This window comes from Tursiops truncatus, chromosome 1 (assembly GCF_011762595.2).
Source record: "Tursiops truncatus isolate mTurTru1 chromosome 1, mTurTru1.mat.Y, whole genome shotgun sequence".
Lineage (NCBI taxonomy): Eukaryota > Metazoa > Chordata > Mammalia > Artiodactyla > Delphinidae > Tursiops > Tursiops truncatus.
In genome coordinates this window covers 157,851,649-157,913,789 of record NC_047034.1, presented here as the reverse complement: position 1 = coordinate 157,913,789, position 62,141 = coordinate 157,851,649, and the positions used below count along the sequence as shown (strand labels likewise).

General features: G+C 47.6%; 1 protein-coding gene and 1 long non-coding RNA gene across 15 annotated transcripts; one reads left to right on the top strand and one right to left on the bottom strand.

Moving 5' to 3' along the window:
- The first annotated feature begins 24,360 nt into the window (after nt 1-24,360).
- Nucleotides 24,361-61,400, top strand: AZIN2 (antizyme inhibitor 2). 14 transcript variants are annotated; one of them, XM_033838506.2, is made up of 11 exons: nt 24,361-24,506; nt 24,603-24,719; nt 25,403-25,556; nt 27,036-27,209; nt 36,432-36,604; nt 37,577-37,732; nt 38,524-38,689; nt 39,906-40,068; nt 41,228-41,340; nt 55,021-55,235; nt 58,347-61,400. In XM_033838506.2, exons 3-11 carry the CDS (start codon nt 25,452-25,454, stop codon nt 58,483-58,485), a joined length of 1,404 nt encoding a protein of 467 aa, XP_033694397.1. In that variant the 5' UTR covers nt 24,361-24,506; nt 24,603-24,719; nt 25,403-25,451; the 3' UTR covers nt 58,486-61,400. The 14 variants fall into 14 exon arrangements, with proteins under 14 accessions (XP_033694397.1, XP_019793731.1, XP_019793735.1 ...); XM_019938172.3 differs by having other exon boundaries at nt 25,380-25,556; XM_019938176.3 differs by having other exon boundaries at nt 24,600-24,719.
- LOC141276499 (uncharacterized) lies at nt 52,746-56,370 on the bottom strand. Its single transcript, XR_012326152.1, has 2 exons — nt 56,290-56,370; nt 52,746-54,183 (listed from the first exon to the last, which is right to left on the bottom strand). It is a non-coding gene; the product is annotated as an uncharacterized lncRNA (long non-coding RNA).
- Nucleotides 61,401-62,141: the final 741 nt, after the last annotated feature.

The following is a 62,141-nucleotide window of genomic DNA, read 5'->3' as shown; positions in this document are numbered from 1 at the left end:
GATGCTGGTGCCATTAATATTCATCTCATTCATTCTTCAGTTGGTTGATTCAATATACACTTAGTGAGCATATATTATGTGCCCAGTATTGTGCTTCGTGCTAGGGATCCAGTGGTGGACGAGAAGGGTAGGATATCTACCCTCATAGAACTTGCAGTCAAGTGGGGAAAAAAGACAAGATGGTGAATTTCAGTACAGTGACGGAGGCTATGCTGGGGAAAGAACGGGCTGCAGCAGGAGCACAATGGAGTGGCACCTAGCCCGGATTTGAGGGGACGTGACATCTAAGAGAGATGAAATCTCAAGAATGAGGAGGATCTGCCTAGAGAGGAGGGAGGAGACAAAGGGAACAGTGTGTGCAAAAGTCTGGAGGCAAGAGAGACTATGGCAATTTGAGGGAACTGTGGTACTCAGCAGAAGAACGCCTCTCTTACGCCATGGAAATTCTATGCCGCAAAGGGCTTGGGGAGAAAAGAGCCACGGCTCACCTACAGAAACTGAAAGTGTGGAACCTTGCTTGCCTCCCTGGCAACTGGGGAATGAGCACATGACCAGGCCTGAGCAGTGGGATGTTCCTGCCCAGGACTTTGGCCTTTGAGAGAGAGAGAGGAAGTGGCAGAGCCTGTTCTTGGTGGGAGGGGAGAGTCCCACAGCAGCTGGTGGTCAATGGCTAGTAGTGGCCGTCCAACCAGGCTTTTCCTGTGCCATGTCTTTGCCTGTGTTCTTAGCCTAACTGCTTTTGGTTCCTATCCACGTTTAGAATTCATAAACACCCCATGTTATTCAATCAATTCCTTCACTGTTTGGGTTAGGCACCAAAACCCTGATTGGTACAGAGCTGAGAGAGGGTCAACCTGACTGAAGCTACAACTTGAGAGGGTAAGAGAAGAAAGAAGAGGGTGGGGAGGAAGGGACTCACAGGAATTTTCCTAGGGGCTTCTATGGAAGGTTTTCTTCTCCAGTAAAAAGAGAGATGCCCAGGAGGAACATATCCCTTCCTGCTTGCTTTTGGATGTGGAGGGAGGATGCAATGCTTAGTTTAACAGCCATCCTGGGACCATGAGGGAGGAACCAAGAGACTCAGAGAAGCTGACCCAGAGTCTGACATTACTAGCTGCTCAATTAAACAATCTAGTAGCACCACCTTCCTCTAAGTTTCTTGTGATGGGAGATAAATCCCTCGTGTTCAAACCACATTCATTTGGGTACTCTGGTACCTGCTGCTGAAGGCACCATATGGGACTTGGGCAAGTTACCTAACCTCTCTGGGCCTCAGTTTCTCTTTGCAGAGTGAGGATGATCATACCTGCCGCATAGGATCGTGGTGAGTATTGAATTAGCTGATGGATATAAAGTATTTAGCGCAGTGCCTTAACTATTACTACCTGCATCAAAACCATGGAGCAGATGCATTTGTCTCGGGAGAGGAGAAGGGGAATGAAGCCTAAATAAGGGGACCCAGAACTTAAGGGGAAAGAGGTAGCCAGCAAAAGAATCGGGGAATGATTAGAGAGTTAAGAGGAAAACTTGAAATTTCATTCTACCCACCATAAGTTTTTTCATCTGGAAAACTCCTACTTTTCCTTTAAAGCCCAGTTTACTTATTCCCTTCTCTGTGAAGTCTTCCTGGTCACCTGACCCACAGCCTCACACTCTGAGTTAGTTGTCCTGATGCTCTGGCTCCCAGAGCACACCCTCCTTTTCTTGCACTTGTCATGATTTATTGTAATTTTCTGCTTTTATTGTGATTCCTGCCTCAGACTGCAAATAAACTCCCTGAGAGCAGGGGTGCCCTGACTGGAAATTTTGCTCCTAGTGTGGGGCCTCGTGGCCAGGGGTAATAATACAAGCTAACATTTAATGATTGATTACCCTGTGCCAGGCACTGTGCTAAGTGCTTTGCAAATATTTAATAATTTAATCCTCATGACAACTTTATAAGGTAGGTGCTAATATTAGTCCCATTCTTCAGATGAAGAAATGGAAGGACTAAGAGGTTAAGTAATTTACCCAAGTCATGGCTAGTCTATGGCAGAGCTGAGCTGGACGACAAACTCAGGTGGCCTGGCTCCCTAGCCTGTACTGTTAACCGTGTGCCACATTGTCTCCCATATGCCATGGGCACTGATAAATGTTTGTTGATTGAAATGATAAGAAGGAGTGTTACCAAAGCCAAAGAAAGAGTTTCAGGGAGTGCATTAGTCAGCTTCAGCTCAGTCATGCTGCAGTGACAAGTAACCCCAAAATATTAACTTACAGAAAAGGGTACATGTCAGTTGCAGGTCAGCTGTGGTTTTGTTATACGTCGGGGATGGTGGCTGAGCAGTCCCTATCGAGAACAATGCTGTTCTCAGGGGAGGGACAAAAGGTATACAGCTGTGTTAGAGATGGCTTGTACTAGTGACAGCTGATAGCGTGAATATCTTCCCAAGTCCATGCTCAGTGATGTCACATCAGTAGCTTGAAATCAGTCATAGTGGGAGCATTTATACTATAGAAATTGGCAAATATTTTTTCCCCTTAGAGAGCCTGTTGTTAAACATTTACCAGCCCAGCACTAAAAAAGGACAATGATGTTGGGTCTTAAAGCTTCTGCCCAGAAATGGCACAGGTCACATGCACTCACATTCTACTTGCCAAAGCAAGTCTCATGGCCATACTGCAGGCAATGAGGACAGGAATATACTTCTCCCACTGGGAGGACCCCAGTAGAAGGAGCAGTGACTATTCATGAACAATAATATAATCTGCCTCGTGAAGGAGTCAGAATGAGGACTGAGAAAAGCTCCTTGGAACTGGCCTCAGAGAGTTTGTCCATTGCCTTTAACAAGGGAGCAGTTTCAGTTAGAGTTTGGGGTGGAGGGTAGATTGAGGTGGGGGAGGTGTGAGTCGAGATTCCACATCCTTGAGGCTGGGCAGGGAAAGGACAGAGGCAGTGGGGAGCTGATAACCTGAGGAGTAGCCAAGTGGAAGGCAAGGTGTCTTCTAGAAAGAGGCAGGCTCTTTATCAGCCTGTCATTTTTAGTATCAACCAATCTCTTTCTGCAACTATGGTTTTTCTACCTTTATGCTTCATGCCGGGGATGACACTAGGTAAGGCAAAGAATGAAAGAAAGAGTCTCATTTGAGGATGCTAAAAGTTGAGGTCCTGGCCTAAGGAAAAAGAAAAACAGAAGAGACAGAATTCGTTCCCCACTGCCAGAACCAAGCATTTTCATAAATATGGGGGACCCTGGGGGTAGGTGGTGTGGGGAGTGGCAATGATAGGATTCCCAGACAGGTGTGGGAAATCCTAGAGCAGATGAGGATCTATCACTTTTCTGGGGGCAGGATTGTGGGGTGAGAGGAGGGCAAAGAAAGCATAGGATCTCAGAGTCCCACCCCTGCCCCCAATTCAGGGCAAGACCAGGGACCTGAGACACCCTCATGGGCCCCCTCCTGACCCAGTATGCTGCAGGGCATCAGAATGTGTAGTTGCCCATTGTGGGTTGGGGAGCGGTGGGCATGGGTGACCAGTGGACTAGAAGAGGCCTTGAGGGGGTTACAAGGAGCTCGCAGTAGGGACCTCTGTGGACTGATGACTGGAAAGCAAATGGGGACAAGGACAGCCCTGCATGCCCTCTTAGGAGGAGCCTAGTGTGGTGGTGAGCTGCCGCCACTGCTATTTTAACAGGCTCACAGTCCCTTATCTAAAACCAGATGTGATTCAGAACTTGGAGTTCTTTGGGACTTTAGACAAAGGTGACACGGGGCACAGAAGTGCGTGATGTAACACTGTTAGTGTGGTCTGGGGCAGCCCCACGTAATGAAATACATTAATATTTCTTCAGTAAAATGTATGGGATGCCTAAAGATTACAGAGTCTCATATCCTTCAAACCAGACTGTCTTTCAGGTCAGATTTTGCTGTCAAGTTACTTTTGGTGCCAAATTTTCAAAGTCTTTCCTAGAGCAGTCCTGGAAGTCGGCCTGACTCCTTCCTTTCCCTCCTCCCCCTCCCCCAGATCCAAGTGGTCGGCAAGTTGCATCTGTCCTATCTCCTTAACACCTCTCGCGTCTGTCTCCTTCCTTTCATCTCTCCTTCTACCTCCTGGCTCAGGCCACCTTCCCCTCTCACCAGGATTATTGCAGCTACCCCCCTGGCTGACCTCCTACAACCTCCAGTTTCTCTCCCATATTGCCCTCAGAGGAGCTGCTGTAGAATGCAAACTTTTGGCCTGGCTGGGGTGTTCCATCAGGAGAGTGAAATGATTAATGAAAAATACCAGCAGAGGGCTTCCCTGGTGGCGCAGTGGTTGAGAGTCCGCCTGCCAATGCAGGGGATACGGGTTCGTGCCCCGGTCTGGGAAAATCCCACATGCCGCAGAGCGGCTGGGCCCGTGAGCCGTGGCAGCTGAGCCGGCGCGTCCGGAGCCTGTGCTCCGCAACGGGAGAGGCCACAACGGTGAGAGGCCCACGTAGCAAAAAAAAAAACACAAAAAAAAACAAAACCCAGCAGAACTAAAGAATGTCAACTTTTCTTTAATGGCCCTGGGTACGGAAACATCTGTTTTTTGTTTTAAGTCTTTACTGAATTTGTTACAATATTGCCTCCGTTTTTTGTTTTTGGTTTTTTGGCGGAGGGGCATGTGGGATTCCAGCTGCCCGACCAGGGATTGAACCCGAACCCCCTGCATTGGAAGGTGAAGTCTTAACCACTGGACTGCCAGGGAAGTCCCTCGAAATATCTGTTTGGAGTCCACTAAGCAGGAGACGACGTGCATGTTCCCAGATAGAGGTACGGGTAGCTCAGGACTCCCAAAGTCCCACATTAAGTTGTAAGCTGCAGTTGCTGCACAGAAAGAGGGTTCTTCTAGGTGTGAGAAGCTCCCATCTCCCATTCTCAGGAGTCTGGTTCCCTCCTGGCTCCTCCTGACTGCTCAGGCAGGAGCTGGTTATGTGCCTACCTGGTATAAGCAACTGGTACAAAACACACATCTCCCACCTGCCAGACTGCACCCCTTCTTCTGTGCCCTTCTGGGGCTCCATAACCTCTCCTGACCTGGCACCACTTCCCAATCTCTGCAGCATGCTTGCTGTCCCTTTGCCACCCAAACCACAATGCTGAGATGTGGTTGTCTAAAGAACTGGCTAAGCCCAAGAGACCTAAACAAGCAAAGCCTTTCAGCTCACAGTGTTTTGAGGTCACTGTGGCCAAATGCTAATTTCCATAAACGCTGCAAGCCTCCCAAGAAAAGGCTTATGTTGTTAACAGCAACAAATACATGCTTTGGGGGGAATGCTGCACATTGGACACTGCCTGTGAGGAAACCCTTGTGGAATTAGCCAGAAGTTCTATTGGAAAATGATGACACAGAGCAGAGGGCACTGGGTGAGAAGTACTCCTAGAACAACAATTATTGAGCACCTATTATTTCTGGCGGTCAGAACTCTGTGGTCCCTGTGTCAGGGACCTCAGGTGATGGTGGACACAGACAAGAGAGTGAGCACAGGGACCTCAGGTGATGGTGGACACAGACAAGAGAGTGAGCAAGAGAGTGATAGTACAGTGTGATAAATGAGGTGGGTTGGCTAATTTAGTCATTCATTCATCTGATGCGTACTTATTGTGCTCTCCTGATATGCTAAGGACTGGGCATTTAGTGTAGACCAGGCAGGGATTCTCACTGCCCTGCTGAAGTTTATAGTCTACCAGACATGAGAGATATACACAATGTACTAAGGAAGCATTTAGTAGAGGTGAATAAACTAATCTGGGATGGGGATGGGGGTTCTGGGATAACTTTACAAAGGACATGACTCCGGAACTGAGTCCTGAAGGATGAGCAGGAAGGAGGCAGCAAAGAAGAAGCAGGAAGGGTGTTCCAGGCAGAGGGAACTGTTTAAGCAAAGGCCTCGAAGCATGAATCAGCTTAGTGCATTTGGTAAGTGCAAGTAGTTTGGTATGACTAACACACAGAGTTTAAACTAAAGAGGGGCAAGAGATAAGGTGAGAAGCTAGTCTGACAGGCACTATTTAATCTCAAAGGGTCCTGAGTTCTGGGTTCACTTGCTTGGACTTAGCCTGAAGATAGTAGGAGATACTGGAAGAGTTTTGAGTTGGAGTGTTTATTAGTTAGGAAACAGGCTCAGCTACTATAACAAAGGCTCCAAAATAACATTGGCTTAAACAAGGTAGAAGCTTGCTTGTCACTTATGTAAAAACCCGGGTAGGTAAGCCAGAGTGGGCATGGTGGCTTCACAATCCTCATGGACCCTGGCTCCTTCCCGCCCACTGCCCGGGCATCCTTTAATATACAGCTTCCTTCTAGTGGTCCAAGAGGGCGGCTCCAGCTCCTACCATCACATCTGCATTTCAGCCAGCAGGGAAGAGTAAAGGGGCTGTGGAAGACACACTCCTTCCCTTGAAAGGCATAACCTAGAACTTTCACACATCACTGTCATTCACATTGCTCCATCCAGAATGTAGTCACGTGGCCACCACTGGCAGCCAGGGTGCTGGGAAACATAGTTTTTATTCTGGACAGACATGTACTTATCTAAAATGTAGAGGCTTTGTTACTAAAGGAAGGATGGATGCTGGGGAAAAACTAGCTGTCTTCAACAGGGAGTGTTAATCCTATTTGCCATTTGGAAAGGTGTCTCATGGGTGGAGAATGGACTAGATGGTAAGAGGTCAGAGCCAAGTGTATAATCCAAATGGTAGCTACTGAGGCTTGAACCAAGGCAGACATCTGGGGTGTGGGAGGTGGACAAAAAAGGCCTAGGGGATATTTGGAAGTTGAATGGACAGGATCTGGTGACCAGTTGACTATACTTTTAATTTACTGTACTTAAGATAGTACTGTGCCTAGCACAGTGCCTGGCACACAGTAAGTGCTTATGAGTGAATGAATATATGAGGTGAAAGGGGAGTGAATGAGTGAGTGAATGAATGAGGTGAAATAGGAGGAGTCAAGAACAACAGTAATAATAATGGCTTCAGGAACTAGTTTGAGGAATATCAATACTTAAAGGTAAATATCAAACAGTTTAAAAAATAACATACCAGTTGTAATCTGTCACTCCCCCTTTCCTGATGGGCACTCCGCCCCCCCCCACCGTGATGTCTCCAGCTGGTTCCAAAACTTTCAGTCATTTTTAGTTTTTAGTGCAGTTTCTCTCTCTCTCTCTTTTTTCCCTCTTTTTTTTGGCCGCCCCTCATGGCATGCGGGATCCCAGTCCTCCAACCAGGGATCGAACCCGCGCCCCCTGCAGTGGAAGCGTGCAGTCCTAACCACTGGAGCGCCAGGGAATTTCCTAGTTTTTAGTGCAGTCTCTTGTTTGGGGGCATTAACTTGGTTTTTCCTTTTTCAAGGTCAATCTCTGTTGGATTCAAAGTCGCAGCAGGCAGGACTGGTGGCGGGAGAGGAGATGGGCGTGCTGTGTTCTCTCTTCCTCCCTGCCCTCCGGTGGAGGAACAAGAAGGAAAAAAAGACTTGTTTCCTTTGGTGCCCCCAGCTGGCCCTGGCTGACCCCTCCGTGACTGCTTATAGCCAAGCCATGCTGCTAAAGGGCTCTGTGTCAAACAGCTTTCTCTGCCGGCAGCCTCGGGCTCCCGCCTCACGGCTCACCTCGTAGCCCCCGCCGGCCTGCTGCCCGCGGAGCTTCTACCCTCTGCAGCCCCAATCCCGGGGCCCGTGGACATGCGCAGAATCAGTCTTTCTTCCTCTTCTTGCCCAGTTGCCACCCGGTCACCTCCTTGGCCTTGTCTCTCCAGTGCCCTTTCCCTTATCTCGGTAGCACCAGGGCGGGTCGGCAGGTGCGGGGCTGAGCTGACAACTACGGGGAATGAGCGGTGAGACGCCCTCTGGTGGCACTCCGAAACGGATGAATAATTCCCTTGGCTCTGTTCTCATTATCTACCACTGTGTAATAAAGCACCCCAAACTTCACGGCATAAGCAATCAGCCCTTGATCATGCTCATGGATTCTGTGGGTCAGGAATTTAACAGGGCACCTGGGGTGCGGGGGGAAATGCTTGGGCTCTGCTTGCTATAGGCAGCCTCCAAGATGATTCCCAATGACCCCTGCCTCTGGGTCCGCAGACCCTTGTGTAGTCCCCTCCCACTTTGCATCAGGTTGGTCTGTGTGCCCAATAGCATATGGCAGAAGTGATATATGTCACTTTGGAATCTAGGTTATAAAAGATACTGTGGTTTCTGCCTCTCTCTCTTTTAAATTAATTAATTAAATTTATTTTTTATTTTTAGCCGCGTTGGGTCTTCGTTGCTGTGCGCCGGCTTTCTCTAGTTGCGTCGAGCGGGGGCTACTCTTCGTTGCGGTGCGCAGACTTCTCATTGCGGTGGCTTCTCTTGTTCCGGAGCACAGGCTCCAGGTGCACAGGCTTCAGTAGCTGTGGCTTGCCGGCTCTAGAGCTCAGGATCAATAGTTGTGCCACATGGGCTTAGTTGCTCCGCGGCATGTGGGATCTTCCCGGACCAGGGCTCGAACCCGTGTCCCCCGCATTGGCAGGCAGATTCTTAACCACTGCGCCACCGCCAGGGAAGTCTCTCCCTCTCTCCCTCTCTCCCTCTCTCCCTCTCTCCCTCTCTCCCTCTCTCCCTCTCTCCCTCTCTCCCTCTCTCCCTCTCTCCCTCTCTCCCTCTCTCCCTCTCTCCCTCTCTCCCTCTCTCCCTCCCTCCCTCTCCCTCCCTCTCCCTCCCTCTCCCTCTGTCCCTCTCTCTCTCTCCCTCCCCCCTCTCTCTCCCTCCCTCCTCCCCTCCCTCCTCCCCTCCCTCCCTCCCTTTCTCTCTCTTTTTAAAAAATTTTGATTGACCTTTTCCCAGATTTAAAAATCTCAAGTAAAAATCATACTATTTCCCCCAATGAATTATAATACAGAGCATTTCTCAGCACATCCCAATAAGGCCAACAGAAATTACTTTGAACTTGGCACACTTTTCTCCCTGGGGAAACCTGGTAATAGTGTTGAAAACACTCTGAGGCTCGGCCTCTCTTTTGGATCACTCACTCTGGGGGAAGCCAGCTGCCACGTTATGACGACACTCATATATGGAGAGGCCCATCTGGAGAGGAACTGAGGCCTCCGGCTAGCCCCAGAGGAAGACTTAGATGACTGCAGTCCTAGGCAGACCGCTTGACTGCAACTTCATGAGAGACCCTGAGTCAGAGCCGCCCAGAGGGGCTGCTCTCGGATTCCTAACTGTCAGAAACTGTGTGAGATGATAAATGTTTGTTGTTTTAAGCTGTTACACTTTGGGGGTAATTTGTTATACAGTGATAGATAACTAATACATTGCTCCATGATGTCTGGGCCCTTAGCTGGGAAGACTCAAATAGCTGTGGGCTGGAATCACGTGAAGGCTGCTTCATTCACCGGCTGGTGCCTGAGCTGGGATGACTTGAAGGCTCAGCTGGCATTGTCACCTGGAGGGCCGACCTGTGGTCTGTCCAAATGGCTTGGCTTCTCACAACAAAGTAGCTGGGCTCCGAGAGGGAATGTCTCAAGAGGGAGAGTCTACAGAGTGAGCTTTCCAAGAGACTATGGAAGAAGTTGCAAGGTTCTTTTTGGCCTCGTCTCAGAAGTCACATGGGTCACCTTCTGCTGCATTCTGTTGTTACAAGTGAGTCACCAAGACCAGCCCACATTCAAGGGGAGGGGATGTGGCTGGTCCTCCTGATGGAGGAGTGATCAGATTACACTGCAGAAGACCAAGTGGGACAACGGATACTATGGTGGCCATAGTTGGACATAGCAGCCCGAGAGGAAACAATCCATCGATCCCTGCTCTGCCCCTCAGGGAGAGAGAGACACAGCCTGTGTCCTGTGAATAGTGCTGGCTCTGCTTAAAAGGCGCTTCCTACCGAGCCCTGAGGGGAGCCAGCAATCCTCTGAGCTTGGAAGGTGGAGTACTTCCAGCCTTTTGTTCTCATCTCTGGATTCTGGTGTTAATTCTATCTTTCTGGATAAACAGAGAAGGTCCCACCTGGCACCTTGTCCCACCAAGTTGCACTACCCTTTCTTTGCCAGCCACTGCAATTAGCATTTTTTTAAAAAATATTCATTTATTTGTTTATTTGGCTGCACAGGGTCTTAGTTGCGGCATGCAGGATCTTTTTTTTTTTTTTTTTACTTGAGTCATGTGGGATCTAGTTCCTTGACCAGGGATCGAACCCCGGCCCGCTGCATTGGGAGCATGGAGTCTTAGCCCCTGGACCACCAGGGAAGTCCCTGCACTTAGCATTTTGCCTCAGTCTACCCCACACTCATCCTACTAGCTATGACCGCATTTTACAGAGGAGGGATTCATCTGGCCAAGGTCATGTAGCTGGAGGGTGGTAGAGCAGGGACTCAGTACCCTGACCCCTAAGTCCCTGCTCTAGGGACCCTGGGATTCCAAAAAGCTTACTGGGTGTTGGAGCCTTAGCTCCTGGTCTCCTCAGGGCCCTGCCAAGGATGAGGCAGGTGTGCGCAGTGTGAGACGGAAGGGTTGCCGGGAGGTGTTCAGAGAGACTTGGCTTCAAACCCCTGCCTGAGGGTGGGGGCTAGTTGTCAGGTGCACTGTTTGGATGAAAAGGGAGGAAAAGAGAGAAGGAGAATCGGCTTTTACTTTCTTCTTGGGCCTGTCCTCGGCCAGTGAGCTTTTTAGTGGCCAGAGGTGACAGCCCTGGCCTAAGACCCCTCTGTGTTTGTTGGACAAGAAGCCCCTCTCTGTCCTGGAACCTCTGGGTGGAGATCCTTCTGAGCTCATGGGGCCTGTGGATTCTGGGTCTTGGAGTGATTTCTGGCCTCGGTGAACAGGTCTCCCGCCAGTGTCCAGCCTGCCCTACCCCGCCACTTTGCTCCCTGCCGACCCCTACTTCCCATTATGCCCCACTTCCAAGTCCCCGGATGTGACAGTTCCCCGCACTTACTGCCTGCCAGGCACTGAGCTCATGTTGGGGACCCAAAGATAAACGAGATACAGCTTCTGTCCTTGGGCAGGTCAGAGTCCAGTAGAAGGAGAAACATGCAGAGTTAACTGGCAGATGTCAGGTGTCAACTGAAAAACAAAGCACACCCTAAAAATTGAGAATTATGTTTTATTCAGTGGACATACTGAGGACTAAAGCCCAGGAGACAGCCTCTCAGACAGCCCTGAGGGACTGTTTTGAAGAGGTAAGGGAGGAGACAAGATATATAGGAGTTTTGAAAAAAAAAAAACCCAGGTAGTCAGAATGTCAGAAGATTACTATTCTTTTTTTTTTTTTTAATATCTATTTATTTATTTGGCTGTGCCGGGTCTTAGTTGCAGCATGCGGGATCTAGTTACCTGACCGGGGATCGAACCCCGGCACGCTGCATTGGGAGCATGGAGTCTTAGCCCCTGGACCACCAGGGAAGTCCCAAGATTACTGTTAATTAAAGAAAAACCAGACATCTCAAGTTAATGAATTTAACACTTTTCTCTGCATGGGAAGAGACAAGAGTCTGGGCTTATTGGCATCATCCTCGTGATATGCCTCTTAGCTATCTAGGGCCAGGATCCTGTTTTTCTCCATCCTGAATCCCCTCAGGGTACGTGGTTGGGGCAGTTGCAGTGGCCGATGGCTTGATGGCCACAACATCCTTTGTTTATTGGAATGGCAGGTGACATTCTTTGTCCACACAGTTTGCAGGGCACACTGAAAAAGGGTAAGACTCATACCGAGGTGAGACTGCTTCACTCAGCAATAAAAAGGAACGAAATATTGATACACACAACAGGGATGCGTCGCACAATCATGTGGAACACAAGAAGCCAGACACAGAGTACAGACTGCCCGATTCCATGTCATGAAGTTCTAGACCAGACACAACTGTGGATTATGTGTTGATAGAAATAAGATCAGCAGTTGCGAGGAGGGGGGATCGACTGGGAAGAGGCATGGGGCGATGGCTGTTCTGAGGAATGTTCTGAGGACGAGGAATGAGGGTGAGGGGCAATGTGCGGTGATGGAAATGTTTTACACCTTGATAGGAGTGTGAGTTTCATGAGAATATTCGATTGTTAAAACTGATCAAACCTAAGACCTGTGAGTTTCATTATATGGAAATTATACCTGTGAGGAGCAGCCTTCAAAATAGCTCCCAGTGACCCCCACCTTGGGTATGCACACAACCTGCCACATTGTAGCAGGTTGGTCTGTGTGGTGAATAGAATATGGCAGAAGTGATGACGTGCCACTTTTGAGATTAGATTACAAAGTATGCTAAGATTCTGTTTGGGGCTCTGTCCCTATAATCACTTCATCTGCCAAGTGTTGAGCATCCCTGTGGAGAAATGCACAAGGCAAGGAGCCAAAGCTTCCTGGCTCTGTGAGTGGATTTTTCAGCCTTGGTTAAAGCCTTCAGATATCCGCAGCCTTGGCTGACCACAAACTCATGAAAGACCCTGAGCCAGGCCACCTAGCTAGGCTGCCTCCTGATTCCTGACCCTCAGAAACTGTGTGAAATAATAAATGCTTGTTGTTTGAAACCATTATGTTTTGGGAGTTTTTTGTTTTGCAGCTGTAAATGACAAATACGATATTTTGATACACTAAGCGTGGGGAAAACATCTTCTAAGGGCGCCTGACCCAGATGGCTTTCCCAGAGACCTTCAAGTGCTTGCTGTGACTCAGACTTCTGGGCTCCATCTCCACGATGGGGAAATGAGAGGGCTGAGCTCTGTCTAGACGTCAGGAACTGGCGTCTCCGAAATAGCCACAGCCTCCACCCATGCCCACAGCAGGAGCCAGCTGCACACAGCGCCCAGGCCCACACATGCAGAGCAGAGAGGACTCCAGAAATGCTCCCCCCACCCCGCCGATGTGCACCTACCTGCAGGAATCCACTCGGGGCTCAGAAGCTAATAACAGCTACAATTTTTAGAACACTTCGTATGTGTCAGGTGATGTGCAAAGCATTTTGTGTGCATCTTTTAACTTACTCTTCCCAACAACCATCTGAAGAAGATATTACTAAACCTATTTTACAGTGGCGAAAACGGAGGTTCAGAACACTCAAGCAAATTGCCAGGGTCATAGAGCTACTAGGGTGTGACAGCTCTAGATTTAACTCCAGATTTGTCTAGTTCCCAAACTGGGAGGCGGGGAAGCAGCAGCCCCCGACCTGAAAATACTTTTCTCATCTATTGCCTGTAAGAACAAGCCACACATTCTTCCATCAGACAAAAGAGCACAATCTCAACCCAGATTCCCCAGGGCAATGATGTCAAGAGACTGCGGAGGATATCTGAGTCACCAAGAGTCTCAGAGGTCATGGGAGTCACAGAGGAGGGAATGGAGACCCAGAGAGGAAAGTGACTTTTCCAAGGGCTCCTGCCCAGTGCTCTTTTTTTAAAAAAAATAAATTTATTTTATTTATTTATTTTGGCTGCGATGGGTCTTTGTTGCTGCCCTCAGGTTTTCTCTAGTTGTGGTGAGCGGGAGCTAGTCTTCGTTGCGGTGCCCGGGCTTCTCACTGAGGTGGCTTCTCTTGTTGTGGAGCACGGGCTCTAGGCACGTGGGCTTCAGTAGTTGCAGCACACAGGCTCAGTAGTTGTGGCTAGCGGGCTCTAGAGCGCAGGCTCAGTAGTTGTGGTGCACAGGCTTAGTCGCTCTGCGGCATGTGGGATCTTCCCGGACCAGGGCTTGAACCCGTGTCCCCTGCATTGGCAGGCAGATTCTTAACCACTGCACCACCAGGGAAACCCACTGCCCAGTGCTCTTTGCACCAAACTGCCCTGTCCCTGCCACACAGGAGGGGAATGGTTGCCACATGGGGGAAGCACATTGGGGTAAAGTGTAGCTTTGGGGTGGGGGAAGGAGAGAAAAAGGGAAGCCAAGGTAACAACAACAAAATGGAGATGTCATAATTTTGTCTTGGGTCATCCCCACCGTGGCTAGGGTCTACATTAACCAGAATCACAGATGGACTCATTGAAAGTCTAGGCAGCCCCTGAAGACATCACAGAAAAGCTCCAAGAACAGGGCCTGGACCGTGGCAGCACCTGATGAAAAGCACTGCGCCATCATTTGCTGTGACCCCGAGTCGCCTCATTCACTCATTCAATAAATATTTATCGACTATCTGCTTTGGGCTAAGTTCTGTTTTAGGAGCTTGGGATATTTCAGTGAACACGAGATCCTTGCCCTTATGAAGCTTAAAGTACACAGATTTAATATATAAATTCTAAAGTATATTCTAGAAAGTGAAAGGTGTGTAAAAGAAGAAAAAGTAAGGAGGGGTAAGAGGACCAAGAGTGACAACAGTGTGTGTGGAGGGGGTGGGGTGAAATCTTTAAAAGGGTGATCAGGGAGGCCTCCTTGAGAAGGCTTCATCTGAACTTTCAAAAACGTGAAGGGGGTGAGGGTGTGCCACACCCAGAGTGGACCATCTGGATATCGGGAGGAAACGCGTTCCAGGCGGAATACGCCCTGATGTATTTGGGGTGAAGGGGAATCATGTCTGCAACTTAAGACAGTTCCAAGAAAATAAATTATATGGATAGATAGAAATAGATATATAATATGTATGTGTGTATTTACATATGTAAATATAGTTGTATTTAGAGAAAAAGAATGATAAAGCAGTGTTAAAATGTTAACATTTGGGGAATCTGGGTGAAGAGGATATACAATTTTTAGAAATTTTCTGTATGAAATTCCAAAATAAAATATATTTTTAAAGAGATTTATATTATTTAAAGAGGAAAAAAAAAGCATTCCAGGCAGAGGGAGCAGCTTGTGCAAAAAGATCCTTAGATGAGGGCTTCCCTGGTGGCGCAGTGGTTAAGAGTCCGCCTGCCGATGCAGGGGGCGCGGGTTCGTGCCTGGTGTGGGAGGATCCCACATGCCGCGGAGCGGCTGGGCCCGTGAGCCATGGCCGCTGAGCCTGCGCGTCCGGAGCCTGTGCTCCGCAACGGGAGAGGCCACAACAGTGAGAGGCCCGCGTACCACAACAAAAAAACAAACAAAAAAGACCCTTAGATGAGAGGGTGCCTGGTTTGTGAAGGAGACACTCAGGGCACTGGCAAAGGAAATACAGATGGAACCCAGCTTATGATGGTTCGACTTACAATTTTTCAAATTTATGGTGGTGTGAGAGCGATACGCATTCAGTAGCAACGGTACTTTGAATTTTGATCTTTTCCCAGGCTATCAATGTGCGGTACAATACTCTCTTGTGATGCTGGGCAGTGGCAGCTGCAGCTCCAGGTCAGCCACGTGGTCCCCAGGGTAAACCATACATACACTTACCGCCATTCTGTACCCACACAATCATTCTGTTTTTCACTGTCAGTACAGTGTTCAATAAATTGCATGAGGTATTCAACACTTGTGTTAGATGGTTTTGCCCAACTGTAGGCTAATGTCAGTGTTCTGAGCATGTTAAAGTAGGCTGGGCTAAACTATGATGTTTGGTGGGTTGGGTGTATTAAATGCATTTTCAGCTTATGATATTTTCAACTTATGATGGGTTTATTGGAATGTAACCCATCCTAAGTTGAGGAAGAGCTGTAAAGGGAATGCATCGGTGTTTATTACTTGCCTAGAATGCATCCTCATTCTTCAGGTAATAACACCCACTTTTCCTTTGAGGAACTTCCCCTTCCCCACTCTCCTTCTGTACTCATCCCATCTCCCAACTTGGCTGGAGATGCAGGTCCGGCCGATCAGAGAAGTGCACATCAAGCAACAGGGCCAAGGAGACAGAGTCCCGGGGTCCAGGGCTGGCGGATGTGGTGAGAGCCTGCCTGAGGAGGAAGCCAACTCCATGGAAGGCCCAGCTGAGACTTGAAGCAAAGTCAGAGTCTCAACTTTTACCCCTTGGTGGCTTAGTTACATGAGGCAACAAATTCCCTTCTTGCTTGAGCCAGTTTGAGTTCGATTTTCTCTTAATCGCAACAAAAAACGTGTTGACTGATCCCAAGTGTTAAGGTCAGCCTCTCTGAGGAATGGACATTTAGGCAGAGACCTGAAGGATGAGCAGCAGTTGGTCGGATGAAGAGGCAGGGAAAGCATTCCAGGAAGCGGGACCGGCAAATGCAAAGGCCCCAGGAAAGGAAAGGGCAGTGAAGGTTTGAGGAGCTGCAGAAAGGTCCAGATGGTGGTGGCAGGTAGAGTGAGGAACCTGGAACTTGGTCCCTGATGGAGGGTCTCACAGGTTTTGTTAAGGATCTGGGACGTTCTCCCAAGAGCCATGGGAAGCCATTGCAGAGTTTAAAATGGGGATTGACTTAACTTGCATTTGACATTGTTTGTATTTTAATAAGAACACTGGTGGCAGTGTGGGACTAGATTGGCAGGAGGTAAAAGTAATGAAGGGGGATCCCTTAGAAAATTATTGCAGACCTCCAGGCTAGAGATGATGACAATTTAGAGTGGGGCTACGGCTATACAGAGATTGGTTGGATTTTGTGGTGCTAGGCCCCAAAGATGCCCCCCAATGAACCGTGCCTCCCAATAGTCATGCCTTGTGTAGTCTCATCCCACATTGACTCTGGGACAGCTCTGTGACCCACTTTGACCAGTAGAATGCAGAGGAAGTGACACTGTGCCTTTCAAAGGCAGGAGGTCTCCTGTCCATGCTATAGAGGACTCTGCTATGTGGTCTCTGTGAAGGGGTTTAGCCAAAGGACACAGGGCCTCTCACGGACACCAGGCAGGGCAGGAACCCTCAGAGACAGAGGCAAACACTCTCTGCCTCCCTCTGGAGAAGATTCCACTGACCCTGGCTCTGACCGGTCACCTGACCACAGTCTCTGTGTCTCTGACTGGTCAGTTAACTGGAGGCCTATGGACGCTGTGTGGTTCTATTGGCAGTGGGGCAGGGGAGCAGGATCCCTGAGGTACAGACACGGCTGCCTGTCTCTACTCCACCCTGGGGTGAGTGAGCAGTTTTCAAAGGGAGAACATGACACTACAGCAGTTTAGAAAGAGGCCCAGCTTGGGGCAGGCTTCCATGACTCAGTGCTCAGCACACTGGCTCTGCCCCCGTGAAATCCCCTGGGGTTGGAATGGAATTCCACCACCCATCCCCTCACACTGCATGCACTCTCTTCCTGAGCCTCTGCCTCCTGCTGGGTGTTCCTCAGCTCAGGTCCCAAAACCTCCCTGTGGGGCTGCTTCTCCCATCCTGTCCCAGCAGTATCACTCTGACACATTTCTGAATTCTCTCCTCTGGGCCCCTGCACCCCCAGCTCAGGGTCATAATACTAGCAGCTACTACTTAGAATGCATTTACTAATGTGACGTGCCAGGCACCAGGCAAGAGCTTTTACATGCTCATGAATTCCTTACACCAATTCTAGGAAGTAGGTACTCTTACTATGTCCATTTTACAGATGAATAAAGTGAGGCTCACACGAGATAAGTAACTTTGCCAAGGTCACACAGCCGGTGAGTGTGGCCCCAGAAGATGGAGTAAAGCTTATATACCCATGAAATTTGTTCTCTTGTTATCTAGAAACTGTACAGCCATTCGGCTAGCCCAGGTTGGTTTTTGCCCCGCCCTACTTCCCTGCCAGAGAGGGGATGGGGGTAAGAGCCTGATGCCCTTTTTCAAGGGTACACAGCTTTGACCTCTTTACCTGCTGTGCTTCAAGTTCGTTTAGGGCAAGGGTTCTCAAAGTGGGGTTCCTGGGCCAGAGCATCAGCATCACCTGGGAACTTGTCAGAATGCATATTCTCAGGCCTACCCAGACTTACTGAATCAGAAACTCTAGGGTGGGGTCCGGAGATCTGTCATTTAGCAAGCCTTCCAGGTGCTTCTGATGCACACTCATTTGAGAATCATTGGAGAAAGCAGAAGATCAACACGTTTTTCCATTCTACGCCCAGGTGGCTCTGGCGACAGCAGCTGGCCAAGGTGAGAATTTTCATTCGAGTATTTTTTATTTTTTTATTCGGTTGTTGTTGTTGTTGTTTTCTCAACACATTTGTCAGAGATGACTCAGGGTTGGCGAGAGATAGTGTGTGAATTCCTTAATTGTCACACCTTATTATTATTTTTTCACATATGTGTTCGGCCTAAAAGAGAGTGAAAATAAATATAAAGAAATCCAAAGTACCAAATGCAGTATCTTAGCATCCTGTCTGTCTAGGGAATGGTTGCAACCATAATTCCACACTCAGTCGACACACTCAAGCTTTGCCTTCTTGGTGCCCGGTCCCGGGCTGGGCTCTGAGGCACAGACTGGGCCTCTGTCCTGCCTGCTTCTGTGTCAGGGGACACAGACACCTCACTAATAACTAGAATTGGGGGGTTCCAAGGGCTGTGGTTCAGGGTCTGCTCCAACACGACTCTGGACTGCAGCATTTCAAGTTCCTCACCAGCACACAGCCCTGAGTTTGGGTCTAGGCTCTACCACCTACCAGCTGTGTGACCTTAGGCAAATCACTCAGCCTCCCTGGGCCTCAGGTTCTTCCACTGTGAGACGAGAGTAATAATTCCCACCTTGCAGGCTTGCTGTGAGGTTGGAGGAAATGTATGTAGCATAATGGTGCCCCTCACTAGCTGTGTAACCTTGAGCAGGTGTGTTAGTCTCTCTACCTTGCTTCCTGCTCTGTAATACCAATAGCACGAATCTCATAGGGTTGTTGTGAGGTTAAAGGTTATATAAATCAAGGCTGCCAAATAGTAAATACTCTGGCAATGTTAGCTGCTCTTGTTATTATTAAGCACACAATACAGTGCCTGGAGCACAGTAGATGCTCAGTAAATGGTGGCTGCTGTTAGTGCTTACTTTCCATCTTAATGTGAAGACAGGTCTAACCTAACAGTGCCTAATGCTGCTTTCACCTTCTGGTTTCTGGTTACTTCAGGGTCTCCATCTCACTGACGCCTTCAGGGAGTTTGCAGTGCTGACTTGGGGTTGGTGCCTTTTCTGCCAATCCATCTTGTGTCTGACTCTGAATTCCAGCCTCTCTCAGGTCTTCCTGCTGTTTGCACTTGGCTTGATCTTGAGGTAGGAGGTAGATGGGCTCCAGGCTAGACATTTACAACTGGCCTCCTGTTCACACTACCTGGGAAGAGAAGAAGATGGGCTCCAGGCTAGACATTCACTACCAGCCCCCTGTTTACATTTCCTGAAGCAAGAGACAAACGGGCTCCAGGACTACGTATTTATGACCAGACTCGTGTCCGTATTTCAAGATCTGCACCTCGATATAAAACCAGCCACAGAAATAGGGTAAATAACCAGACGGGACATTTTTATGGCAGGGACAGAGTGGGACTAAACCCTGTTAAAAGATCAATAGGTCATACATTTCCCACCCTTGGGCCAAGGGAAACATTGCACATGCACAGAAAGGCTCCTTGGGGGTCAAAAAGGAGGGGCCACCACCCCATAACCTGTGACGCTAAGGCCATCCCATAGGCCTCTGGGCTGTAATCCATCTTGGAAAAAAGCTGCGCACACATGTTGGAGAGGGTCCTAAGGCAAGTCAGGTGTGGAAAACGAAACCAGATAATTGGCCAAAGGTAAACAAAGACCCGGAAGATCTGCCCTATATAAAAGACTTCACCGCCTCCTTACTGCACTCCTCCCCATTAGGGAGGACGCCCACACCCTTGCTCTCCGGGTGTGCATCTCTGCCTTGCTTCTGTCGTAACTAAACAAACTGTGCTCTCCCACTTTTTGTTGCGCTATGTGTCTAATGATAAACTTTGTACCTGTTTTTACAGTTTTTGCCTCCGTGAGAAATGCATTTTTCACTGGGTGCAAGAGCCATGACGTGTGGTGGCTAGGATTCCTGCTTTCCATCCAGGCTACCCAGGTTCAATTCCTGGGCAGGGAATTAAGATCTTGCTTCATGCCACCACTCACTGCTGCCTCTCTGAGATCAATCTCAGCATTCTTTGTTCTGGAGTCATGCCCTCTTCCTGGGACCCATCTCAAAAGCATAATGTCAGTCAGACGTTAGTTAAGTTAAGTCCCAGCTCTGTTACTCACCAGACAAAGGATTTAATCACAATTTTCTCATCTGTAAAATGGGACTAATGATGCCTATCTTGCAGGGTTGTCTAAAGATTAATTGCAATCATGCATTCAGCATGATGCCTGTCATACAGTGGGTGGTCAAAAAATGTTTGTTTACTTCTCTGTCACCTCTCCCTATGGAGTAAATCCCATAATCCTTCTGAACTGGTTTCTTTACTTTCTTCTTTACTATTTTGACTTTATTGGGGGTGGGAGGAAGCAACAATGTACCAGACTAAAGACATCTTCCTGTCTCCTTTGCAGCTAGGTGGCGCCATGTATCTATGTTTTGGCCAATGATATGAAAGGAAGTATTGGGTGCTGGTATGGTGTGAATTGTGTCCCCCCAAAAGATGAGTTGAAGTTCTAACCCCCAGTATCACAGACTATGACTCTATTTGGAAATAAGGTCTTTATGCAAGTAATCTGGTTAAAATGAGATCATTCGGGTGGGCCCTAATCCAATACGACTGAAGTCCTTATTAAAAGGGGTAATTTGGTCACAGAGACCGACATGTATACATAGAAGATGATGTGAAGACACAGGGAGAAGAAGATGGCCGTGTGACCGGAATGATACATCTACAAGCTAAGGAATGTCAAGGATTGCCAGTGGACACCAGAAGCTAGAAGGGGCAAGGAAGGATTCTCCCCTAGAATTATCAGAGAGAGCATGGCACTGCCAACACCTTGATTTTGGAATTCTAGCCTCCAGCACTGTGAGACAATATATTATTTTAAGCCACCCAGTGTTTGGTACTTTGTTATGGCAACCCTGGGAAATTAACACGTGTGGAATCTGGGGGTGGCTGCTTTCTCCTCCCTGGAACGTGCAGGGTTGGTGTTTAAAATATTTAGCAATCAGTATGAAGATGGGCACTGATCAATCAGAAAGGACGCTGGCCGTGAACAATTTTTCTGGTCACACTTGTGTGTACTGGTTAAATATTAGCTCTAAGAATGTGGCTGGAGCTCTTGCAGCCATTTTGGACTATGAGGCTAGAAGCCAGTCAGTGAGGATGGCAGAGTTGAAAGAGAGGAGGCACCTTGGTTCCTGATGACCTTGTGGAGCTGCCATACCAGATTTGGACAGCCTCCCTCCAGTGTTATACTACATACATAGCAGAGTAAACCTGTTTGTTTATGGCTCTATTACTTTTGACTTTTCTGTTTTCCTCAGCCAAACCTAAATTTAACAGATATCCAATCTTGCAAAGTACTGTGAAGCCCAAATAAATGATGAACAGGAAAGTATTTTACAAACCCTCCAGTTCTATGCACACGTAAGGCATTTTTGTTATTGCAGTGTTTGTGGCTACACTTATGATTAATTTAAGAATAGGTTGGGGCTTCCCTGGTGGCACAGTGGTTGAGAGTCTGCCTGCCTATGCAGGGGACACGGTTCGTGCCCCGGTCCGGGAAGATCCCACATGCCGTGGAGCGGCTGGGCCCGTGAGCCATGGCCACTGAGTCTGTGCGTCCAGAGCCTGTGCTCCGCAACGGGAGAGGCCACAACAGTGAGAGGCCCGCGTAACGCAAAAAAAAAAAAAAAAAAAAAAGAATAGGTTGAAATTGACAGATATGATCCTGGTCAAAGATCAAAGGCTCTTTGTCCTGCTTCAGCAACATGTTTTTGAGGGCTCTGCATGGCATCCATCGATAACAGTGGCATGAGAGACCAGCAGGAGAGGGGCCACCAGACTTTGGGCTGGATGCCAACAGGATGACTTTTTTTGAGCTGGGGCCTGAATGCGCAGCTACTGGTTGGCAGTTAAGCATGAAGGTTAAGGGTCAGGACAGATGGGTTTAAATCTGAGCTCCACCCTTACTTGCTGTGTGACCCTGGGTAAGGTACTGAACTTCTCTGAATCTCAGATTCCTTATCTGTAAAATGGGGATAATTATAGCCCTATGACATAGGGTTGTCATGGAGTTTCAGTGACATCACATACCCAGTAGGGAAAAAGATAAATCCACAGCTTATTTGTATCCAGTCCAGGAGACAGATTTTTCTGCTCTGACTACCAACCCTTGACAAATTACAAATGGACAGATTGGATGATGGTTTGTTTCTTTTTACCTTTATCGATTCATTCAGTTAGCATACTGAATGTGCCTATTATGTGCCTACTATGTACCAGGTAATGAAAAGAGCTAGTGAGGCAGACTTAGACCATGGCATCCAAATAAAGGCAGCTCAAAGAATGACTTAAAGAAAAGTATAGCCAGTTTGTTTGGGTGCCTCTCCCATCCTCTTACTATCATCTTTTCTTGAGGGCTCCCTTTGAGGTTTCTGCCATGGCCATCCTTATCTACCCCCTCCCATTCAGTAGATGCTTATTCTTAGGAGGACTTCAGTCATTAATTCACACTATGGTGCAAATGACTACAGATCTCTCAAAGAATGGATCTCAAATGACACCTCCTGTGAAGGTGACTGCCTACTGAAAGTCTGTTCCTAGCATAGAAGAAGAGCCCAGAGAAATCATTCAGTCTGAGCCCTCTCAGTTCACAGGTGGAAATCAGGCCAGGCAGATGTGACCCTGGTCTCAGCAGGATGATCCAACAAAGGACTTCCAGCAGTTATGTGGCCAGGCTGGGTGGGGAGCAGAAAATGGCTCTTGCAGACTCCATGGTCACTGCTCTATACCATCTGTGTGCTAAAGATGCTTTGATTAGGTTGTGCAGGGTGCCCTAGGGAGATACTGATGCAGAACAAGAAGTGCCTCTGGCTTTCAAGAAGCCTACAGCCTGACAGGGGACATGAGCACATATGTAAGGCCAAAAGCTCTTTGGTCCCACTGGTTTGAAATGCTGCCTTCATTGTGACCAAATTCTCCAATATGCACAAGACTGTTCTAAACTCTGTTCTGTTCTAGCACTGTCTTTTCCTGCACCAGCACCATGATGTTTTAAAGACCATAGCTTTATAAAATATCTTGATGTATTGTAGAAGACGTCCTCTTCTTTTTCAAGAATGTCTTGGCTGTTCTTGTACAATTACTGTTTCAGATGAACTTTTGTATTAGCTTTTGAGTAGCATAGATATTGAATCTTCCTCAGCACTCTTTTTTAAAAAAATAATAAATTTATTTATTTATTTATTTTTGGCTGCGTTGGGTCTTCGTTGCTGCGTGAGGTCTTTCTCTAGTTGCGGCGAGCAGGGGCTACTCTTCGTTGTGGTGCACAGGCTTATCATTGGGTGGCTTCTCTTGTTGCAGAGCATGGGCTCTAGGCACGTGGCCTTCAGTAGTTGTGGCATGAGGACTGAGTAGTTGTGGCATGCGGGCTGAGTAGTTGTGGCATGCGGGCTTACTTGCTCAGCGGTATGGGATCTTCCGGGACCAGGGCTCGAACCCATGTCCCCTGCATTGGCAGGCAGATTCTTAACCACTGCGCCACCAGAGAAGTCCCAGTACTCTTGTTTATGCCAGGCCCTGGGTGTTCTGAGGAGCCAGGCACTCAGTTGCTGCCCTTGGGAGCTCAGACTAGCTGGGAAGTGTAACCAAACAAGAAGTGTAAAGCAACAACAGGAATCTCAAGCTACGGGTAACAAAAGCCAAAAGAGTGAGGAGTCCACACAGATGTAAGTGCTGTGAGTTCCATTGTTCCTCTGGCTAGGGAAGTCATGGGAAGCTCAACAGGGGAGATGACATACTGGACTTTGATGAATGTGCAGGAGCAGGAGTTCAATAGGTATAAAAGAGAAGAAACGCTTTGAGTTGAGGAAGTCAGAGAACGCTTCTTGGAGAGGGAGACATTTTATTTGAGAGGTAAGAGTTTGCCAGATCCAGAAGATGGGATGAAGGGAGGGATTGCCCTGAGCTGGGAAAGTCACAAGAAGGATCTTTGAAGACACTTCATCTGGGTTTTGAGTTGGAGGATGCTGGAAGAGGCAATTAAATAAAAATGATTTTATTAGAAAAGTAAAACAAGGAGATGACATTTGACCTGGGCTTCCTGGGATGAGTGGGCAATTCACCAGATCAGAGAGGAGAGGCACCGTCGAGCTGAGGTAGTCACAGAAAAGGCTTCCCAGAGCAAATAAAAAACCTCCTGGCTTCCTGCCCATTCTCCAAGATCTAATATCCAGGAGCTAAGCGTCCCACCGCGTAGACGCTCGGGGTTCTGAGCTAGCAGGCCTGCAGTTGAGATTTCCCAGCGTAGGGTAGCGGCAGAGGCGTCTCTGTAGGACTGAGGATCACGTTTGCGGAGCCGGCTAGCAGGGTTGAATGCTTTATGTCGGAATCGACCAATGGGATGGTGGCACCCAGTTGCCAGGGCTACGGAGGGGGGGCCGAGCGGAGGAGGGGCCTGAGCGCCAGGGGCGGGGTCTGGGGGGGCTTATATAAGTGAGCGCCGGGCGAAAGGCGGGGCGTGGCGTCGGTGGCTGCCGGGCGGGAGGGCGGTAGGCCGCGGGGCCCAAGCCGGAGGAAGCTAGCGAGCGGAGGCGCGGAGGTGCCGTTTCACTCGCTGGGGGGACCTATGGGTCGAAGCCGTGTAAATGCGTTTTAAGGCGAGTGCGGGGGAGAGGCTTGGGGAGCCTCGGGAGCGGTAGTTCTGGGCTCCAGTGCTGACCTGCTCCCTGGCCCCTCTTGTCTCCTCTCAGCAGGGGCCTCGGCTCCGCAGCTGCCACTCCTCCTCGGGGTGCTGCACAAGTTTCGAGGTCACCGGCGACCCCCCCTAGCAGCGTGCCTGACTCTGGCCCCGCGAAGGAGCACGGGGCTTGGTAAGGGGGTTTGGGGGGGCGGCACCTCGGCCCTGCACTCAGGAGGGCTCACCCGGACAGAACCTCAGCCTTCAGTTCTTGCCCGGGAGCCCTCGGCCATCACCCACCACGTGGAGCCCCCACGCACGCTTACCGTCCTAGCACGTCAGGACCAGCCCGGCCCCTCTTTACAAACGGTTAAACTGAGGCTCCGAGAGGGGACGGGGCGTACCCAGGGTCACGCAGCAGAGAGCGGACTCGAACCTCAGCTCTCAGGCTGAGACTCCTTGGTGGGACCACCTGCAGCCACTTCAGGTGGGCGTGGTCAGGATGGGGGGGGGTCACCTGGAAACTTCCCCACTCGGCTTTCCTGCTCTTTCTCTCTCATTCTTTCCCTTTAAACCCAAACCCTAATTTCAGAACTGGAAAGGGTCTCCAAAACAATGCATCCATTTTACAGATGGGGAAACTGAGGCTCGGAGAGGCAGTGACATCTAGGCAGATAATGCCTTGTCCCAGTCCAGGATTCCTGATCGTCCTTCTCCTTCACTCCTCCCAGTGAACCTAAGCTCCCCAGGCTTGTGCTGGGGGCAGGGTGTGACAGGAGTGGGCGCCCTGGCCTGGGGAGGTGAGGGGTGCAGCTGACACCAGCCCCCCAGCGGCCCCCTCACTCTCCTCCAGCAGTGTGTTGCATACTTTCTAAGGCGCCGGAGGCAGCGGCAGCTCCATCCAGCCCATCGGCTCCTCCTCGGCATGGCTGGCTGCCTGAGTGAAGCGGACTTCGTGATGGTGGAGGAGGGCTTCAGCACCCGAGACCTGCTGGAGCAGCTCACTCTGGGCACCTCACAGGCCACCACGGTGAGGGCCTGGGAGTGGGGATGGGTCTTCTGTTCTCCCAGCAGGCTCAGCTGCCTCCTAGGGCCCACATCTGATTCTTTCACTTATTTGGTATTCATTCCTTTCTGTTTGTGAGAGACGTCTCATTTTTTCTCCAAATTCCTGGTCCTTGCTCCCATACCTGCCCCTCCTGTGTTCCCTGCCTTCATGAACAACACTACCATCATCTACACAGGCCTCTAGGTCAGAAACCTGGGAGTCCTCACTGCCCCTCCCACACCTGGGCACCCCCAAACTCTGTGAATGCAGCCTCCTTGAATTACCCTTCAGTACGTTCTTCTGGGACCTCACCGTGTAGTTTAGGCCTCATCTCTCTAAAACTCTCCTAACCTTTTCCCTGCCTCATCCCACCCCTTCCAACTCTATCACAGCCCTGCTCAAAATCAGAACTCTTCGGCAGTTTCCCCCTCCCTACAGGGTCCAGGCCCCTCTGCCTTCACAGCCCCCTTCCTGGCTTTTCCCACGGTGTGTATTATGCCCCATCAGAGCTGAACTACTCTGCTCGTATTTCCCGAAGATTCCATGGGCTCCATTATCACTCCTTTGCCCAGGCTGTTCCCGCTTCCCTTCTCCCAGCCTCTCTTGCCTCTTACCTATTTCTGCTCATTACTTATTACTCATCCGTGTCACCTTTTCCTGACTGCCCCAGGCAGATTTTGTACTTTTCTTCTCCATGGCCCCCTCTGCATTTTGTAGAAACTCCTGCTTAGCATTGATTGAATGGGCTTGTAATTGCTTAAGGGGTTCTTTTGCAGGCCCAAGCATACTTAGCATACTTGCATAGGTATGCTTGGTCAGACACCAGGGGGGCATCAGTAAAAAAGTGTTGCATAAAAGGGAAACTGAGTCCCAGAAAAGGTTTAATTAATGTGGTCTCACCAATGGCCTCATATGTGTTCAACCCTCAGTAAACAGCTGTCCTCAGGCATGGGTTGCAGTAGCAGTGGGACTACTTCAAGTCTTCTTTGAACACCTAAATGCGAAAGGCAGTGGCTGTAGGCTGTGGGTCTTCAAGGAATTTATCTTTTTTTCTGGAGAAAACAGTTGTCTATATACACAGAGTTCTGATACTTTGGAAGCATGTGCAAAACGCAGTGGGAGCATTAAAGGCGGAGTTGCCTTATTGGTTTGGGGGAAGGTGGCATTTCAGCTGGAACTTGAAGGTGGATTAGGAACTTGCCAGATACATGTGGGGGAAGGATATTCTGTATGGAGGACATGGTGGGAATAAAGGCTGGGAGGTGGAAAATGATCTAGGATAGAGCTGGAGTTTGAGCTGAAGTGAGGGAAGGGACTGGAGCTGGATCACAGAGCCTCGAATGTCCTGTAGGCTTGGGGATCCCCAGAGAATTTTAGAGCAGGGTACTTGGGAGGACCGTGAATGGCACGCACTAGGAGGAAGCTGGGTGGGGTCTCATATTCACCCTTCTTGTTGTGCAGGAAGAGGTCGCTGCCTTCTTTGTGGCCGACCTGGGAGCTGTAGTGCGAAAGCACTTCTGCTTTCTGAAGTGCCTGCCGCGAGTCCGACCCTTTTACGCTGTCAAGTGCAACAACAGCCCAGGTGTGCTGAAGGTCCTGGCCGAGCTAGGACTGGGCTTCAGCTGTGCCAACAAGGTGAGCCCCTGCCCCCCACCTGCACACTGACCCTCACTGCCTACTGAACACCCACATGGCCCGGCTGCAGCTGCTGTGGGTGGACCTGGGGAAGCAGGAGTGACCTGTAATTGGCCCCTGCCCTCTGGGAAGGGCCACCACATGCAAGGGGTGTAAGGGATGAGGGTGGAATTTGCCAGCCTTGAAGTTCCACATTGGAACCACGTGTGACCCTGGGTAGGTGGGTCACCTTTTTAATGGAGATTTTCAAACTTCTTGGCATAGAGCTATATGTGATATTCTTCTAATTAAAACAAAACAAAAACACCATTTTATCATTGGTTTTATTTTTTTCTTTTATAATATTAATAACGTGTGACTGTACATTTTCTTAACTAATCCTTATAGAATTTTGTTGTTGCCAGTTCTGCTGCCTTTCTGATTTGATTAATGCTGTTGTCTTAATTCCCTCCTGCTCTCTTTAGATTTGTTTATTACTGTCATTCTCTATTCATTGAACTCCTGCAGACACTAGACAGTGTGCTAGACACTGTTCTAGGTAGGGCTGGCAATACAGTGTTGAGTAAAACAGACTCTGTTGTCCTTGAGTTGAATGCACGGCTCATCTATTTCCATTCTGTTCTTACTTGATAAGTCTTTTAGCTATAAAGGTTCCTCAGAGTACAGCTTTGGACATAGTTATTCATTCAGCAACATTTATTGAGCACCTACTGGGGGGTCAAGTACTTTTCTAGGTGGGGATTTAGCAAGTGAACAAAACAAAAGAAGTCCCTTCGTGGAGCTTGCTTTCTAAAGAACAAACAAGTGAAACAATGAAAGTCTATGGTATTTTAGATGGTAAATGCTGTGGAGAAAATTAAAGAGGGAAAGGGAAGTAGAGAAGAGACATGGATGTCGGGAAAGAGGATTGTACTTTTAGATGGTTTGGCCAGGGAAAGCGTCACTGAAATTTGAACAGAGATCTGAAGGAAGCAAAGGATCCAGGCCAGGTGGATAACCAGGGGAAGAGCATTCCAGGCAGAGGGACCAGCAAGTGCAAAGGTCCTGAGGTGGGAGCAAGCCTGTGGGCATTGGTTTGTGATATTGTTATTACAGTTATTTAAAAATGTTTAGTATGATTGTTTTGAGGGGGAATCCCTTTTAAACCCTGGTCAGCAATATAGCTGGGTGTTGTGCGGAGGATTCTAGAAAGGGATCTGGAGGAGACAGGAGGAGAGCTCATCTGGGTAGGAGGCTGGAGGGATTCCAGGTGGGAGAGAGGTGCACACCATGGTGGACGGTTGGAACGAGCAGGTTCACCTTTATCAGAGACGCATGTTAGTGTCCTTATTTGTAGGTGAGTCTCCCTCATGTCACCCGTGAAGCCCCTTTGCATCAGCTCTTGTTCTGCACACCTGGTTTCATGCATGCCCCACATAAAGCCCCGTGGAGTGCCTAGGAGAAGAGATTGCCATTTTGCAGTTGAGGAACTGGGGGTCAGCTTCACACAGCTTGCTGGTAGCAGAGCCAAGATTGCCCCCTGCAGCATGCCGGGTCTCTGCTCTGACCGAGGAGGAAGGGGACCCTTTTCCATAACCCTTGGCCTAGGGGTGAAGAACAGGACCCAACCTCACTGACTAGAGTCCTCTGCTTCCAGAAACCCAGAGGTGGGGCCCTGTGCTGGCCCTCAAGCCTCAGGACTGGCCTCCAAAGGGCAGAGTTGTGGCGTGTAGGGCTTGAAGTCGGGGGGGCGGACGTTTGCTGAGGGCTCCTGTTGTGTCATGTGCTTCGCCAAGCGTTTTCTGTACATGATCTCATTTGACTCTTGAAACAACGCTGTGAGGTAATTATTATCACCGTGATTTTGACAACAGCCCCATGAGGAAGCAGTTAGTGTATGAGGCAAGGAGGCACAGAGGTTTGAGGGATGCCCTGGGAAGGGGCCGCTTGAGTATGGCAAGGGGTCTCTGACTTTATCACTGCTGTCTTTGCCAAGATCCCTGGGGAGGGGATGGCAGAGCTGAGACCCCACCCGGTAGGTGGGATCATGTGGCCCTTGGGTGCATTTCCTGAGAGGTGGCACAGCTTTTCTTGGAAGGCCAAGGCTGCCCTCTTCTGGTTGGTTGGAGCTGGTGGCCACGCTGTACAGCACCATGCTTTGGCGGCCACTAACCTAGGGTCAGGCATGAGCTGGGACTCGGTGTACAGATATGCATCAGACAGGCTCCAGGGTCAAGAGCACCAGCCACGCCTTACACGGGGCTCTGGTCCACCCACCCACCTTCCCAACGACCTTATGTCACCTCTCCTACCCCATCCCTTGCCCTCTCTGGCTGTCTCCCTCAGCATCCTCCCATCTTAAAATGCCTTCTCTGGACACCACATCGTCCCCCAGCCCAATCCCTCGCTCCCCCTTCGTGGCCAAACTGAGTTGTCTACACTTGCCTGTCTGCAGTCACTTGTCTCTTTCCCTTAGCACCCAGTCCTTAAGCCACTGCTTCCCGACCTCCACTCATCATTCCAAGGAATCTCCTCTTGCCAACGTCCCCAGCAATCTCCAGGATCCAGTGAGCACTAGACATTCATTTTGAATTATTCAAATAATACGTTGATTCATCTGCAAAAAAAAAGTAGAACGTCAGCTTTATGTCTCCAGAGATAATCAACATTCTGAGTTCGGTGGCCACATGGTATTTGAAAAATACTTACAAATATGATCCATAGGAAACATACAAAATATCTTGTGATTTTGTAACAAAATATAAGCTGTTCATGTGGTAGGTGTTGTGCCACATAGCTTTATTTTTATTTTTTAAAATAAATTTATTTATTTATTTATTGGCTGCGTTTGGTATTCATTGCTGCACGTGGGCTTTCTCTAGTTGTGGCGAGTGGGGCTACTCTTTGTTGCAGTGCGCGGGCTTCTCCTTGGGGTGGCTTCTCTTGTTGCGGAGCACGAGCTCTAGGAGCACAGGCTTCAGTAGTTGTGGCACGTGGGCTGTAGAGCGCACGCTCAGTAGTTGTGATGCACTGCATGGGCTTAGTTGCTCCACGGCATGTGGGATCTTCCCAGACCAGGGCTCGAACCCATGTCCCTTGTATTGGCAGGTGGATTCTTAACCACTGCGCCACCAGGGAAGTCCCTTACAGTAGCTTTAAGCTCAGCAGGTTTTGGAGATGTGTCCATGTTGATGCTTTTAGACCTTGTAGGGGACACTCCTGGTTCTCCTAGCTTTTGATCTCACCATGAAAAAGTGTGTGTGTCTGTGTGTGTCTGTGTGTGTGTGTGTGTGGTGGGAACACTTAAAGTGAGATCTACCCTCACAAATTTTTAAGTGTTTAATAAGGAATTGTTAAGTATAGGCAACATGTTGTACAGCACATCTCTAGAACTGATTCCTATTGCAGAACTGACACTTTATACCCATTGAGTAGCGACTCCTCATTTGAAACATTCTTTTTTTTTTTAGTATTTTTTAATTTTTTTTTTTAATTTTTATTTATTTTATTTTTGGCTGCGTTGGATCTTTGTTGCTGCGTACGGGCTTTCTCCAGTTGCAGAGAGCGGGGGCTACTCTTCGTTGCGGTGTGCGGGCTTCTCATTGTGGTGGCTTCTCTTGTTGTGGAGCACGGGCTCTAGGCGCGCAGGCTTCAGTAGTTGTGGCGCACGGGCTTAGTTGCTCTGCAGCATGTGGGATCTTCCCAGACCAGGGCTTGAACCCGTGTCCCCTGCATTGGCAGGCGGATTCTTAACCACTGCGCCACCAGGGAAACCCTAAATTTATTTTTTTAATTTATTTTTTATTGAAGTATAGTTGAATTACAATTTTGTGTTAATTACTGTTGAACAGCAAAGTGACTCAGTTATACATATATATATTCTTCTTCATATTCTTTTCCATTATGATTTATCACAGGATACTGAATAGAGTTCCTGTGCTATACAGCAGGACCTTGTTTATCCATTCTACATATGCCAGTTTCCATCTGCTAATCCCAAACTCCCAGTCCATCCCTCTCCTCCCCCTCCCCCTTGGCAACCACCAGTCTATTCTCTATGTCCCTGATTCTATTTCTGTTTCATAGATAGGTTCATTTGTGTCATATTTTAGATTCCACATGTAAGTGATTATCATATGGCATTTGTCTTTCTCTTTCTTACTTCACTTGGTATGATAATCTCTAGTTGCATCCATTGAAACACATTCTTTTTTTTTTTTTTTTTTGCGGTACACGGGCCTCTCACTGTTGTGGCCTCTCCCGTGGTGGAGCACAGGCTCTGGACGTGCAGTCTCAGTGGCTGTGTCTCACGGGCCCAGCCGCTCCGTGGGATGTGGGATCTTCCCAGACCGGGGCACGAACCCGTGTCCCCTGCATCGGCAGGCGGACTCTCAACCACTGCACCACCAGGGAAGCCCTGAAACACATTCTTTTTAAAAACACAGGCCTAGCCTAGGATATTATGGGTTGGGTTCCAGACCACTACAGTAAAGTGAAGATCACAATAAAGTGAGTCACACAATTTTGTTGGTTTCCCGGCGCATATAAAAGTTATGCTTACACTATACTGTAGTCTATTAAGTGTGCAATAGCATTATGTCTAAAAAAATACTTGAAGTAAAATGTACATACCTTAAGTAAAAAATATTTTCTTGCTAAAAAATGCTGACCATCATCTGAGCCATCAGCGAGTCGTAATCATTTTGCTGGTGGAGGGTCTTGCCTCCATGTTGATGGCTGCCAACTGCTCAGGGCGGTGGTTGCTGAAGTGTGGGGTGGCAGTTTCTTAAGAGAAGACTCTTCCTTTCACTTGAATACCTAGAGGTCATTGTAGGGTTATTAACTGGCCTAATTTCGATATGGTTGGGTTGTTGTATGTCAGGGAATAGGGAGGCCCAAAGAGCGGGAGGGAGATGGGGAGTGGCTGAGGGGTGGAGCAGTCAGAACAGACATTTATCCATTAAGTTCACGGTACGGGCATATGGGCGTGGTTCGTGGCACCCCAAAACAACGACAATAGTAACATCAAACATCACTGATCACAGATCACCGAAACAAATACTAACACTGAAAACATCTGAAATATCACAAGAATTACCAAAATGTGACACAGAGACATGAAGTGAGCAAACACTGCTGGAAAAATGGTGCCAATAGACTTGCTTGATGCAGGGTTGCCACAAACCTTCAATTTGTAAACATCGCGATATCTGCAAAGCACAAGAGAGTGAGGCGAAATAAAATGAGGTATGCTTGTACTCAACAACACGTGCTCTTGGTTTTAAGGACTTTAGAAACATATCCAGTGAAAGTGGACGCTGCTGGGAGCCTGCTCCACCCTCCTGGGGTGCCTCTGACAGTGGAGAGGTCTCCTTCTGCACAGATGTGAATTGCAAGACAGGGTTTGCTTTGACAGGAATGGCATAAGAACCTCTGCGTTGTTCTGCCTCTTCTGGGGACGCTCTCTCCTCCCCTCGGTCCTGTACCGGCTCTTCCTGCTCTCTAGCTGGGAGAGCTCCTCTGGATTCTGGCTCAGGCTCTCTTCTCTTATAAACTCTCTGTCTTCGTAGGGGATTTCATCTCCTCCCATGGCTTCAAATACCCCTAATATGCCACCACCTCCCCTGTTTTGATCTCCAGCCCAGACCCTGTGTATCCAGGTGCTGACTTGTTGCTACACGATGCCTGGAACCCAGTGTGTTCAAATGCACTCATGATCTTCCCCTCGAGAGGGCCCCTGGGTCTGCTGGGCGAGGAGTCCCCCCCAGACATCTAACCCCACATCCCCATGTGCAGTCCCTCACCAAGCTTGCCAGCCATGCCTACAGATGTCACCACCCCCCTTTCTCTGCAGCCTGTCCTGTTTCCCAGGGAGGTTGTGACTGTCTCCCAGAATTCTCCTAGGCCCTTCCTTGGTCCATTTTCACACGGTAGCCAGAGTGACATGCATTTAGACCTTGCATTCAAAATGCCCATCTGATCATGTCCTTTTCCCTCTTGAGACCCCTCAAACTGTTTCCCACCACTGGCAGGGTCAGATATAAATCACATCAGCCTTCTTGGTCTCCCTGTTGGCTCTGCCTGCATCCCTCCAAGCTCATCGTCCCCCACCGTGGGCACCCTGCCCAGGCCACCCCAGCGTTCTCTGTTCCTCCCTCAGGCTGAGTACATTCTTGCCTCAGAACCTCTGCACAGGCCACTTCTCCTACCAGAAACATTCTTTCCTTCCCTTTCAGCCTGGCCCAGGCCTCCTATGGGGCTCAGCTTAAATTTCTTTTTTTTTTTTTAAGTTGAAGTATAGTTGATTTACAGTACTGTGTTAGCTTCAGGTGTACAGCAAAGTGGTTCAGTTATATATGTATATATTATATTCTTTTTTCAATTCTTTTCTATTATAGTTTATTATAAGATACTGAATATAGTTCCCTGTGCTATACAGTAAATCCTTGTTGTTTACCTGTTTTATATGCAGAAGTATGCATCTGTCAATCCCATCCTCCCAGTTTATTCCTCCCTCCCTTCCTTCCCCTTTGGAAGCCATAAGTTTGTTTTCTACCTCTGTGAGTCTGTTTCTGTTTTGTAAATAAACTCATTTGTATCATATTTTAGATTCTACATATAAGTGATATCATATGGTATTTGTCTTTCTCTGACTTATTTCACTTAGTATGATAATCTCTAGGTCCATTCACATTGCTGCAAATGAAAGAATTTCATTTTTATGGCTGAGTAATATTCCATTGTGTGTGTGTGTTTGTATATATATATATATATATATACACCACATCTTCTTTATCCATTCATCTGTTGATAGACACTTAGGTTGCTTCCATGTCTTGGCTATTGTAATGGTGCTGCTATGAACATTGGGGTACATGTATCTTTTCAAATTAGAGCTTTTGTCCTTTCCAGATATATGCCCAGGAGTGAGATTGCTAGATCATATGGTGACTCTATTTCCAGTTTGTTAAGGAACCTCCATACTGTTTTCCGTAGTGGCTGCACCAATTTACATTCCCACCAAAAGTGTAGGAGGGTTCCGTTTTCTCCACACCTCCTCCTCAGCTTAAATTTCTGACCTTCAGAAAACTGTCCGTCACCCCCTCACATCCAGGTTTCCCCATCCCACATTCTCTAGTATCCCGTACTTTTTCTCCATGGCTCTTATCCATTTGTAATCCTATTATTATTCAGTGTTCATTCATTCCTCCCCTTCTTTCCCATCTGCCTGAAACCTCCACAGGGTCAGAGACCCTGTCTGCTTTACTCACCACTTGTTTTCATCAGCACCTGTCTCAAAGCCTGGCAACTCAGTAGATGCTCGAGATACACTTGCCAATTCAACATCAAGGTGTCTTCTCCACTGAAGTGCTGTGGTTAAGAGCTGGTGTGCTAACGTCGGACGGTCCTGGGTTAGAATTATAGCAGTGCCACTTGTAAGCCGTGTGACTTTGGACAAGTCACTTAAGGCCTCTCTGAGCCTCTGTTTCCTGCCTCATAAGATTAATATGGCGATGAAATGAGAATGTCTATAAAATATTTAATGCAATGGCTGGCATACAGTAATCCTTTAATGAATGACAATGGTTATTATTTAAATAATTTTAATGAAAGCTAAACCACAGGTCCCCAAAGTGTTACCATTGCTGCTTCCTCTCACCTCTTGGGTGAAGCAGGGAGTGAAACCACATTTTCATAACTGCTCAGACGTGGGGTCTTTGGAAGCAAGCTGTGATGACAGCAGTTCCAGCTCTGGAGGTGGACCTTTGTGTCTCCCTCTGCTACTCACTGGCTGTGTCACCAAGGCAAGTGGGTTTCTTTGAACTCAATTTGTCCTCTGTAAAATGTGGCCGATAAATATTTCATAGGATAGTTATAGGCATTGCATGCGATAATGCACATAAATACCTCGTGCTGAAAAGTTGCTACGTTAAAATTGCAGTCTTGTTACAAACTTGGGATGGCTGAAGATGGCCCTGTGTCTCCTACCGTGCTTCCAAACTGCCACCTTCTTAATCATGGAGGGTCAGGCTTGAATTTGAAAGTTGGTTCTGCCTCCTACTTGCTCCATAGCCTCTCTGAGCATGTTTCCTTCTCTATAGAATGGAGCTAATACCATCTGGTGGCATATTGTAAGGAGTAAATAAAAGAGTGAGCCTAAAGCAAGGGTTGGAGACTTCCCTGGCGGTCCAGTGGCTAGGACCCTGTGCTTCCACTGCAGGGGGCACAGGTTTGATCCCTGGTCGGGGAGCTAAGATCCCGCAAGGTGCGCGGCGAGGCCAAATAAATAAAAATACATACATACACACATAAATAAGTAAAGCAAGGGTTGGCAAACAATGGATGGTGGGGCTTGTAGAGTTTTATTGGACCACAGCCATGCTCATTCACTTATGCATTACCTGTGGCTGCTTTGGTGCCACAAAGACATTTGAGTAGTTGTACAGAAACTATACGGCCCACAAAGCCTAAAGTATTTACTCTCTGGCCCTTCATGGAAAAAGTTTGCCAACACCTGATGTGAAGCCTCTCATTCAGTGCCTGCTTGTGGTAGGCGCTCTGTGAGCACGGTTGCTTTCGCCATCATCATCATCGTCTGGATCATTAATGCAGCAGTCAGGTGGAGCACCGTTCTGGAAAGGTGAGGAAGAGGAGGCCCTGTGGGGAGGGCCTTGCTGGAGCCGCCCAGCACCATGCCATGCACAGAGCAGGTGTCTGGATGTTGGATGTCCTGTGTCAAAAAGACTATTGGTCTGGTGAACTTTCTAATACATCAAGTGATAGTCTCTAAACATTTAAATCTGCCAGGAAAATGTGTCAGAAACCTGTTTTCAGGGCTACCATGAATCTGTAGAGTGCCTTTGTGTGAATTAGAAAATGTATCCCTTCCTTAAGACACTTAATTGTTGTAAATAAATGTACTGATTTTGTTAGGGCAAGATGCTTTACTGTTAGGAAGTCATAATAAACATACAAATCTACCATGTATTCTCTGAACAGGACCCCTCCCTCCCTAGGATTGTGCAGTAAACCACCCACACAGCTGTACATGGCAGCCCTGCCTGTCAGTGGTGAACCAGCGTGCGTACTGACTTTTGTATACCTGTTGTCTAAAAGTGAGGCCCACTTTTTATGGACCTCCCCAGGCACAGTTATGACTTTGCCCCTCATCTGTGCTTCCTTGGCCTCCGTGGGCCCAGCAGGCTCTGGTGCTTCCTCACCACCACCTTTGGGATCCCACAGGCAGAGATGGAGTTGGTCCAGCATATTGGTGTCCCCGCCAGTAAGATCATCTACGCCAACCCCTGTAAGCAAATTGCACACATCAAGTATGCTGCCAAGCATGGCGTCCGGCTGCTGAGCTTTGACAACGAGATGGAGCTGGCAAAGGTGGTAAAAAGCCACCCCAGTGCCAAGTAAGCTGAGAAGCACTCATGTGGGAGGCTGGGCTGCGTGTGAGGGCAGAGGGAGTGGGAGGAATGGGGCCGGGGCTGAGGACCCTGCCTTGGACCCGGCCAGAGTCACAGGAGGTTGGGGCAGGCACTCCTGGACTGGACCCAGGATGCAGAGCCTGAGTAGGACAGAGGTAGAAATGATGGATTACAGGCCAGGCAGAGCAAAGCCCACGGTACTACGGAGGTCAAAGTCACGGCAGAGGAAGCAAGAGGGGGTGGTGGTTTCACAGAGGAGGTGGCATTTAAGGAGGGCCTTGAGGGGTGACCAGCATCTGGGGAGGGCATAAACAGGGTGTCAGAGTGAACTGCGTGAGCAAACGCATGGAGGCCAGAAGCAGCATGGGGCATTTGAGGGATAAGCAGAAATTTGATGTGGCTGGAACATACCATGTGCAAGGGGGGAAGGAGAAGTGAATGATGCTTGTCACGGGGCAGGGACCCCAGTGCACGTGGGCTTTGGGAGGGGTCAGGGCTGGACATCTTGCTCAGGCTGTGCCTCTCACCTGGTCACTGGACACCCTGGGGAGCCAGGTGGCGGGCCACTCTAGTTCACCCAAAGCAGCTTCCATTTTGTCTGTTTTACATATTGGGGATATCGGGGTTCTCAATAAGACTGTGTTTAAAAAATGGTCCCCCCGATACAAGAGAAGTTGGAAAAGCCTGGCTGGTGTTAAGGCTGATTCGGAGAAGTGGGGCTGCCCAGAGGAGAACTGGTGAGGTTGGGACCAGGGCAGGGGCCCCAGGGAAGGGCCCAGGGACATTTAGGGAATGGATTGGACAGGACTCAGAGGCTGACTGGCTGTGCAGGGAGAGGAAGGGGTCCAGGGGCTTGTGGGGTTGGGTAGCTCTGAGCCATGAGGGTTCACGCCTCTTGACTTAGAGAAGGCTTGGTCGGGGGTGGGGTGGGGGAGTGAGGCATGGCGCCCCCTGCAGAGGTGCCGCGTGTCTCCTCAGGATGGTTCTGTGCATTGCCACCGATGACTCCCACTCCCGGAGCCGCCTGAGCCTCAAGTTCGGAGTGTCGCTGAAATCGTGCAGACAACTGCTTGAAGATGCCAAGAGGAACCACGTAGAGGTGGTGGGTGTGAGGTGAGTGCCCAGAAGCCCCGCCATCGCCACCCACGCCCACTGCCCACTGCCTGTTTTCCCAGGACTTAATCAACTCTGTGTGAGACCTCCCTCAGGGTCTCCAAGGAGGGCCTGTCCCTGGGCCTAGAATTCTGCCATTTGAGAGCTTCCTCCCTTTGGAAAGAAGTTTTGGAGTGTCCCACTGCCCCAACCCCACAGTCTGCAGAAGGTCCTGTCCCAGGAGGTTCCAGGAGGGACCTGGCTTTGCAGGAGTTTTCCCAGCCTGAGGCCAAAGGTCATCCTGGCACACCTTGGCTGTGCCTCTTTTCTGGTAGGGGATATGGAAGAAGCAAGAACTATGACCTAACAATATAGCTTTCCTTTTTTTGGACTTAGGATGGCCAGACACTCTGCTAAATGCTTCATGGACACTGTCCCATAACTGTGGGATCTTATCCCCACTTTATAGATGGGGAAACTGAAGCACAGCTTGTCAGACTGCTGAGTGAGATGTACATCAGATCTGGCTGAATCTGGGGCCCTAGCCCTCACCCCAGAAGGCTCAGACCCAGGGGCAGCATGGAGGGATGGGGGGGGCGCCAAGTGCCAAGGGACCTTGGATCTAGTCTCCTGTCCACTCCTCACTTGCCACATGGCCCTTGGCAGCCCATTTAACCTGTTATGCCCACAGTCACTACATCTGGAAAATGGGCACAGCATCCAGTGTGCTCGGCCAAGTTGCTCCTGGCTGGGACTGAGGTGGTGGTACTTGGGCCCCTGTGTGTAAGCCGAGGCTCTTCCTCCCTTCCCAGTTTTCACATTGGCAGTGGCTGTCCTGACCCTCAGGCCTACGCTCGGTCTATCGCAGACGCCCGGCTTGTGTTTGAAATGGGTGCTGAGCTGGGCCACAGGATGCACATCCTGGACCTTGGCGGCGGCTTCCCTGGAGTGGAGGGGGCCAAAGTGAGATTCGAAGAGGTAACCCTGGGATCGCAAGTGTCACACTGGGCTGGGTGGGGGTGGGGATGGGGCAGGGAGGGTTATAATGATCCCAGGAAGCTCACTGTGAGTGGGTCCCATGTGCTACGTGCTGTGCTTAGTGCTTTACCTGGATTATTTTATTATTAACCCTGTGTTACAGCTGAGCAAACTGAGGCTCGCAGACGTTAACTTCACTTCCTGAGTCCATGGAAGAGCTGGCTGCGCACCCAGCTCTGCCTGACTCCGTCCATGCACCTATTTGAGGCTTAACCAGGCCATATTTGCATAAGTCATAAGGCTTTCTGAGGGTCTGGGTGTGCCCTATTCACCCTCCGGCGGACTGATGAGAAGTCAAGTGGGCAGGGGAAGGAAAAGCCAACCTTCTGTCCACTCCTAGTCCGTCTGTCTCCTTCCCATCTGGAAGGTGAAATCAGGAAAAACGTGTCATTGCAATCTCAACTTTAACCACTAGGGGTCGCTTTTTCTTAGTAAGTGCCTGGTCCTGGAATATTCACATCTTGGAACTGAATTTAAGAAAATAATACGTGATGGACACTAAGAATTAGCTTCAAAGATGAGCATTGCAGCATTCTTCATAACAGAAGTCCAGTGGACTTCCTTGGTCCCTATAGCACTCATGGATTGGTTAAATTATGGTATATTCTTATGGTGAAAACATTTACACACATGGGGAGGTCATTCAGTTTATTGAGTGAAACAGTTTATAAAAACATATATACTTATAGCCCTAACATGTTTATAATAAAAAAATCAGGTTTTTAGGTTTGTATAAAAAAGGAACTAAAGGAGCTACTCCAAACAGTTAACACTGATTAGGTTAATCTGGGTAATAGAATTAGGGGTGACGTTGACCTTCTTTTTCCTTCTCTGTAGTTTCTATTTAAAAAATGTGTTATTTAGCATATTGGTTATTTAGGAAAGAAAAATCCACGTCAGGGCTTCTGGAATCTGAGTACCAAGTCTTAGATTAAGAGTGTCTTTTCCCATTGTAGGGTCATTGAAGGGTGATTTACACAAGTGTGAAGGTCTTGACCCAACTCTGTCTCTGCCTACCTTCTTGTCCAGCTGTCCGTGGTTACCAGCTGGGGTAACCTGAAATCAAAGAAGCTTTCAAGAAATAGACTTGGAGCTGCAGCAAGTCTTCAGCATAAACCCCACATTTCAAACATGTAATTGTCCCCCATCCTCTCAGATTTCTTCTGTGGTCAACTCAGCCTTGGACCTGTACTTCCCGGAGGGCTGTGGTGTGGACATCCTTGCCAAGCTGGGGCGCTACTATGTGACCTCGGCCTTCACCTTGGCAGTCAGCATCATCGCCAAGAAGGAGGTTCTTCTGGAACAGCCTGGCAGGGAGGGTAGGTACCAGGTGGGCAGCGGAGCCCCATTCTTCCCTAAAGCCAGGGACAGTGGCTGGCTGAGCCGGGTCTGTTTTTAAGGGGTGGGGGAAGCTGGAAAATGGGTCCTTGCTCTAGGGAAGTTTACAATCAAGTATTCTCACCCCAAGACACTCTTTAGCATCTTTTTTTTCCTATGCATGTTTATATTTTATGAAGATTGAGATCAAAGCAACCTTAGGGAGAATAGATGCTTTATTAACCCTATTGTACAAATGAAGAAATTGAGAACCAGAGAGAATACAAGTGAATTGCTTAATTGCTAGTAAGTGGTAAAGCCTGCATTTCACCCCTTGTTTGTCTTCTCTCCAAAGTACAGGCTCTTACTCACCCTACTGCTTCTCACAACATATTGAAAGTAATTAATGACAACTTATATTTGTCTAAGCCCACTTTATAGACGACAGAATGTAGGCATGGAGAGGTTGAGTCACTAGCCCAAGGTCACACAGCTGATAAGGGGCAGTGCCAGGATTCAAGTCCAGGCTGGGCTGACTCAAGGCTTCTCTGTCCACACTGCCAACATCAGCGCTCTTCCCTGACCTTCCAGATAGATCAGTCGTCCCAGCAGCCTCTTGAGTGAGAGGTCTGACTCTGATCTTGGGGCTTTTTTCTCTGCTCTGGGACCCCCAGGCACGAGAGCCTGAGGTCAGTGTGCTCTTCCTCGGAGAGGGGTGGTGGGCTCCAGGTGGAAGGTCTTCTGTGTGTGTGTGTGTACGGATGGAATTCTGGCCTCCTTTACACATCTGGGGGATTATACTTTCTAGTCCAGCCGGGAGACCTGGCTTCTCATTCCAGCTCATGCGCTGCCCCATCGTGTGCCTCTGAGCAGGTGGCTTAACCTCTTGGGGTCTTGAGTTCGGGTGGGCTGCTCTTCTGCCTTTGCTGGGGCATTGAGGGGCTCAGATGCAGTCGGGGAGTGTGTCCTGGGCAGGGTTGCTCAGCTGCAAGGTGTTTCCAACACAGTAGTGAACCTCCTCTCACAGGAGGAGGCTGGCAACCTCATAGCTGAGGAAGGGGCAGCCCTCTTGCTTCAGTAGCTTGTCCCCTTGCTGAGCCTGCCACAGTTCCAACCCCTCATGTGCTGCTTGTGCTGCCCCGCCCCCTCCCCTCCCTGCAGAGGAAAACGGCTCCGCCCCCAAGACCATCCTGTACCAACTCAGTGAGGGCGAGTATGGAATCTTCAACTCAGTCCTGTTTGACAACACCTGCCCTACCCCCATCCTGCCGAAGGTGAGCCTACCCCACTGGGCCTGTTTTCAATTGGGTGGGTGCATTTAAATAACATTTGTGTGTGTGTATTGTTATCTAATTTAAAAAAACTAAAACATTCATTGTGGAAAACAGACAATAGGAATAAAGAACGTTATCACCCATAATTCCACCACAGAGACTCTTTGAACATTAGATTTCTTTTCAATCTTTTAAAAAATGTATTATACTTTTTTCCCATAAAGTTGGGATCATATCAATTTGTAACCTGATTTTTTTCCCACTTAATATGGGGTGTAGCTCTTTGCATGCCATTAACCAATCTTTGACAACACGCCTCTTGATGACTACATAATATTTTAGCCAATCTAACTCTAGTGATTGTCCATTTGGTTTCCTGATTTTGAGCTTTGTGGGTCTATCTTGACATCCATCTCTGATCACTGCTCTGGGATAAATTCCTAGAAGTAAAAATTCATCTTTAATGAGTTTTCCATGTTAACAAGGGAATAGGAATAGACAGAATCCTAGCCTCTGCAGAATCCAGCCCAGGGCCTCTGGCAGCTTTAGCGGGCCTTGTTAAGAGGGGAAAGGAAATCAGACACACTTGTAAGATTTTCGCATCTCCAGGCCTTTGTGTGGTCTTGCTTTGGGAAGGAAACGTAAGTGCCTAACTAGTACCTAGACCATCGTGAGCTTTCAATGTGTTTTTGTTTTTCTTTCCGTTTCCATGCTGACTAGTTTTTCCAGAGGCAATCAGATGTTAGCTCCTCTTTGTAGCTCTTCCTGCCCCTCCTCTACGGCTGGCAGAGGGAGCCCCTCTCTCCTCCAGGCGCCCCTACCCCACCCGCGACTTGATGGATATTCATTCCATAGCTGCCTAGTCTGAGTAAGCCTTCCCGACGACGTGCTCAGGAATTCAGTTTTCTACAGTGATGCACTGGCATTCCCTGCATTCCTGTGGTCTCCCACATCCTACCACACAGAGGAAGCACCAGGCCTAGGCCAGCCAAGCCCCAGGCTACACAGCAGGCAGCAGCTGCTTCCCAGTTACTCTCCCTTCCAGTCGCCCTCCCAGTCCCGGTTCTGCTCCCTTCTTTCTGTTGCAGGTGGTCCCTGGCCCAGTCCCCATTCCCTTCTCAGCTCCTCAGACGAGCAGGCAGGGCTGTAGTCCCAGCCCAGCCCCATACCTGCTCCAGGAGCTCTGGCTGACCAGTCTCTAGTTGGTGTTCCTGACTTGGGCACCAGGATGGTACTGACCCTCTCGGTGGTCTGTGCTGCTCCTCCTCTGGTGGGTGCTGAGGTTTCTTCTTCAGGCTGTCAACCGCTTAGGAGTCCTGCCACGTGACCATACCCAGGGTGGGGCCCGCGGTGTTGCCCGCGGTGTGGCCGCGGAGACAGACACCGTGTAGGTGACAGCACACATAGTCAGTTAGCTACAGTTGTGCTGGGAGTGTGTCAGAGGGACCCAGCCTGGCCAGGGGTATCTGCACTTTCTTCCCCAAGGACGGTGCCCCTCACTAGCCAGGATGGCAGCTTTGTACCCTGCTCTTCATGCCCAGGCACTTTGTTTTTGGACCTCAGGGAGAAAAACTCATATTAAACATAATCCTTGCTTCAGGGTTTTCTTCTCATCATTGGAATATGCATGGCTCCTTTTTGTTTCTTTTCTTTTCTTTTTTAAAAATTCAACAAATATTTGAGTACCCTCCACATGCAAGGCATTGTGCCGAGGTCTGCAGAAGACAGCAGGTGAGGAATAATTGCCTGTGTCTTTGAAATACAATCCTGCTGGGCAGAAACACGTGTGTGTGTGTGTGTGTGTGTGTGTGTGTGTGTGTGTGTGTGTGTGTGTGTGTGTGTGTGAGAGAGAGAGAGAGAGAGGGAGAGAGAGAGAGGGAGAGAGAGAGTAGTACACAAACTACAACCGTGTCATGAGAAAAGTACAAAAACTACAGAACAAATGTTATTGAACTTTTTTCAAAAATATTTTAGTAGTTGTCACTAAAAGATAAGGACTTAAAAAAAGAACACAGTAACATCACCAAACTAACAAATGAGCAGTTCCATAGTATCCCCTGTCGTCTAGTTAGTGTTCAGATCTCCCCTCATAAATGGTTTATATAGTTGATTTTACAGGTGAGAAAACTGAGACATAGGGTGGTGAAGCAACTGACTCAAAACTCACACAGTTGATAAAGGAATAAACTGTAGACCGTTGGGGGCAGAGTTCCTATCTTATTCATCTTTGATTACCTGTCTGCTGCCAAAGAACAAGCTCTTGACTATTGATACTTTCCTATAAAATGATGGCCTCTCTATAAAATCACCGCCTCCTTGTAAAATCTCGCCACTGTTGGGCATTTGGGCATTGCTAATTTTTGTTTATTCTTATTCATGTTTCTATGAGTACTCCCTCTGCCTAGAATGCTCTTTGTTAGTCTCTTTGTATGCTGGCTTAATGCACATGCTTAAAGTATATTCCCTTTTAAAAACTATTTTCTTTTCTTTTTTTATACATCTTTATTGGAGTATAATTGCTTCACAATGCTGTGTTAGTTTCTGTTGTACAATAAAGTGAATCAGCCATATGCATACATATATCCCCATATCCCCTCCCCCTTGAGCTTCCCTCCCACTCTCCCTATCCCACCCCTCTAGGTCGTTGCAAAGCACTGAGCTGATCTTCCTGTGCTATGCGGCTGCTTCCCACTAGCCATCCATTTAACACTTGGTAGTGTATATATGTCTATGCTTCTCTCACTTTGCCCCAGCTTCCCCCTCCCCCACCCCCGTCTCTGGAATAGGACTACCGGGTAAAATGATTTGAGCATTTTTATGCCTCTTGATACATATTGTCAGATTGTTTTCCTCAAAGCTTGGACCAATATTTATTGTTACCATTTGTACCATTTCACAATAAGCTCACCAGCATTATGTGCTGTGACCATTTTCTTTTTATTTAAAAAATTAAAAAAGTTTTTGGCTGTGTTGGGTCTTTGTTGCCGTGCGGGCTTTCTCTAGTTGCAGCGAGCGGGGGCTGCTCTTCGTTGCGGTGCCCGGGTTTCTCATTGCAGTGGCTTCTCTTGTTGTGGAGCACGGGCTCTAGGCGCGCAGGCTTCAGTAGTTGCAGCACTTGGGCTCAGTAGTTGCAGCGCGTGGGCTCTAGGGCACGCGGGCTTCAGTAGTTGTGGTGCGTGGGCTCGGTAGCTGTGGCTTGTGGGCTCTAGAGCGCAGGCTCAGTAGTTGTTGTGCACGGACTTGGTTGCTTCATGGCATGTGAGATCTTCCCGGACCAGGGATCGAACCCGAGTCCCCTGCATTGGCAGGCGGATTCTTAAGCACTGCGCCACCAGGGAAGTCCATGACCTTTTTCTTGTTGGCTAATTTATCTGAAATGGTATACCTCAATATTTCTTTCATTCTTGTTTCTTTGACAAGGATAAAACTTTTTTTTTTTGGTTTATTTTATTTCCTTTGATGTCAATGTCTTTTTTTTTTTAAGTGATCCTTTTTTTAAGAAATAAATAAGTTTATCTATTTACTTTTGGCTGTGTTGGGTCTTCCTTGCTGCGTGGGCTTTCTCTAGTTGCGGCGAGCGGGGAGTACTCTTGGTTGCGGCGTGTGAGCTTCTCATTGTGGTGGCTTCTTTTGTTGCAGAGCGTGGGCCCTAGGCACGCAGGCTTCAGTAGTTGTGGCACACGGGCTCAGTAGTTGTGGCTTGCAGGCTCTAGAGCGCAGGCTCAGTAGTTGTGGCACACGGACTTAGTTGCTCCGCGGCATGTGGGAGCTTCCCAGACCAGGGATTGAACCCATGTCCCCTGCATTGGCAGGCGGATTCTTAACCACTGCACCACCAGGGAAGTCCCATCAATATATTTTTATATTCTCTGTTCGCCTAATTTGGGAGGTCTTAAATTTTTTTTTTCTTGCAAATGAAGATGAGCCTGCATATGCATGTGTGTATGTATTTAATATAATATTTGATACATATATTTTTTCTTAATCTGATGGTTTATTATTTTAGTTTTGTGATTCTTTGTTATTCTTTCATAGAAGTTTCAACACACTATCATATATCTTAACTAAGTGTGCTGCAATTAATAGTAAGGAAATTTGTCTCTAACTGCTCTGCGGTTTATAGATTACCATATATATGGTGTATATATATAACAAATAGAACATTTATTGGAGAAAAATTTAGCACAAACAGTAAAATAAAATAACCCACTAATCCCACCATTCAGAGACAACTATTGTTAAAATTTACTTTCATTCCTGTTTTTTTAAGTGTCATAGTGCACATTGTTTTTAACTTAAAAAAAATTATATACTATGAGATATGGTTTTCTTTACTGATATGTTAGATGGACTCTTTATTTATAAACATTTTAAATGTTCAGTGAGTGGTCTAAAACGACATATATTTAGGGTATAAAGATGCAATTCAATAAATGGGTATTAGCACTTCATAAATGCAAGGTATAGTTAGGTGTGGGGAGGTACCCAGAGGGGGCAAGTACCATGGGAGTTTTACGAGAATCTTGGGAAGCAAAATTCAGGGTACAAGCTCTAGTTGCCCCACTCTGTACAGAGACACCCCCTCCCTTGAAAAGATTGGGCTTTCTTACTTGTCATTGTATTTTATTCTAATTATTTATGGTTTAAAAAGTGTGAATCCGTATGGAATATATTGCAGTAGTATTTGTCAGGTCTGAATCTGGTTAGTTCTTGCCTTAACAATTCTTAAGTAATGATTTCTAACCCTTTTTTATTTCTGCTTTGCCATACTGTACATTAATTTCATTTTTTTTCAATGATCTCTAGTTTTTATCCCATTCTTTTGACAACAGCTTTGTGCTATGTTTAGAAAACTGGTAGGGTGCCTTCTATCTCCAGCAATGTGGTAGACTAGATACCCCAAACAGCCTCCCCACTGACAACAAAGAAAACTGTGTCCTGACTTAAGAGATAGCAGGGAATCTTCAGAGGTCAAAAAATAAGTGAAAGTAGGAATCTCCATTTCACTTAGAGTAAATGCCAGTCAACTCACCAGCCTGAGGGATCCTTTTTAAATGTAAGTCAAATCATGTCTCTTTTCTACCTAAAACCCTTCTTTGGCTCCTGTCTCACTCCATATTAAAGCCAGAGCCCTTACAGTAGCTCCCGCAGCCCTTTGTGATCTGACCCTGTTTCCTCTCTGACCACCTCCCCCACCCTCTTCGCCTTGCTCACCCCACTCTAATCATATCAGCCTCCTTGCAGTTCCTTGAACTCACCCAGCATGTTCCTGCCTCAGCATCTTTGCACCAGCTTTCCCCTCTGCCTGGATCACTTTTCTAGGTACCACACTGGTTCACTCCTCACCTCCTTTAGGTCCTTGCCCTAAAGGAGGCCTACCCTGACACCTTACACCTTATTTAATATTACACCTGTACCCCCCACCTGGTCTTTTGTTTTTTAATTACTTTGTAACACAGTATATAACTTCTTTATTTTGTTTTCCTCCCTCCTGCTAGACTATAAACTCCATGAGGACAAGGATCTTTGTCTATTTTGTTCACTAGTGTGTCCCAAGCACATACAACAGTGACTGTTCAAATATGCGTTAAGTGAATTAATTAATCCAGAGAGAAAACCTAACTCTGAAACTGGCTTTCTCTCTGGGAGGTGTATACTGAATCCTTTTAGCACTGATCTTCAGTTTTCATAGTTGTGTGTGTTCCTAGGGACTAGTCAAGATAGAGAATATGATAGGATCCCTCACATAAAGCTGGGAACCCTGAAAAAGTACATAATCATTAGTGTAAGAGAATATTAGGAAAAACTCCCACAGAGGAGGACAGCAAGAAAACTTGTCTGTTTTGATCTTATTAGTAGTTGGAAGAGAGCAAAAAAATGAGAATTTGAAACCACAAGCCGGCCTTTTCTTCGGTTTGTTGCCCAAATTCATATTAACTGTGTGGTCTGAAAAACATCAAGCCTAGAATTCATTTTATCTTGCAGAAGCAAACACAAATTCTCTCTGGAGGAGGAGTTCTCAACCTAGGCTTTTAAAAATTCTCACAGATAAATTTCCAAGGTACATGAGATCACAATAAAAAATCACAAAACACAAAGAAACAAGTCACCATGAGGGGGAACCAGCAGAAGCAATAGACAGCAGATTCAAACCTGCAATTACTACATGTACTGGAATTATCTGATGCTAAAAATAAAAATATTTACAATATTTAAAGAAATAAAAATTGAAAATATGACCCAAAAGTAAGCAAATATAAAAACATGAACTAGCAGATTTTTAAAAGAACTAAATAGAACTTCTAGAAATGAAATATATGAAAATTGAACTTATGCACAGGGTAAGAAAGATTTTAGAGACAGTTGAAGAGAGAATTAGGGAATGGGAAGATAGAGCTGAAGAAACTATGCAAATGTAGCACAAAGAGACAGAGATAGGAAAGAAAATAAGAAAGGCAAAGGAAGTGGTAGATAGAATGAGAAGGCATAATGTCTAATCATAGTTTCAGGAAGAGGTTGTATCAGGATACAGAAATGAGACAAGTAATTTGAACAGGGGAATTTTAATATAAAGAATTGCTAACTTTAGAGATGGTTAATTACTAAAAAGGATAAAAGCAGTTACTACCCCTGGTAAGGGAGAGTGAAAAAGGAAGAAACTTAGAGGAGGGCTTCTCCCTCCAAGGCTGAGATTGAAACCTTTAAAGAGAGACTGTGGCTGTTACAAGGATGTGCAGCCTACCAGTGGCAAAGAAACTTTCAGAGGGTTCCCAACACAACTGCATCACAGAAGCAGCCTGCTGCGGAGTGGAGGGAAGCTTGTTGGACTGTGCAGGCCAAAGTTGAACTGTGGGGGCCACTGAAGTGAATGCAACCAGACCCTCATACCCTGAACCAGAGGTGGCCACACAGAAAACATCAGGCTAAAAGGAGGAAAGTCCTTTCTTCCTGATCTGTTCTTGCAGTGTCTTTCCAGCAACTTCTATTGACAAAGCCTAACATAGAGATGGATAGTAAAGAAGAAATGTCTTACTCCAGCATCACAAACCAGGGCAAAGAAGGGTGGATTTGGAGCTGAGAGGCAAAATAAATAAATTAAAATTAAAAAAATTAATAGCTGGCAGAGAGTTAATAAAATGTAAGAGAGGAACACTTATTCTTAGATTTGGGAAATCCAACAAATTCCAAGTATGTTACCTAAAAATAAATCCATACCTAGACAACATATTAGTGAAACAATACCAAAGACAAGGAGAAGATCATAAAACTAGTGAGAGAAATGAGACAGATAGAAGAATACCTGTAGAAGAATGTTAATTAGACTGACAGCTTATTTTTCTCCTGTAACAATGGAAGGCAGAAGATAGTGGAATAGCAGCTTCAATCTATCAACCTAGAATTTTATATCCAGCAAAATTGTTTTTCAAGAATGAGTATGAAACAAAGGCATTTTCCGACAAGCAAATACTGAGAGATAGATCTTCACTAAAGGAAATTCTAAAGGATATATTTCAGACATAAGGAAAATTATCCAGATGGATGGTCTGAGTTGCAGGAAGGAATGATGAGCAAAGGTAGGTAAATATGCGGGTATATTTAAAGGATCACTGACTGGCACCAGCATCACCACCAACAACAATTATGTGACTAGAACAAGACCCTGAAGTTTATTTTACTCTTATGCAACTGTCTGGATGCAGGCAATTCAGAGTTGGTATAGTGGTTTCATATTCACATGGAACCATATGGCTTTCAGCTGTACCTGTTTCTAGGTGTTGCCCCCATCTTGGTAGGTGCATTTTGAAGCTCCAGCCATTATAGGAAATAAGAGAAGTCCCTCTGCCAGTTGTCTTTCAAGGAAATTTCCTGAAAGTACTTATGCTTTTATCTTATGGCCATAACTACCTGCAAGGGAAGTTGAGAAATATAGTCTTTATTCTGGGTGGACATGTGCCCAGCAAACATTGAAGATTGGAATTGCTGGGGGTAGGCAACTAGCAGTCTCTGTCACAAACAAGATAGACTAAAACACTGGATAGCAATAGAATGTATGTTGGGAGGTAGAGTGACCAAGCTGGTCTTCTAAGATTTTGAATTGTTTGAGCAGAAGGTAAAGATATCGATTAATTTTAGACTTTATGTTAGGTATGCATGTTAAAATGTAAATGTCTACAGTAACCACTAAAATAATAGAAGTTTATTAAAATAGTTTGGTTTGGAGAGTGGCATAAAAACATAGACCAGCAAAACATAGTTGAGAGCACAAAAAAGATCCACATATATCTGGAAACTTGATTTGACAGCACTTGCAAAGCATATCATTGGGAATTGTTTAATATATGATGCTAGACCACCTGATTGTCCATATGCAAAAAATGAAACTGGATCCCTATCTTACACCATACATATATATAAATTCCAGAGACCAATATAGGAGAGTATCTGTTTGGCCTTGAAATAGGAAAAAACAGTGAAGAATATCTTTAAAACCAAAAAGGAAGACTGATGTTTGTCTACATTAAAATGAAGAGCTTCTGCTCATCTGTTAGTGAAAGGAAGGAGGCAATCATAAAGTGGGAGAAAAATACTGAAACACATATAATTGATAAGGGATTAGTAGAGAGAATATATGAAGGATTCTTAAAAAGGAAACAGAGACAAATAAGAATCTTATGAAAATAAGGGGAAAAAAGTGAAGCAGAAAGCAATAGAAATAGGGGCAAAAGACTTTAACAGGCAGTTCACAGAAGAGGAAAGCCAAATAGAAAATGCAAAGGTGCTCAACCTCATTGGTAATCAAGAAAATGCAAAGTAAAAGGAAAACAAGATACATCTTCTACCAACTAGATTAGAAAAAAGTGTAAAGCATGACAATATCAAGTGTTGGTGGCATATAGAGTTGGATCTCTTAGATACTGCTAGGTGGAGTTGGTATTTCTACTTTGGGAAACAAGTTGGCATTATTTAGGTAAAGTTAGACATGTGTACACTCTCCCAGCAAGTTCCTAGGTATATATTGCATAGAAACTCTGGGCATGTGTATTTGAAGAGATGTCAGAATGTTCACAGGAGCAATTTCTATAATACAAAACGTTGGAAACAAGCTTAATGTTGTCTTGATGCTGGGTAATAATCAAATAAATTACAGTGTATTCCATACAATGAATTCTATGCAGCTTATTGTGAATTATATCTACATGCATCAGTTGGATGAATCTTGGGAATGTAAGTTTCAAATAAACAAAAAAGCAAGTTGCAGAGATTACATACCCTATATTTCCAATCATATACATTTTAAAAAGTGCAAAATCAAATTCTAAATTGTTTAGGGTTAGGTATACTCATGGAAAAAAGTAAAGCAAAAGAATAATGAAAACAAAATTCTGGATAATGGTTACCTCTGGAGGAGTTTGGGAAGGGACATGTCATTGGGATGGGGATTTCAAAGATAGAGGAAATGTTCTATTTCTTTAGCTGGGCAGTGGGTACACAGATATTCATTTTATCATTATTCTTTTTATTTTACACACGATACAAATGTCCTTTTGTATGAATTAAACATTTAACAAAAAATTGAGTCTGTCACTGCTACTTATTAATATTCTGTGATAGGCTCATGTTTATTTTTTGTCATATTGTTTCTAATGTTTAGAAAGATATCCTGGGAGTTTTAATTAGTCGTAGCATATTTAATCTATTAAACTGGAGAGAATTCTTTTTTGCTTTACTCAGCTTTTCTAGCTAGGAGAGGGTAGAGCTCTTGTATTTTATCTCTCCTTTTAAGGTTTTATTATTTTCTTTGAATAAGTATTATTGTGGCCCAAGTACATCCCTGAGTTTAGTAATGCTTTCATTACTGTTGTGAGTGAAGACGGTCCCCTGTGTGTTTGAGCTGAGACACTGGCTTGCATGCTGAAACTCACTGAGCTCTTCTAGTAACTACCTCTCTCCCCTTTGTTTGCCAGGTGGGCAAGTGTTATCTGCAATGTGATATTTTATTTCTTCACTTTCTCTGTATTGTTTATTTTTTCCCTGCTAGCTATTGCCAGCATTTCTCATGACAGAAAGCTTCAGACTTGGAGCCAGAAGATGTGGGTCTTAGTCCTGGCTCTGCCATATAGTAGCTGAGTAACATTAGGCAAATTACTTAACCTCTCTGGGCCCTGTTTCTCTCATTTCTTCATCTGGAAAATGAGGGGGCTTAACTTTAATTACTAAGGTTGCTTCTAGTTCTGAAATGAAGCCATTCTAGTGTATCTCCATTAAGTTAAGAGTTGGCTCCTTATTTTAAATAGTTTCTCTTCGTTGTGGGGTTTAGTTTTGTCTGTAGTTTTAATCAAGAAGAGATGCTATAGGCTATTGAATGCCATGTTGACACGTATTGGGAAAATTTAATTTGAATTGTAGATCTATATTTTCCATATTATGATGAAGCCAGTGATTGCCTTGCTCATATCATCCCTGCCTTCCATTTAGAGACAAATTATCTGATCATTGAAAGTGATTCTTTGAATATGAGTGTGGATTTGATTAGCTAGGGATTCATTTTGGATTTTTGCCTATATGTTCACGAGTGAGATTTTGATCATAGGCTTTTATTCTGTTTCCTCTTTTTCCTTTTTTGTGTGCAGCCCTTGCTCATGCCATTTTTTTCCCTTTGAAAATATTTCTGTATACTTTATGCAGTATAGGAGTTAATTGATTTATTGTTTAAAAGTTGGGGAACTATTTAGGGATTCCATCAAAGCCATGTGCCATTCTAAATGTTTCACCTTGTTTCATCTGTGGATCTGCTCACCTATTGGGTCTCTTTGAGGAAAGCAGCCATTCAGGTGCAGCTAGGAGGCACCTTGTCTGGGACCACCTGGAGTTCTGCTGCTAACCCCCTCTACTGAAGCAGGTCATTTCTTCTAAGTTTTCTCATCTGTAACATGGGAATTGCAACTGCCTCCCAGATGAGGTGTGAAGTAGTGGTGGGCATGCTTTGTAAAGTAGGAACCCTCTGACCTCTCTCTCAGAGGGGGCCCTAGTAGCAGACTGGGCATCTTATATTTTTACAGGTGCCTGTCCATTTCCATTCAGTTTTCCGACTCATAAACAGAGCTGAGACTTACAAGCCTGTCCCCACATGCTTTTGGAACATTTATTTTGCATATTCCTTTTTTGTTTCCTTTTTTTTTTTAAAGGTTTTAAATGATAATTGCATTATTTCCTGTGAAGTTTTAAAATCTTTCTTTTCCACCCATTTTTAATTTATACCACTACTAAGAAATGAGAGAACTCTGATTATAACTCAAGGGTTCCTTTTTATCTTATTGTGGAAGAATCTTTGGAACCTATTTTCTTAAGGATCCTCATGGATACAATTATATAGCATTTCCTCTCACAATTCTTTAAAGGTTAGCTTATTGTTTTTTTTTGTTTTTTTGTTTTAAGTCTTTTTAAAATTATTTATTTATTTGGCTGCGTTTGGTCTTCGTTGCTGCGCGTGGGCGAGCAGGGGCCAGTCTTTGTTGTGGTGCGTGGGCTTCTCATTGCGGTGGCTTCTCTTGTTGCGGAGCACAGGCTCTAGGCGCGCGGGCTTCAGTAGTTGTGGCATGCGGGCTCAGTAGTTGTGGCTCGCGGGCTTAGTTGCTCTGCGGCATGTGGGATCTTCCCAGACCAGGGCTCGAACCCGTGTCCCCTGCATTGGCAGGTGGATTCTTAACCACTGCACCACCAGGGAAGTCCCTAGCTTATTGTTTTTTAAGAACTGGAGCTAAGGGAAATAATTCAGAGCAACTAAGATGAATTTTACTCATTAACAAGAAGCTTGTGAACAAGCTCGTTAAGTTATATGAACAAGGATGTATTGGTTTATCTCGCTTTCCTAGAATGTGAGCTTCATGAGCACAGGAACTTTGTTTTTTTGTGTGTGTGTTCACTGATGCGTCTGCAGCTCCTAGATCAGAGCCTGGCATATAGTAGGTGCTTAATAAGTATCTATTGAATGAATTAATGAGTATAGGATAGTTCTCATGTTTGATTTTAATAACGTGCATGTTTTTCTTTATTAATGAGACAGTGGCTTATGCATTACCCTTTTGTCAACTATGAGTATTATTTCTGCTTATGGCACCCATGACTCTTCTCAGTCTGACTCATTCCTGCTCCTGGCTGAGGTACTGAAACACCTTTCCTTCATCCTGCATTGGTTTCCTCCACTGCCTCCTTCTAGGCTCTTTGATGGCTTCCATTCGTACCTTCTTTTTCTTTCTTTTTGGCTCTTCCTCTTTCTCATCACTCATGTATTCTCTATTCATTTATTCATTCATTCACTTAAGAAATATTATTGACAAAAGCACCTACTGTATGCCAGACTGCTAGGCTTGGAGGAGATGGGGGTAAACAAGACTGTCGTGATCTCTGGACTCATGGAATTTATAGTCTGACAGGGAAGACAGGCCTGGGTGATACATTTCATAAATATCTAATCATAAATCATAGTACGTGCTATGATGACAAAGCTTGGGGAGCCTTAGGAAAGCTTCCATGAGGAAGCTGAGATCTAAAGGAAAATTAGGAATTGGTAGGTTTGGAGCCTCAGGGAGTAGCATGGGGATGGCTGGGGCTGGGGGAAGGGAAGCAGGGTTTACCTGGGGAGCCTAGAGCAGCTGGACTAACTGGAACGAGGGGCTTTCAAGGGCATGATTCAGCCAGGATTCGCTTCTGTCCCTCTTTCAGTCATGACTCCTCCTCTAGGACCTGCCTGGCAGGATCCCTACACTGTGACAAACTGCAGTGATATCTTGGTTGTCCGCAAATGGCCTATGTTACAGATTTCTTTCTTGGATTTGGAAGTCACTTAAAAAAAAAAAAAATTTTATGTCATTGTTAGTTGTGTCTTTGGGTAAGTCACTTAACCTCTCAGAACCTTAGTTTCCCTGAAATGGGAGTAATTCTATCTACCCTGTGAGGTCCTCTGTGACCTCTGGCAGGTCACCCTGTGACTGTCTGTGGGAGGCCCGTCTTCCTCACCAGACTGAGAGCCCGAGGGAGGGAGGGAGGGTCGGTCTAACTCACTGGTGTGCTTCTAGCTCCTGTTACCAGGCCTAGCATGGAAGGAGGGGATCGTGGAGGCCTGCATAGAAGAAGGAGCCCCAGGGCTGGGTCCAGAGGACAATCTCTGATTTGAGGGAGGGGGTAGGGCTGCAGAGGGGGGGACTCACCCAGGGTCTGGAAAGTGGCAGACACACCAGTGAAGGCCCAAGCCGGGAGCTGACAGCAACACCAACAATAATAAAGATAGTGCTAACTTACTGGGCCCTTGCCATGTGCCAGACACTGTTCTACATGCTCTACCTGTAGTCATTTATCCTTTCGGTAGCCCTGTGAGGTAGGTACTGTTATTATTCCCATTTTACAAATGAGCAAACTGAGGCACAGAGGGATAAAGTATCTTGCCCAAGGTCACACAACTAGCAAGTATTGGAGTCTGGATGTAAGACCAGGCACTATGGCTTCAGAGTGTAGGAAGCAATGAATGCAGAGAAGTGGGAGGGCCTTAACTGCAGGCTTAGAGGCCCATCAAGTCTTTATTCTATTGGCTCTGGGAGCCATGCAGGCTTCGGAGGGAGGGGGTGCTCAGGCTGTGCACGTATGCCCAGGAAAGCTGACCGTTGTCATCCTTCTCTCCTGCAGAAACCATCCACGGAGCAGCCCCTGTACAGCAGCAGCCTATGGGGCCCAGTGATCGATGGCTGTGACTGCATAGCTGAGGGCCTGTGGCTGCCGCAACTACATGTAGGGGACTGGCTGGTCTTTGAGAACATGGGCGCCTACACCGTGGGCATGGGTTCCCTCCTCGGGGGCGCCCAGACCTGCCGTATCACCTATGCCATGTCCCGGGTGGCCTGGTAAGGGGGCCCTGCTGGGAAATGGAGTGGGGGGAGAAGGGAGCAGCCTGGGCAGAAGCAATAAGGGGAACCCCAGGTCTGGGTCCCTGCTCCTGTGTAACCCAATGTGACAAGTAGCTGTTGGCTGCTGATTCCAAGTGAGGCCTGTGCTTGGCTGTGGCCATGAATGAGACTGAGCTTCCCTTGAGGAGCTCAGAGTCCCATGAGAGACACAGAAGCAGACAGACACTCCTGATAATGCAGTGCTGGAGGGAGAGGGGCAGGCTCTGGAGGCTTAGAGCCCAGCTCCCAACCCAAGGCCCAGATCTCCCTCCCTGAGGAAGGAAGGATGAAGCCAAAGCCTGGTGGACGAGTGGGAGTTAGGTGGCAGGAGGGGTGGGAAGCAGGTTCCAGGCAGAAGGAACAGGGAGCGAGCATAACTTCAGGAAACTACACGAGGTTGGTCGGGGCTGGAGAAGGAGCAGGGTTGGATCTGGGAAGGAACTTGAAGGAAGTTGAGAGCTGGTTTGAAGCCTGAAAGACCGCTCTGACTACTGGGTGGATTAAGAGAAGACGAGGGCAGATGTAGATAGGGCTGATCACTTGGGTGGCTGCTTTGTGACCTGGGAAAGACAAAGACTCGCCTGCTCACTGAGCTCGCCCACGGCAGGCCAGCAGTGGGATCCAGTGAGGCCAGATGGAAAGAAAACTAACTCTAACCCTAACCCTAACCCTAACCCTAACCCTGAACCGTTGAAACTTTCTGTCAGGCCCTACATTAGGCACCTTTTGACGATTTCCTTTTACCCACACAAACAGAGGTCACTTGCTTGAGGTCACACAGCTGGTCAGTGATGAAGAGGCCCCCTCTTTGGGGGCTGGGGTAGTTGGGAGGGGCTTTCATAATAGGCCCTCAGGAATGAGTGCAGCCTGCGTCCCCAGGGACATGCTGGGTTCCTGAGCCTCTTCCCTGCACCCCCCACCCCCGCCCACCCCCACCGGAACAGTGCTACCAAATGCCAGGCCTGACGGGGCTCAGTATCAAAGTTGCATGTCATTTATCCAGTCAACAAACCTGTTGTTTCTACTCCCTGCAGGGGCACAGGATAGGCTGATGCCACCGTTTTGACATCAGGGGTCTGTTTTGACAAGGCCTAAAAAACAAAAGTAAAAAAACAATAATCACACAGACTTCCTTATCCCATCCTGGCACCGTCACCAGCAAGCACAGTTGGATGAGGCTGCAGGGAGTCAGATGCGCTCATTACTTAGGGACACAAAATTCTGATGTATTGAAATGGCCATGTCAAAAAATTCCCCATATTAAAGGGGCCTCATCAAAATGTCCTACTTTAGAGTCTGGCTCTGTGCTGGGTCCTGGCGGGTAAAAGAGCATCTGAGAACGTGGCGAGCCAAGGCGCAGACCTGCATACACAGACCCTGGCATAGAGAGTGCCAAGGTCACTAGGGAGGGAGGGCCAGCAGGCTGGGGAGGTGGTCAGGGCTGCTTCTCAGGAGGCCTGATGGGTGAGGAGGGCCAGGCAAGCTGACAGGAGGGTCGTCTGGGCCAGGAGGGGTAGGGGCTTCAGAGTCTAGTCCATCCAAGGAGTTTTTAGTAGCTCTGGCTGGCTGGAGTGGACTGTGGGGAAGAATAGATCAAGAAGCAGCTTGGAGGCCCAGGTTGGACTTGATCTTGAAGGCAGTAGGGAGCCAGTGAGGGGTTCTAAGAAACTTATCTTTCAAAACCCATTTTGAAAGATAAGGCGACAGAGGCTCAGACAGAGGGTGCTTGGCCCAGAGGACCTCCCACCTGGAAGGGAACGGCCTGACTGGACTCCGCAAAGATACTGACTACTGATTTGCTGCTGAATTGCACATATCGGCAAAGAGGGAGGCCTTCCTGCAGGTGGGGGACTAGAATAACCTGGAAGTATGAAGGGAGGGAAGGGAAGATGTAGGTGGAAGAGAGAGGGTTTTGTGGGGAAGCAGAACTTGGCAGAAGTAAAGGACAGGCTGTCCTGCTGCCCCTACCCCCAGGCCTCTTGACATTGAACCCAGTACTCTTTCCCTGTCCTCCTACCCAGCGTCCACCCCTCCTCACCAAGTGTTTACCATGTACCAGCCTGCTGTTGGGGCCACTAGGCAGTGAGTAACTCAGACATATCCCCTGCCCTGCTATAGTTGGAGGAATGTCAGGGAAGCAGGCATTGAACCCTTGTTGCTATGAAGGAGTACACTGGGCTGTGGGACTCAGCGAACGGTTGATGATGCAGGCAGAGGCCGGATGTGCACAGGCCTAGGATGAGACGTGAGCCCAAAAGATGGCTGCTGTGGCTGGCAACCAGGCAGCACTGTTGTGTGTGATGGGAGAGGCTGGCAGGGCCCAGATCTTGTGGGGCCTGAGAGTGGAAGCAAACTGCTGGCGACTCAAGAGCAGGGGTTTGCGTTTTGGGAAGATGAACCTGGGTCAGAATTGTCCAGAGGGGGCAAGAGCAGATCAGGGAGACTGCACTTTCCCGGCTAGAGATGGTGGTCTCAGCGGGAATGGAGAGAAGCAGGTACCTTTGAGGATGCTCAGGAACTAGGCTCAGCAGGGATCTACTGGGTGTGGGAAGAAGACAACGTGTGGCAAGAGCACGAGCCGTTTATTAACGTGGGGATGTAGGAGAAACAGCTTGTAGAGTTTTTGAGGGGAGGCAGATGATTCTTTTAAAGTACTAAGCTTGGGATATGAAGAACGTGGGCACTGAAGTGAGCATTGGGTTGAGTCCTAGTTCTACCACCTTCTAGGGTAGAAGATGTGACCTTGGGCAGGTAACTTCTGAGTCTCAATTTCCTCAGAGTAAAATGGGGTCGATAACGTCACCCTTACAGGGTTTTGGGAGGATACTAGATACTGTAAGCAAAGTGCCTGGCCCAATAGTGGGCACATCAATGAACGTGGGTTCCTCTCCCTTGTGGGGGTAGACTATGGGGGAGAAGGGAGCAGCAGAGGAAGAAGGGGCAGCAGGCCTTCCCCTGCCCCTGGGTTCTGCGGCCCCAGTGGCGCCAGGTCTTCCAGTGCATCGGCCAGCAGTGCCTGGCCTGCGGGCCCCGTGCTGGCTGCCTCCAGGGACCCCCTCTCACTTGCAGGGAAGCCCTGCGAGGGCAGCTGCTGCCTGCAGAACAGGATGAGGACGCCGAGGGCACGTGCAGGCCTCTGTCCTGTGGCTGGGAGATCACAGACACCTTGTGCATGGGCCCTGTCTTCACCCCGGCGAGCATCATGTGAGCGGGACCTGTCCCCCCGCCCCCGGAGAACCCCAGCGGGGCCGCAGAGACGCCTCTGGGAGCGGAGGGGAAGGTGGCGATTAGGAGCACCCTCTGGCCAGGACTCTGGCGCTCACTCTGCCGGCCCCACGCTCCCCCTGCAGTGTTTCTGCCCTGTAAATAGGACCAGTCTTGCGCTCCCTGTAGTTCAAGTACGCAACATAAATCCTGTGCCTCCCAGTTGTGTCTGCCTCCTCTGCAGCGCCAGGGGCCTGGTCAGCCAGGTATGGGGGTGTTCTTGGGGTCTCCCTTGGTCTGCTTCCTACCTTTGTAAATATGAAGCAAATAAATATTTAGGTTGTTTAATACGCCAGTGGAACCCAGCAGTTCAGTCAACGAAGCAGCCTGGGTGAGGCCAGGGCCGAGACTTCCCCACCCTACTATGATAACCCCATGCCCTCTGCTTCGGTCCTGACCCGCTGCAGTGTGGGTACCTCCCACTGGCACCCAGCTTCTCTAACTCATCTCTCTCGTCTTCACAAGTTTCCATGCCTGGCTTTGTGAGGAAGGGGGAGCTGTCAGGGTCTGGGGTCGGGGTCACGGTTGTCTCTGTGCGGCACCGGGGCTGCAGCTCATGGCTGGTGAGGGGCTTCTGTGTGAACCCAACAGCCAGCTTAAGTCCCGGCCCAAAGTGGGGAAAACTGAATATTTGACACCGCTTTTGGAAATTCATACCAAAGATAAAGAGCAAAGAGGTGGGTCCCTGGGAGGTTCTGAGGAGACTCTGTACCCTTCCTCTCCTTGCAGGTCAGCAAGGCAATCAGAGTAATGCAAATACGTGCTGGTTGGTTTTGCTTATTCAGGCAGTAATTGTTAGAACATGGTTGGCCACAGACTACTGCCACATCCAGTGCCAACGGCTCTGATGCTCACGTCTCCTCAGACACTGGCAGTTCCCTTCAGGACTTCACATTGCTAGGGTCTCAAGCTATGCAACTGGGGTGTGTGAGCCGCTTAGCAAAGGAGTTCAGATTTTAGAGTTCCCCCAGCTGCTACTGGTGACCCTAAAGATTTTTCTTCTGCAATTAAAAAAAAATTGAGATATAATTCACATGCCTTAAAATTCACCCTTTCAAAGTGTAGAATTTGGTGGTTTTTAGTATATTCACAGAGTTTCTGCAACCATCACCACTACCTAATTCTAGAACATGTTAATTACCTCAGTAAGAAACCCCATATCCACTAGCAGTCACTCCCCATTCTCCCCTCCCCCAGCCCTGGCACCCACGAATCTATTTTCCATCTCTGTGGACTTGTCTGGTCTAGACATTTCATTGCGATTGTTTTTATATCTTCACTTGAGCTTCTCACTGGGTAAGCCTAGTACAATGTGTGTTTTTTTTTTCCCACACCACCAAGCAATTCTCAGACACCAGCCGGGCGTCCTACAACTCCACTCAATTCTGACACTACCTACCTAAGAGATAGAATCAGCTCCCACAGGTTAAGGGCTCAGTCCTACAAATCGAACAACAGAGCAAGGAGTCTGAACTTAATTCTGCAGGCAGCAGGCAGCCCTAAATGCTTCTGGAACAGAAGCATGACAGGGCCTTTGAGAGGATAATTGAAAGTGTATTCAAAAGGGGCCGAAGAAGACCTAGTGGGCTGGTGGTAGCATGCACTTCACCCTCCTTCACCCCCCAGCCTGTTTAAGGCAGGTCCAGCCAGGGAGCCTGATGGGGGTCCAAGTTGTCATCTCTGTCCACCCCTGCTCAGGAGGGGGATGGTGGCTCTCTGGGTGTCCCCGGGTGTCCCCCGCCCCCACCCCCGGCCACTCATTCCAGCTGTAAAGGGACCATACGGAAGGCAACAGGATGTGAGTTCCCAGTCAACCCTTTGCTCCATTTTAAACCCTCTTCCTGGCACCTAGGGGATGAGTAGCTAAGCCCGTGTAAACTTAACCTACAAAATTATCTGATATAGGTTCCTAACAGTCAGAGGGATCTTTTTGAAACACGAATCCGATCTTGTCAATCCTCTGCTGAAAATCCTCCGGTGGATTCCTACTGTGATGCCAATGAAAGTTAAATTGCTTGAGATCTCCGTCCACTTTCCAACCTCATCTCCTGCCACTCTTCTCACCATGCACCGGCCTACTGGCCTCTTTTCAGTTCCTCACGTCTACTGAGTTCTTTCCTGCTTCCAGACCTTTGCCCTTGCTGTTCCCTCTGCCTAAATAGCTCTTCTTCCAGCTTCTCCAGGGCTGACTCATCCTTATCTTAAAGGGCTCACGTTAAGTGTCACGTTCTCAGAAAGGCCTTTTCTGTACACCCTATTTAAAGTGGCCCCCCCCCAGCTAATTATGTGGAGTCACATTTTACAGAAATTAGATTCTAAAGGCAGTATTGAAGGCAAGAAACACACTGTCAAAGTTGTCACTGAAAATCCCTGAGAAAGCTATCATACTGGAGGCAGTACATCATTCCTCTCTTTGTGTTCCTCTAACACACCAGGCACATTTCCTTATAACCCCAAATAGCTCCATGATCTTTCCCCCTCACACCTTCAGATCTTTGCTCACGTTACCTTCTCAGTGAGGCCCTCCTCACCACGCTCTTTAAAACTGTGATACTCGCACCCCAGTATCCCATGATCCCCTCCGTAGCCTCACCTTTTACTTCTGCACCCCACAGCTCATCATCTGACATGCATTTTACTTAGACTTAGGCTCTTCAGGGCAGAGAGATGTTTGTTTACTGCCGTGTTCCTAGTGCCTAAAGCACTGCCCACAAACAAATATTCAACAAATAAGCTGAATGAACCTTTCAAGCCTCAGCTTGCGTATCTCCCTTTTCTCTTACTCTCTGCCTGGATATTGCACCTCTGTGCTTTCACAGCTTGCTGCATTTACCCGTATTAAAGAACTGTTGATCGCAATGTAATGTCTACTCGTCTCCCCGCAAATCTAAGTCCACAAAGAGAGGGAATATTTCTCCTACTTGCCAATGTCATCTGGAGCCTGGGTTTGTGCTTAGCACAGAGTAAGTGCTTAGTGTCTTCGAATAAACTAGTCTTGGAGGATGGTGGCGGGGGGTGGGGCTTACCCCTGAACCTCGAGGCAGGGGTATCTGGCCCCTTCTCCTCAGCTCCTGAACAGCAGCCTAGATCCTGCGAAGGGCAGGCCACTAACTGGAACGAGTTGGGGTCGCTAAAGGCTTCCAGGGTTACACCCAGGAGGGGTGCGGGTCCAGAAGGGGCATGGGTCCACACACTAGTGAGCCTTAGGTGGGGAGGCATACAGGATGTCTCAAAAGCTCTTTCTGCTCTTCCACTCAGCTAGATGACCGTGAGGTAGGACTGCCATACAAAATATGGGACGCCCAGTTAAATCTGAATTCAGAAAGCGACGGCTACTTTTTCAGTAAACGTATGACCCACGACTATTAGGGGTATCCTTATACTAAAACACTGTTGTTCCCCTGAACTTCAACTTTAACTGGGCGTCCTGCATTTTAGCTGCTAAATCCGGCAACCCTATCCTGCAAGTCCCTGTCTCTCTCTGGGTTCGTTTACCCCATCTGTGCAATGCGGGTATTCCTGTGACACTTGCCTCAGGGACTCCTCAGGCGGAGCAAACCACCCCAAGGCCGTTCCTCCGCTAAAAGGAGTCGTGTGCGA

Coding starts and splice junctions, on each gene's coding strand:
- AZIN2 (XM_033838506.2), top strand. CDS start 25,452: ATGGCTGGCTGCCTGAGTGAAGCGGACTTCGTGATGGTGGAGGAGGGC. Junction 27,210..36,431: donor GCTTCAGCTGTGCCAACAAG/GTGAGCCCCTGC, acceptor GGGATCCCACAG/GCAGAGATGGAGTTGGTCCA. Junction 36,605..37,576: donor AAAAGCCACCCCAGTGCCAA/GTAAGCTGAGAA, acceptor CGCCCCCTGCAG/AGGTGCCGCGTGTCTCCTCA.